The sequence below is a fragment of the Callithrix jacchus genome, chromosome 4 (genome assembly GCF_049354715.1).
Source record: "Callithrix jacchus isolate 240 chromosome 4, calJac240_pri, whole genome shotgun sequence".
NCBI lineage: Eukaryota > Metazoa > Chordata > Mammalia > Primates > Cebidae > Callithrix > Callithrix jacchus.
Window position 1 is genome coordinate 116,098,992 of NC_133505.1, and position 72,089 is coordinate 116,171,080.

A 72,089-nucleotide genomic window follows, 5' to 3' on the forward strand; every position below is an offset into this window, starting at 1 on the left:
GCTGCAGCAGAACTTTCTAAATACTCTAAAGATTCAGATTCAGATTCAGTTGATCAGGGGCTGAGGTTCAGGCACGTGCATTTTGAAAAAGCTCTCCCTGGGCACTTCTGCACAAATGTTCCTTTGTGAGAAGCACCAACAGCTCCTCACGGTTTCCAAAGCAGTTTCACATTCCACACAGCTGCCCAGGGCACCTGCCTCCGTGCTGCCAAACGCAGGGTCGTTGTTTTTCTCCTTGTACTTGGCCTCTTGGTTGAACACTTCTGTGACAGGACTTCAGGGACACCACACTCTTCTGCTTTTCCTCTGACTGCAGTGACTGCCATTTCTTGGTTTCTTTTGCTGGATCCTCGTCCTCAAACATCATCCCTAGATACTAGAGAGAGCCAGCACTCAGCCCTTGCACCTCTCCCCTCTCCTTAGGTGACCTCGTCCAGTCCCATGGCTTCTAACACCTTCTCTATGCTCACAAACTCTTCATTTCTATCTCCAGCTCCGACCTGCCTCCTGAGTTTTAGACCTTGTAACCAACAGCCTAGATAACACCTCTCTTCAGAGATCTAAAACACAGCAGAAGCCCATCGTAAACAGAATTATTGATCCTTCCAAACCCACTTCTCCCCTAGGCTTCCTCATCTCTCTCAACCATCTTCTCAAGTACAAAATCTGATCTATCCTCTATTATTTTTACCCTACATATCAACTCATGAGTGGAACTCATTGACGCAATCTACAACACAGAGCCCAGGTGTCAATTTCTCTCCAACTCTCTCCTATCACCTTAGACCAACGTACCCGCCGTCTTCTGCTAGCACTAATGCAATAGCCTCCTAACTTGTTTTCTTATTTCTAAATCTACTTTCCTTACAGCAAGCACAGAAGTCTCTTAAAAACAAACCATGCAGCCCTGTCCTTTCTCAAACCATTATCATGACTTCCTACATATGAGAGTAAAATCTCAATTTACTACTTGGGTTTACAAAGTGCTGCAGGCTGGCCTCTGCCTCCCCCTCCCCCTCATCCACTGCACTCCAGTCATGTCACCCTTCTTTTGCTTTCTCAAACAGCCCAAGCTTATTCCCATAACAGGGTCTTTGCACTGCATATTCCTTCTGCTGATTGCTCTTCCCCCATGCATGACTGGTTTGTTCTGTCATTCAGATCTCAGCTTGGGTGCCATTTCATCAGCAATGCCTTCTCGGACCCCCCAGACTAAAGCAGTTGTCAGATCCTCTCTTTCACACTCTCCTGTTATTTATTTTCATATTATTTACCCCTTTGTATGATTTTTCTCACTTCCTTATGTTAGAATTAGAGCAGGACCTTGTCTCACCTTCATTTGAAATATCCCTAGCCCTGGACAACTATTGAAGGCATAAAACAGTTATTGAAAGCATAAATCTGAACCACTCGGGCTGTGAAGGAGGCTTGACCATTCGTTTTCATGGAATGAGAAAAAGATCATCCAGTTGAACCAGATGACTTGGTCAAGGTCCCAGACCTTGAATGGCAAGTCTTTTGAGTTTACATCCAGTCCTCTTTCCACTTAGGCCGAGGCTGCCTCCACATGGAGAATTCTACCTTTAAAAAATGGAAATGTCCTGCACTCCCACGCAAAATAGACATTGTGTGCAGACTGTGGGTCTCAATGCGGGGAGGCAGCAAACATCCTCTGAGTCCTAAGGCTCAGTGGCTTACCTAAGAAATTTTTGTTGACCAAATATGTGACCTCCAGGAAGGGAACACAATGGAGCACAATAACAATTAAGGTAGGAGCTGTGTGTTTGTGTGTGTGTGGCCTGAATGAGTATGTGCACACACCACTCATCCTCAGCTCCTTTGTGCTTGCACTGAACCCCTGGCTCCTGGATGAATCATATCCACCAGGATGTATTTCTTCAACTGAATCTCACAGCACCTCTTTCACCAATCATCGTTTTCCTAGGAAACAAGCTGAGAGAAAAGTTTGAGCACACCACGGGACAGAGTCTGCAAACACCCCTGTGATTAGAGATGGGATTGCCAAATAGTTTTCACATTAGAAAGAGGTCTTCAGGTTCTGTCTTTGGTAGGTGACCATCTGGCAGTCTTTTTCCAGTTGAACCAGTGGAAGTACATGCATGAATAATGGCAGCATTTACCCTGGCCCCTGTGTTTTGAAAAATGGGTAGGAAATCGTTCCTATAGCAACAAGGGGATGGCAGTGCAAGTGCATCACTTATGCTGGATCATAGAATGTAGCAGGTGAATTCTTCCTTTTCAGACTAAAGCTCTCCTTGAAAAGGAAATGGTCATGTTCTTGGGAATACTGTAACTTCCACTTTGCTTCCAGCTCTACCAGTTCAGGAAACACAGCCAGGGTCCTCAAGGCTGCAGTTTCAAACCCTCCCAAGGACATCTAAGGGCTGGAAGAGAGTGGAAACCTGTCACCTGCTGCTGGCATTTCTCTTAAATCTCTGCTCTTCTTCTAGGCTTTCTGGTCAGTTCTGTTTTGTTTGCCAGCTAATTGCAAATATTGGCACCTGGGCTTGAAACCTGGCTGCTACCCCTCCATTTTCCTTTCTCTCCATGCTTGCGCCATGGGTGATTGTCATGGATAGGTTTGAGGATTAGCAAGCCCCTGTTTCTCTGGAGACTCTACCCCTAGTGAAAAGAACTGGCTATGAAACAGGGCAAGTGGGCTGGGGATTTTGCCAGCTGTGAAATGGTATAAAACGAAATATCTTAATCTCTCTGAGTTTTTGCTTCCTTATTTCTAAAATATGATTTATGCATTATAGGATTATTTTAAGGATTTAATGCAAAAATTAGAGAAGGCACCTAGCACATTGCCTGGCCAGTTATGGGTCTCCATAAATATTGGTTCTCTTCCCCTCAATTTTTACTCCTAAGACCACCCTCCTTCAGGAGGGCAGGCTCTTCCATAGATAAAGGCAAATAAATTACAACGAGAGAGAGCTGCCTAAATGGACAGGGAGGAAGAGAAGACGGACGCACACCAAAGAATGTTATTCTTTGGGATAGGGTTGTGGGGCGTGTGTTGGGTGGAATCCAGGCCAACAAGACCCATGAGTGAGTTCTGGGATATTTGATAGAAACATCCCCGTTGGTGTTAAAAGGTCTGAACAGTACTTTCTTGCCAGTTGCCACCTTCTTCAGTCTTGTGTTGCTTGCGAGTTTCACCAGAGCAATGCAAATAAGACTTAAAGCCAGAGGGACAAGAAGACACTGAGTATGGCAGACTGAGAAGAAATGAAGGCAGCCTGTGTAATCTTTGCAGGTCCTCCTGATAGAGTGGCCACACATTTGCCTTTCATAAGTAGGAAAAAGACATGGGTGGTAAGGGGAAGGTTACATGGGGTGGGGAGGGTGGTAATTTAGTTAATATTTTCTTCTTTTTTTTTTTTTGAGACAGAGTCTTGCTCTGTCATCCAGGCTGGAGTGCAGTGGACTTGATCTCAGCTCTCTGCACCTCTGCCTCCTGGGTTCAAGTGATGTCAGTTCAAGCAATTCTTGTGCCTCAGCCTCCCAAGTAGCTGGGACTATAGGCTTACACTGCCATGCCAGGCTAATTTTTGTATTTTCTGCCATGTTGGCCAGGCTGGTCTTGAACTTCTGGCCTCAAGTGATCTGCCTACTTCGGCCTCCCAAAGTACTAGGATTACAGGTGTGAGCCACAGTACCTCGCCAATATTTTACTTCTTAATTTTGCAACCTGTTCACCTTAGACCACAGACCAGAAAAAGCTTTTTTTCTTTTAACTCAATTAATAACACATGGCCTCCAATACCAGTGGCAGTAAAGTCATAAAACATAGGTTACCCTTCTGTTACTCCCAGACCTCTGGTTCCTAGCAGAAAATGGCCATAAAAGTAACCATAGGAGAGAGAAGAGGAATACATCGAGATAACTCATGCATGAGCTAATAGACCTCTCCATAATGAATTGCCTCTAGAAGATGCATATTTTCAATGTTAGAAAATGAGAACACTGGAAATATTTTTTTATTATTATACTTCAAGTTCTGGGGTACATGTGCAGATCGTGCAGGTTTGTTACATAGGTATACACATGCCATGGTGGTTTGCTGCATCTATCCCCCAGTCATCTACATTAGGTATTTCTCCTAATATTATCCCTCCCATCCCCCACCCCCTGCTATCCCTTCCCTAGCTCCCCCACCCCCAGGCAGGCCCGGTGTGTGATGTTCCCCTCCCTGTGTCCATGGAACACTGGAAATATTGAATGCTGAAGGCACCTATGGGATAGTGATTGGTTCTCAGGGAGGCTCTTCTTGAAAGAGGGACCCAAGCATCCTGCAGGAGCCCTGCAGAAGTCCTGCAGAATCTCTGACCCTGGTCTGGCCAATTCTCCTGCAGGAAGGATGAACCTAGAGACAGGGAATCTGAGTAAAGATGTCTACAAATTGGAGGAGGATGCCGAGATGGCTTGTTGCCTAGCAACCACTCCAGGCTCCTGTGGGTACTACCGGTAATGACAGCAGAAGTAGGAAAGCTTGGGAGGCCCAGGGCCTGTTTCTGAGAGCACTCAAGGCTATGTAAGTTCTGTCTTTCCCACAGAGGTTCACCTTTAATATGCTGTGGTGGAACACTGATGACTCACCAGGTGCTGTGGCTGGAAGGGGGCCATTCTGCACATTCACTGCCTCAGAGGCCAGGGCTGCTGAGCCAGGGCACTGCCCCCAGCTACAGGTTCCCACAGCCATAGGCCCCAAGCCCCTCTCTCACTGCCAGGCTGATGGCTGGCTGTTGGCCCTAGAGTTTGGTAGCAGACATAACTATGAGGCAGAGGAGCTCAGGGATCCATGGCATTGCCAGGGATTGTTAGTCACCGATCTTCTCAGGTCTCAGTTCATAGTTCCTTCCATCCCAGAAATACCAGGGACATTGTGACTCTTTGGGAGTGCAGAGTTAGGAAGACACACTATCCTTACCCTAACTGGTTTGCCATAAAGAAAACAAATATTCAGCTATATTTATCACTGCTGATTATTACTATTGTTACTGCTCACACAGAATTTTGCCAATCAGTACTTGTCCTAAAAGAGTTTTTGCCAAAATTGATAAAACCACAAGTATCCAGCCTCCACTCTCCCTGCCCCCTGCTCTCCATGCCAGTCCCAAACCCCTATGCATGTGCATATATGAACAAACTAAATGATTGTGTTAAGCACATGGATTCAGACACCAGCCTGGATTCAATTCTTAGCTCTGCTCCTTACTAGTTATATGAACTTGAACATGTTCTTAAACCGTTCTGTGCCTCTTTTTGGAATTTGTATAATATAGATAGTCAGAATATCACCCTCATTTTTTGAAGATGATTAGATTTGATGATGTGTGTGACTTCAGTGCATGCCAGGCACGTGTTATTGTGGGCATGGTATTATCATCGAATACACGCCGTGCCTGGTATAATGGAAAGATCATGGGCTTCGGTCTAAAGTCTTCCTGGATCCAAATTTTGCTTCTGCTACCTAATGGTGTAACCTTAGGTAAGTTACTTAACCTTAGTTAGCTTCAACTTTCTCATCTGTAAAGAAGAAATTAAATATATCTCAAGGATGCAGTCAGCCCAAGGGAGGTCCCACAAATAAAACATCAGCTTGGTACACGGAAGGTGCTCCATAATCTGCTAAAGTCCTTTTGTGTCTTCAAGACCAGCTTATGTACTATCTGCTCCTCAAAGTCTTGCAGACCCCACAGAAGCAGTGATTCTCTTTCCTTGTTTATTTTTGCAGTAAAGCTCTACGCGGTACCCTGCCATATTGTCCCGCATAGTCCTGAGGGAAACTGGCTTGGGCTGAGTATGTGGCCAACCACCTCCTCTCCTGGACAGCAGCTCAGAAGGGGCCTCGTCTCAATCAGTAAGGACTGGAGTGTCAGTCTGCTGAAAGATGGACAATACATTAAGATGAAAAACATTTTATAAAACTCTTCCTCTTCCTCGAATCACTAAAGGAACTTAAAAACATTTGGTTATTCATTCAATCATTGATTCAACAAATGCTACAAGCCAACCAGGAACTGGATTAAACAGATACATTGTTTCATCATGGAGGTCACCATTCAGTGGATGAGAGAATTATTAAGAAGATGTTGTAAGGGTATCCAGGCTTTCTTTTAATCAGGCACAGCAAGACATGCAGACATGGCAATGACTGCATGAGGAAGGAGTTTCTGTACTCACCGATCCCTAGAAATAGGAGGCAGGGCATGCTCTTCAGGGCCATGGGGAAAAGCAGCAGGTGGGTCAGGAGGCAGAGGGAGGGAGGGGAAAACATGGGCAAGAGCCTTTATTGTGGTTTATCTGGGGAAGGAACAGGTGAGGCAGGGTGGGAAGGCTTAGCATTGGCTAGTTGGAATATTTTCAGGGGCTCTGGCCCTGAGGCTTTGACGGCAAGGAAATACTGGCCCGGGAGTGTGAGAACCTGGGGAAGGAGGTGGTTGGGGCTTATGGGCTCTGGACTGGTTGCTGTGCATAGGAACGACCTGCTCCCAGGTGAGTTGTTTACTTAATCATTAGCAATTGGCTAGCTCTGGGAGGGGCAATCCCTCCAGGAACTGCAAAGCATAAATGTCAAAGCATCAAATACTAGAAAACATAATTATTACACAAAAGAATCCTTCAACTATATCTCACAAATTCTGGGAGTGCTGTGAAAGAAAAATACTGGGGTGAGAGGCAGTGTAATGCTATACCTGACCCGAGCTGGGGGTAAAAAGCTTCCTCCCTGCAGAGCAGTCAGAGGGATCCAGAGTGCCTTTGTGGGCCCAGATGACAGGACTGCTTTCCTCTGCGTGGGGCACTGGCCCTTGCTACCCACCCCAGTACAGCCCAACTTTAGTGCAATTGGCCTGCAAGGGAATCCTGACTAAGGTCCCTGCCCCCACATAGTCACCAGGGTTGGTTGGCTGATGAGTTCTCCCATCTCCCCACAGCTGCATGTTGGTCAAACAGTCATCTTCTCAGAATCTTAGAAAAAAATGCTTTAAAGAGGAAAAACAAAGTATCTAAAGAACAAAAACAAAAGCTATCCTACTGACCCCATTTTCTGGCAAGGTGGAGTGAGAAGGTGGGTTGGCCAGCTCGGCTGCATCTACGGTGACAATGCTCCCTCCCGACTCATGGCATGTGGGCAGAAGAAGGACTACAGGTGCTCGGAGTCTAAAAGGCCTTCTCCCACTCCCAGTCTCCCAGCTGCAGGACTGAGGAGCCTCCCCCAAAGGAACTATTACCAAGCTCTTTGTGATCAGCTCTTGTGAACTCTCCCTTCTGAAAGAAAGACAATTCCGAGGAAAAACATTTAGGCCAAGGATGCAGACAAGAGAACAATGAACTGCTGAGGTCACATCTCAGCTTTGTCTAGAAACAAGGAAAAGAGGCATCTCTCATTCTTGTGAGTACATTGACCTTTTGTTAACAGAGCAGAGCCGCCCTGAGAAAGATATTTCCCACCTTTCTCCTCTCCTTTCCTGAGGCCTGCAGGCTTCTCAGGACCCCCTGTACCACCCCTCCTCTGCCTTCCTGAGAAGAAAATATGATACCATTCAGCTGTCATTAGGAATTTGATGTGTACAATATTTTGTAAACCCCAAAGTGTCTGAGGCAGGACTTAAATCAACTTAGAAAGTTTATTTTGCCAAGGCTAAGGACATGACCATGACACAGCCTCAGGAGGTCCTGACATGTGCCCAAGGTTGTCAAGGTACAGCTTGCTTTTATACCTTTTATGGAGACATAATACCTCAATCAGTACACGTGGGATGTACATAGGTTTGCTGTGGAAGGGTGGGGCAACTCAAAGCTGGGGCGGGGGGGCTTCCAAGTCATAGGTAGATTTAAAAATGTTCTGATTGGCAATTGGTTGAAAGAGTTATTAATAGAAAGGAATTGTCTGGGTTATGATAAGAGTTTGTGGAGACTAAGTTTTTATCAAAGAGATGAAGCCTCCAGGTATCAGGCTTTAGAAAGAATAGACTGTAAATGTTTCTTAACAGACTTAAGGTTCTTGTGGATGTTAATGCTGGTCAGCTTTTCCTGAATTCCAAAAGGGAGGAGCATAAAATGAGGCATATTCAACCTCCTTCTTCCCATCATGGCCTGAACTAGCTTTTCAGGTTAACTTTGGAATGTGCTTGGCCAAGAGGAAGTGTCACTTCAGATGGTTGGGGGGCCCTGGAATTTTATTTTTGGTTGTGGGGGGGCTAGAATTTTATTTGCAATTTCAAGGAGCATTTGTTATGTGCCTACTGTGTGCCCAGCCTGTGCTGGGTGCTGGGCAGCAACTAAGACCCCCAGGGGTGAGATGTCCAGAGACAGAGAGCTTTGCCATGCTCTGTGTTGGGGACTAGTGGATGCCTGTTTATGACTCATAGAGGAAGAAAGGCCCCTATGCCTGGAAGGAGTCAGACAGCTTCAGAGAGGAGGCAAGGTTGCCAGGCTGACAAGGAGGGGATATATTTGAGGCAGAGGGAATAACATGGGCAGACGCTCAGAGGCATGAATGGCATGGTTTGTTAAACCACAAGTGGTATGTGTTACTGGTGTGGTGAAGAGGGAAATAGAGAAAAAGAAAGAGGGGAGAAAGTGCTTGGGGAAATTTTGAATAGGAAGGTGAGGGGGAGTGGATCATAGTGAACATTTAGGATTTTGAACAGAAAAAAGTTGATATGTTGGATTGTACAATTTAGAAATATACCTTTGAGAAAATATGGAGGCAGAGAAACCTCTATAGGAAAATCATTATAAAAGTTTAGGCTGTAATCCCAGCACTTTGGGAGGCCGAGGCGGATGGATCATGAGGTCAAGAGATCGAGATCATCCTAGTCAATGAGGTGAAACCCCATCTCTACTAAAAATACAAAAAATTAGCTGGGCATGGTGGCACGTGCCTGTAATCCCAGCTACTCAGGAGGCTGAGGCAGGAGAATTGCCTGAACCCAGGAGGCGGAGGTTGCGGTGAGCCGAGATCGCACCATTGCACTCCAGCCTGGGTAATGAGAGCGAAACTCCGTCTCAAAAAAAAAAAGTTTAGGCAAGTGATATGATTTAGCTATGTGTCCCTACCTAAATCTCATGTCAAATTGTAATTCCCAGTGTTGGAGGAGAGGCTTGGTGGGAGGTGATTGTCATGCGGGTGGTTTCTATTGCTTTAGTACCATCCTCCTAGTGCTGCTTGTTTAAAAATGTGTAGCAGCTCCCCTTTCTCTCTCTTTTCCTCCTGCTCCAGCCATGTAGGAGGTGCCGGCTTCCCCTTTGCCTTCCACCATGATTGTAAGTTTCCTGAGGCCTCCTCAGTCATGCTTCCTGTATAGCCTGTGGAACTGTGATCCAATTAAACTGCTTTTCTTTGTAAATTACCCAGTCTCAGATGCTTCTTTGTAGCAATGTGAGAATGAACTAATACAGCCAGGGATGAGGAACATCTGAACTGAGGTTCTGGTGACAGTGTGTGAGGAGAAAGGAAGCAGACATTATAGATTTTTTTAGCCTATACGTAACAACCCAGAGAACACTGAAGTAGTGAGAGTTGTAGTTAAAAGTGTGGACTTTGGAGTCAGCTCACATGAGTTGAGTTCCAGCTCTACTACTGCCTAGCTGTATAGTATTGGGCAAGTTATTTACTCTCTCAGTACCTCAGTTTCCATACCTGTGAAACAGAGACAAAAATATTACTTGCCTCACAGGGTTGTTGGGATGTATGTTGCATCAACATAGGTTAAAAAATTCTCAGAATACCCTACTTGGCACATAGTAAGCATGCTGGATGTGTTGACTGTCATCAGTGTCATTAGATGCAGAGGGAGGGGAAGAGAAAGAGTCTAGGGGAGCAACCAAATTTGGGAAGTGGGCATGTCTAGTTCAGCTTTGTACTTTATTTTAGTGCAGAACTTTTGCCCCTGAATGTGATCCTTTCTCTTAAGATGTAGCATTTCTCAGATCTCAAAGAAACGATTTGGAGGCTCAGCAAGTTTTCTTTTCTCTGGCTGAACCAAAACTCCTGTGTGTCCTAGCACTGGGCAATCTTTGATATCCATACTCAGTTCTCAGCCCCCAACCGCCTACCTCTCAGGCCCTGTGAAATCTCCCCCTGCTCCTCCGGCATTCAGTGGACCAGGGCCCAAGGAGAATCTACCATCCATATCCCAGTGCTCCACCAGTACCAGAAGCCCCCAACTCTGATCTCTACTCCCCCTACCCAGTGAAATTGTAGCTTTCCATTTAACCTCCATCTATTGGCACCAAGGTCCAAGAAAGTTAGGGCAGAAGGTAGGGACAGGGTAGGAGTAGAATGCAGAGCTCACTTAGGGTCTGTCTTTCTCACTAAGAGCTCAGATTTGGTTTTTTGTTTATTTGTTTTATTTTATTTTTTTAATTCTTGGGAGTATATAGTAGGTGTGAAGAGCATAGATTTGTGTTGTCTTTTGTCCAATGCCTGAAACAGTTGGTTTGATATCTTGTCTGATTGTATTGTTGTTTATGGCCAGATGACAGGTCCATTATCAGTCACTCTGTCATGGCCGGATGCATCACCGATGAGCCTTGGTTCCTCATCAATGAGGTGCTATTAATCCACAGAGAGGATTAGAAGAGATCATTTCTATATCAGTGCATTCTATGGTATTTGTCAGAAGGTAGATGTACTATAGATGTGATTTTCTTTCTTCTTTAAGTTCATATTAATTATGACAAAACACAAACACATCTGAGCACATTATAATAAAACTCTTGAAACCAAAGATAAAAGAAAACCTACCTCAAAAGCAGCCAGAAAAAAACCCATTATTGTATACAAAGGAACAATGATAAGAAAGGCACTTGTCATATTACCAGAAACAATGGAGGCCAGAAAGACAACAGATAGAAAGTCTCAGAAAGTTTTCAGAAAAGGAAAGTCTTCAAGAATTAAGTGCCAACAGAACTGTGCTGCAAGAAATGCTAAAAGGAAGGCCGAGGCAGGAGGATCTCTTGAGGCAAGAAGTTCAAGGCCAGCCTGGACAATATATCCCATCTCTAAAAAAAAAAAAAAAAAAAAAAAAAAAAATTATCCAGGCATGGTGGCATGCACCTGTAGTCCTAGCTACTCAGGAGACTGAGGCAGGAGGATCACTGAACCCAGGAGGCTGAGGCTGCAGCAAGCTAGGATTGTGCTATGGCATTGGAGCCTGGGCAACAGAGCAAGACTCTGTCTCTTTTTAAAAAAAAGTTACAAGGAATTATTCAGACTGAAAAGAAATGAAATGATATCAGATGAAAATTCAGGTCTACAAAAAAGAATGGAGATTCCTAGAAATGGCAAAGATGCTAGTAAATGTAAAAAATGTCTTAATTTTGCTAATTTCTTCGAAAGACAATTGATTATTTAAAGAAAAAATAACTTTTTGTGGCATTCATGTGTATAAATAATGTATATGACAATAGCACAAAGAACAGCAAGAATAAATTGAATATCTGTTAAAAACTTCTTAAATTATAAGTGAAATGAAATAATATTAATTCTTAGTAGTTCGTGAAAGTTACTGGTGCATATTGAAAACCACCAAGTAACTATTGAAACAATACAGATGCTATAGCTGAAACACTAACAGAAGAAATAAAATGAATTACTTGTAAAAATCCAATTTTAAGTGCAAAAGAAGACAGAAAAGGGCAAAGAAGGGCAAATATTAATTTCAATAATGTTTGGCAGTTTTCAAACTGTAGGCTTTCATTAAATCTTTCCCAAATGTTTTATGTCTTTGATGCTATTTTAAAGGTAAAATAAAGGGTATTTAAATGTTTCTTTTTCTTTTTCTTTTCTTTTTTTTTTTTGGTCAGAATATAAGAAAAGAATTGATTTTTGAATTAGTGATCTTGTATTCTGTGACTTTGCTAAATTCACATATTAGTTCTAGTAACATTTTTGTGGATGCCCTAGGATTATTTGTAAACACAATTGTGTTGTCCTGGAATAAATTTTACTTCTTCCTTTCCAATTTCTATGCTATGTATTTCTTTGTATTGCTTTACTGCATTTGGTTGGACTTTACCAAAGTGTTAGATTTTATGATAAAAATAGATATTTTTTCTGTTTTCAAGTATAGTGGGAACACGTGCAATATTTCTCTATTACTTATATTAGTTTTATCAATTTGAGGAAGTTCCCTTATTCTTTTAATTTTCAGAGTTTTTACAATGAATAGGCGTTAAAAATTTTCAAGTGATTTTTAAACATCTATTGGAAGAATCATACGATTTTCTCATTTGTTTTAGTAATGTGGTGAATTACATTGATTTTCAAATATTGAGCCAATTTTACATTCCTGGGATAAATCCCACTTGGTTATAATCTATCTTTTACATATATTGCTAGATGCCATTTTCTAATGTTTTTCTGAATGCATTTTTGAATCCATGTTCATGAGGAAGAGAGACAGAAACATAAATTGCTGGTAACGGGAATAAGAGGGAACATCACCAAAGACCATAAAGACATTAAAAGGATAATAAAGAAAATTTATGAATAACCTTATATCCCTAAATTTGACAACTTCAGTTAAATGGACAAATACCTTGTATAAGATAATTTTCCAAAACTGACAAAAATGAGAAAATCTGAGTATTTCCTATAGTAAAGAAATTAAATATGCAATTACAAACCTTTTCAATAAGAAAATTCCATGCCCAGATTATTTCTCTGATGAAGTCTGTAAATATTGCCAATATTACACAAAATCCATCATAAAAGAGAGGGAAGGAAAATAAGGGCATGATAAGAAAAGGAGGAGGTCATTATCCTAAGTGAATTAATGCAGGAACAGAAAACCAAATGTCACATGTTGGCACTCATAAGTGGGAGCTAAGCATTGTGTACACATGGGCATAAAGATGGGATAATAGATACTGAAGAATACCAGAAGGAGAGGGGAGAGAGAGGGGCATGGGCTGAAAAAGTACCTACTAAGGACTGTGCTCACTACCTGGGTGATGGCATTATCCACACTCCAAACCTCAGCATCACACAATTTACCCATGTAACAAGCCTACGCATATACCCCCTGAATCTAAACTAAAAGTTGAAATTATTTTTTAAAAAGAGGTTAATAGATACATGAATTATTTCTATTCAATTACTCAGCAATATAAAGGAACAAATGATGGAACCATATGACACAATGCTGAGTCAAAGAAGCCAGACAGAACAAAGCATAGCTGTCTGATTCTATTTAATTTGAAGCTTATGAAGAGGCAAAAGTAATCTATGATGGTAGAAATCAGGAAGTGGCTGTGTTTGAGGGCAGGAATTGAATGTAAAGGGGCACTTTCTTGGGAGTGATGGAAGTCTTCACTGTCTTGATTAGAATGTTGATTACATGGATATATTAATTTGCCAAAGTAACTGAATGATATATTTAATATTTTTGCTGTATTGGTCTGTTTTCATGCTGCTGATTAAGACATACCCAAGACTGGGTAATTTATAAAGAAAAAGAGGTATAATGGACTCAAAGTTTCATGTGACCAGGGAGGCCTCATGATCATGGCAGAAGGTGAAAGTCACGTCTTACATGGCGGCAGATGAGAGAATGAGAACCAAGCAAAAGGGGTTTCCCCTTATAAAACCATCAGATCTTGTGAGAATACCATGAGAACAGTATGGGGGAAACCACTCATGATTTGATTATCTCCTACTGGCTCCCTCCCACAGTATGTGGGAATTATGGAAGCTACAATTCAAGATGATATTTGGTTGGGGACACAGCCAAACCAAATCATGTGCATTTTTCTCTATGCAAATTTAATCTTAGTTTTTAAAAGAGTAAGAAAAATAAATTGCAAAAAATACCCCAAGCCCAAAACAAACCAGAAAGCAACTCTCTTCAACTTAAAAATTAGAACACTTTCTAAAACACCACATCCGAAGGTTTGATGTAACAACTTAGAAAAAAAAAAAGAATAGAAGTAATCTCAGGAAGGAACAGCACAATAATGTAAAAAACATAGACTCAGTTTTCTGTCTGCAGCGTCCAGTGCAGAGGATATTCTAGAGTTAAGACAGCACCAACTCTGCCCTCAAGGAGAAAACAGTCTAGTGGAGAAAGAGCAAAATTAATTAGGCAAATAATGATGGGAATCAAGTACTATAAATGAAAAGTTCAAGACTTAGGAGTGGAGCACCTAACCTAGTTTGAGGACCAAGGAAGGATGCCCTGAGGAAGTGATGGTTAAGCTGAGACCCAACAGATATGCAGACATTGGTAAGGCAAAGAAGCTAGAGAAGAGTTCTCCAGCCAGAGGGGAGTGCACATTAGCAGACCCGGGTGAAAAGGGATGTGGCCAATGTGCCCTGAGGACAGGCAACGGAGGAGAAAGTGACCTGAGGGGAGGCTGGACAAACAGAGCCCTGTTCTCACAGAGCCTTGTGTTCAAGTTGAGGTGTTTTCTCTTAGCAGTGGGAAGTGTGACATGGTCATTTTGTCCCTTTAAAAGATCCCTGTGGGAGCAAGGTCATAAACAGTGTGTCCCAACACTATCCAATAGAAATATAGCACAAGCCACAGACGCAAGTCAATAATGTCACTTCAAATTTTCTAGGAGCCACATTAAAAACTATAAAAAGAAAAAAAGCTCATGTGTGAGGAATCTTAAAAATATATTTTACTTAGCTCCCAATTCCCACTGTTTTCATTTCAACATCAATTAATATAAAATATCATTCATAAGACATGTCTACTTTTTATTTTTTGTCTTTTCATGCTAAGTTTTCATAATCCAGTGTGTACTTATAGCACATCTTAATTCAGATGGGCCACATTTTCAGTTGCTCAACAACCATGTGTGATCTGTGGCTCCTTTAAGGAAACGCACAGATCTAGACAGAGGGCAGCACGAGAAGAACTGGTTAAGAACTGCAGCTCCAGTTGCAGGGCAAGAAAAGACAGTGGCTTGAAACAAGGTGGTAAACAACATGGCTTGACTTAAGAAATAATGGGGAGAAAGAATCTACAGATTTCAGTGACTCAAATGAACTGTTTTCTCCTGAAGATCAGTTCTCAGTCCTGGCATTACATGACCCATCATCAGTATTTGAGGCCATTGATCATTTTCCCCTGAAAATATTTCCTTTACTTGATTTCAAGCACATCACACTCTCCTGGTTTTCTTCCCATCTCATTGGTTCTTTCTTCTCAGTCTCCCTTTCATTTTCTTCCTAATCCCTTTGTTCTCTAACACAGAAAGGCTCAGAGCTCAGAAGCTGCACCCTTACTCTTCCCTGTCTTTACCCCTCACTGCCCCTAATTACATCCAGTCCTGTGGCCTTAAATACCACCTGTAAGCTGGTGGCTCCAGCTCAGATCTCTTCCCTAAACTCCAGCCTGGTAAATCCAACTCCTGCTTAACAATGCTACTTGGGTGTGTTCAATAGGCATGTGAAACTTACCATGTCCAACATGGAACTCATCTTCCCCTGCAAACCAGTTCCTCCTAGAGTCTTCTGCATCTCAGTGCAATGAAATCCTTCTAGTTGTTTTGGAGTCATCCTTACCCCAATCCAGTTCTGTTAGCACTTCCTTCAAAATATATATGCAGATATGAAAAAATGCTCAACATCACTGATCTTCAGAGACATGCAAGTCAAATCCACAATAAGATACCATCTCACACCAGTAAGAATGGCTATTACTAAAAAAGTCAGAAAAACCCCACAGATGTTGGTGAAGCTGTGGAGAAAAGGGAAGGCTTACACACTCTTGTAAGAATGTAAATTAGTTCAGCCACTGTGGAAAGTTGTTTGGAGATTTATCAAAAAACTTAAAACAGAACTACCATTACTGGGTATATATCCAAAACAACAACAAATTTTTCTACCAAAAAGACACATGCACTTGTATGTTCACTGCAGCACTATTCACAATAGCAAAGATATGGACTTCCTAGCTGTTCATCAGTAGTGGATTGGATAAAGAAAATGTGGTACATACACACCATGGAATACTATGCAGGCATGAAAAAGAACAAAATCATGTCCTTTGCAGCAACATGGATCCAACTGAAGGCCATTATCCTAAGCAAATTAATGCAGAAACAGAAAACCAAATACCACATGTTCTCACTTATAAGTGACAACTAAATATCAGGTACTCGTGGACATAAAGGTGACAACAGTCAAAACTGGGAACTACCAAAACAGGGAGGGAGGGAAGGAGGGAGCAGGGAAAGCTTGGAAAACTATTGGTTGAGGATCCAAGATGGCCAAACAGGAACAGCTCTGGATTGCAGTTTCCAGTGAAAACGCAGAGAGTGAGTGATCACCGCATTTCTAAACAAATTTTTACTGCCCACAGACCAGGAGATTCCAGGGCAGAAAAGCCCCACGAGTCTCCAGTGTGGCTGTCCCAGCTGGTGCAGTGGGTCTCTGCACAAAAACTCACACAAATCCGGGCACTGTTTGAACTGGCGACTGGAATGCCTCAGAGACAGAGTCGCCTGTTCAAATGAAGAAAAGGGGGCTAAAACAGGGAGCCAGGTGCTCTGGCTCAGCTGTTCCCACCCCCACAAAAACTAGCAATCTGAAATGCTCTGGACTGAGAGTTTCACAGCAAGCACAGCTGGACCCAGGACAGTTCAGCTCTGTGGGGACTGCCATTACGGAGGCAGTTCATCACTACTGATGCAGTCTGCCATTACTGAGGCAGTCCGCTATTACTGAGGCAGCCTGGCATTACAGAGGTAATCCACCATTACCAAGGCAATCTGCCATTACCAAGGCAGTCTGCCATTACAGAGACAGTCTGCCATTACCAAGGCAGTTTTAACTATACCCCTATAAACAAAACTGCGAGGAAGCTCACACAACAGCTGGGCAGAGCCAACAGCAGCTCAGCAACACCTCTCCTGGCAGACTGTGACTAGGCTACCTCCCTTCTGGGCAGGGCATCTCTGAAAAAAGGCAGCAGAATGACAGGAACTTATAAATAAAGCCCCACTTCCCTGGGACTGAGCACCTGGGGGAAAAAGGCAGTTATGAGTTCCACTGCAGCAGACTTAAAAGTACCTTCCCAGCAGCTCTGAACAGAACAACAGAGCTCATAGCTCAGCACTCGAGCACCTCTAAGGGAGAGACTGTCTCCTCAAGCAGCTTCCTGACCCCCATATAACCAAAGAGACACCTCATAAAGGGGAACTCAGGCTAACATCTGGCAGGTATCCTTCTGAGACAAAGAGCAGAAGAAGAAACTGGCAGCAACCCTTACTGTTCTGCAGCTGCTGCAGGTGATCCCCAGGCAGCAGGGCATGGAGTGGACCTCCAGCATTCCTACAGCAAGAGGATCTGACTGTTAGAAGGAAAATTAAGAAACAGAAAGAAATAACTTCATCAGCAACAAAAAGGACATCCACTCAGAGACCTCATCTGAAAGTTACCAACCACAAAGACCACAGGTAGGTAAATCCACAAAGATGGGAAGAAACCAGTGCAATAAGGATGAAAATACCCAAAACCAGAATGCCTCTCCTCCTCCAAGGGATCACAATTCCTCACCAGCAAGGGAACAAGGCTGGATGGAGAATGAGTCTGATGAATTGACAGAAACAGGCTTCAGAAGGTGGGTAATAACAAACTTCTCTGAGCTAAAAGAACATTTCTAACCCAATGCAAAGAAACTAAGAACCTTAAAAAAGGTTTGATGAAATGCTAACAAGAACAAACAGCTTAGAGAGGAACATAAATGAATTGACGGAGCTGAAAAACACAATGCAAGAACTTCACGAAGCATACACAAGTTTCAATAGCCAAAATGACCAAGCAGAAGAAAGGATATCAGAGACTGAAGATCAACTCAATGAAATAAAAGGAGAAGGCAAGATTAGAGAAAAAGAGTAAAAAGAAATGAATAAAGCCTCCAAAAAATATGGGATTATGTGAAAAGACCTAATCTACATTTGATAGGTGTATCAGAATGTGACAGAGAGAATGAATCCAAACTGGAAAACACTCTTCAGCATATTATTCAGGAGAAGTTCTCCAACCTAGCAAGGCAGGCCAACATTCAAGTCCAAGAAATACAGAGAGCACCACAAAGATATTCCTCAAGAAGAGCAACCCCAAGGCACATAATACTCAGATTCCCAGGGTTGAAATGAAAGAAAAAATGCTAAGGGCAGCCAGAGAGAAAGGTCAGGTTACCCATGAAGGGAAGCCTATCAGGCTCACAGCAGATCTCTCTGCAGAAACCCTACAAGCCAGAAGAGAGTGGGGGCCAATATTCAATACCCATAAAGAAAAGAACTTTCAACCTAGAATTTTATATCCAGCCAAACAGCTTCATAAGCAAAGGAGAAATAAACTCCTTTATGAACAAGAAATTGCTCAGAGATTTCATCACCACCAGCCATGCTTTACTAGAGCTTCTGAAAGAAGCACTAAACATAGAAAGGAACAACCAGTACCAGCCACTCCAAAAATGTACCAAATGGTAAAGAGCATTGACACAATGAAGAAACTGCATCAACTAGCAGGCAAAACAATCAGCCAGCATCAAAATGGCAGGATCAAATTCACACATAACAATATCAACCTTAAATGTAAATGGGCTAAATGCCTCAATCAAAAGACACAGACTGGCAAATTGGATGAAAAGTCAAAAATCATCAGTGTGCTGTATCCAGGAAGCCCATCTCACATGCAAGGATACATATAGGCTCAAGATAAAGGGATGGAGGAAGATCTACCAAGCAAATGGAGAGGGAAAAAAAAGGAGTTGCAATCTTAGACTCTGACAAAATAGACTTTAAACCAACAAAGATCAAAAGAGACAAAGAAGCACATTACATAATAGTAAAAGGATCAATGCAACAAGAAGAGCTAACTATCCTAAATATATATGCACGCAATACAGGAGCACCCAGAACATAAAGCAAGTTCTTAATGACCTACAAAGAGACCTAGACTCCCACACAATAATAGTGGGAGACTTTAACACTCCACTGTCAATATGAGACAGAAAATTAACAAGGATATCCAGGATTTGACTCAGATCTGAACCAATCAAACCTAATAGACATCTACAAAACTTTCCACCCAAAACCACAGAATACATTCTTCTCAGCACTACATCAAACTTACTCTAAAATGGACCACATAATTGGAAGTAAATCACTCCTCAGCAAATACGAAAGAATGGAAATCATAACAAACAGTCTGTTAGACCACAGTGCAATCAAATTAGAACTCAAAATTCAGAAACTAACTCAGAACTGCACAACTTCATGGAAACTGAACAACTGGCTCTTGAATGTTGACAGGATAAACAATGAAATGAAGGCAGAAATAAAGATGTTCTTCAAAACCAAAGAGAATGAAGACACAACATACCAGAATCTCTGGGACCCACTTAAAGCAGTGGCTAGAGGAAAATTTATAGCAATAAATGCCCATATGAGAAGCAAGGAAAGATCTAAAATTGACACCCTATCCTCAAAATGGAAAGAGCTAGAGGAGCAAGATCAAAAAAACTCAAAAGCTAGCAGAAGACAAGAAATATCTAAGACCAGAGCAGAAATGAAGGCAATAGAAACACAAAAAAAATCCAAAAAATTAATAAATCCAGGAGCTCGTTTTATGAAAAGATCAACAAAATGGACCACTAGCCAGATTAATAAAAAAGAAAAGAGAAGAATCAAATAGATGCAATAAAAAACGATAAAGGGGATTTCATCACAGATTACACAGAAATACAAACCACCATCAGAGATTACAACAAACAACTCTATGCACATAAACCAGTAAACCTGGAAGAAATGGATAAATTCCTGGACACTTGTACCTTCCCAAGCCTTTCAACCAGGAAGAAGTTGAAACCCTGAATAGGCCAATAACAAGGGCTGAAGTTGAGCAGCAATCAATAGCTTACCAATCAAAAAAAGCCTAAGTCCAGATGGGTTCACAGCCGAATTCTACCAGAAATACGAAGAGTAGCTGGTACCACCCCTTCTGAACTATTCCCAACAATCCAAAAAGAGGGAATCCTTCGCAACCATTTTATGAGACCAAAATCATCCTGATACCAAAACGCGGCAAAGACTCAACAAGAAAAGAAAACTTCAGGCCAATATCTATGATGAACACAGATGCAAAAATCTTAAATAAAATACTGGCAAACCGATTGTAACAGCACATCAAAAAGCTTATCCATCATGATCAAGTAGGCTTCATCCCAGGGATGCAAGGCTGGTTCAACATATGTGAGTCTATAAACGTAATTCACCACATAAACAGAACCAAAGACAAAAACCACATGATTATCTCAATAGATGCAGAGAAGGTCTTCAACAAAATTCAACAGCCCTTTATACTAAAAACTCTCAATAAACTAGGTATCGATGGAATGTCGATAATAAAAGCTATTTATGACAAACACATAGCCAATATCATACTGAATGGGCAAAAACTGGAAGCATTCTCTTTGAAATCTGGCAATAGACAAGGATGCTCTCTCTCCCCACTCCTATTCAATATAGTACTGGAGGTTCTAGCCAAAGCAATCAGGTAAGTAAAAGAAATAAAGGGTATTCAAATAGGAAAGGAGGAAGTCAAATTGTCTCTATTTGCAGACGACATGATTGTCTACTTAGAAGACCCTATTGTCTCAGCCCAAAATCTTAAACTGATAAGCAACTTCAGCAAAGTCTCAGCATACAAAATCAATGTGCAAAAATCAAGCATTACAGTCAATAACAGACTTAAGCAGAGCCAAATCAAGAATGAACTGCCATTCACAATTGCTATAAAGAGAATAAAATACCTAGGAATACAACTAACAAAGGATATAAAGGACCTCTTCAAGGAGAACTACAAACCACTGCTCAAGGAAATAAGAGGGGACACAAACAGATGGAGAAACATTCCATGCTTATGGTTAGGAAGAATTAATATCGTGAAAATGGCCGTACTGCCCAAAGTAATTTATACATTCAATGCTATCCCCCCATCAAGCTACCAATGACCTTCTTCACGGAACTGGAAAAAAACACCTTAAACTTTATATGGAACCAAGAGAGCCTGTATAGCCAAGTCAATTCTTAGCAATAAGAACAAAGCTGGAGGCATCACGCTACCTGACTTCAAACTATACTACAAGGCTAAATACTATCAAAGCAGCATGGTCCTGGTACCAAAACAGAGATGTAGACCAATGGAACAGAACAGAAGCCTCAGAGGCAATGCCACACATCTACAACCATCTGATCTTTGACAAACCTGACAAAAACAAGCAATGAGGAAATGATTCCCTTTCCCATTAATAACTGATGTTGGGAAAACTGGCTAGCCATGTGCAGAAAGCAGAAACTGGACCCCTTCCTGACACCTTACACTAAAATTAACTCCAGATGGATTAAAGACTTAAACATTAGACCTAACACCATAAAAACCTTAAAAGAAAACCTAGGCAAAACCAACCAGGACATAGACATAGGCAAGGACTTCATGACTAAAACACCAAAATCATTGGCAACAAAAGCCAAAATAGACAAATGGGACCTAATTAAGCTCCAGAGCTTCTGTACAGCAAAAGAAACAATCATTAGAGTGAACTGGCAACCAATAGAATGGGAAAAAATTTTTGCAATCTACCCATCTGATGAAGGGCTGATATCCAGAATCTACAAAGAACTAAAACAGATTTACAAGAAACAAACAAACAAACCCATTCAAAAGTGGACAAATGATATGAACAGAACACTTTTCAAAGGAAGACGTATATCAGGCCAACAAACATATGAAAAATTGCTCATCATCACTGGTCATTAGAGAAATGCAAATCAAAACAACATTGAGATACCATCTCACGCCAGTTAGAATGGTGATCATGAAAAAATCTGGAGACAGCAGATGCTGGAGAGGATGTGGAGAAATAGGAACACTTTTACACCGTTTGTGGGAGTGTAAATTAGTTAAACCATTGTGGAAGACAGTGTGGCGATTCCTCAAGGACCTAGAAATAGAAATTCCATTTGACCCAGAAATCGCATTACTGGGTATATATCTGAAGGATTATAAATCATTCTATTATAAGGACACATGCACACATATGTTCATTGCAGCACTGTTTACAATAGCAAAGCCCTGGAACCAACCCAAATGCCCATCGATGATAGACTGCACAGGGAAAATGTGGCACATATACACCATGAAATATTATGCAGCCATAAAAAACGTTGAGTTTGTGTCTTTTGTAGGGACATGTATGAATCTGGAAACCATCATTCTCAACAAACTGACACAAGAACAGAAAATCACACACCGCATGTTCTCACTCATAGGCGGGTGTTGAACAATGAGAACACATGGACACAGGGAGGGGAGCATCACACACTGGGGTCTGTTGGGGTTGGACTAGGGGAGGGACAGCAGCGGGTAGGGAATCGGGGAGAGATAACATGGGGAGAAATGCCAGATACAGGTGACGGGAATGGAGGCAGGAAACCACATTGTCATGTATGTACCTATGCAACAGTTCTTCATATTCTTTATGTGTACCCCAGGACCTAAAATGCAATAAAATATATATATTTAAAAAAATAAAAACCTAACTATTGAGTACTATGCTCAGTACCTAGGTGACAGGATCATTCACACTCCAAATACAGCATCATGAAATGTACCCAAATAACATATCTCCACATGTACCCCCTGAATCTAATATATAAGTTGAAAAAAACTATGTTTATTATATTCTAAAAAATTTACAAATAATAAGACCTAGTGTGAAATGTGTTACTAAAATGAAACTTAAGTTCAAAATATTAAAATAAATATGTATATTTATATAGATGATATAAATAAATAAAAATATGTATATAAATAAAATAGATATAAAATTAAATGAAATTAATTAAAAAAGTCCCCACCCTGACTGCTATCAGCTTATCTAAGCCCTTGAGGCCTCATGATTTGCCTAGATTGTCATAAGTCTGCTAAGTCGTCTTTCCTCCTCAGCACAGAAGCCAGAGTGATCTTGTTAACATTTAGTCCATCCTTTCTCTTTCAGTAATTTCTGAAGGCTCACCACCTCACCAATAGTGAAAGCCAAAGTTCCTGTCAAAGGAGGGATTTTTGCTATTTTTAGATATAACTGCAGTGTTAGAGGAGTAGCTGGCACACAGGAGGCACCCAGCACCTGATGAATGAGTGAATGAGATGGGAAGAGACAAGATGAAATAAGAAAAATGGGATGAGGCAAGAAGGCGGAGTCAAGGTTAACTCCCAGTTTTTTAGCCTCCCATACATGGCACAACTTCTGCAGTTTGTGAATGTCTTCAACTCTACCTTGGAGGGTCATACGGGGGTCATAAGATGCTGCTGCCTACAACAGCCACACTCGCGTGAATTCCTCTGCTCACTTCCACTTCCCACAGTTCAGAAAAGCTTTGGCCTTGGCGTGCTCTCAGACAGCGTATCATTCTGGGTAGCTGAGTTTCTCAGCAGCTTCCGTATTTGATGGAAAGTTTGGAAACACATGACATCCTTCCCACCCTCCCACTAAATGATCAAATTTACCTTTTCCTGATGAGTTGGGGCCATGATTGTAAGCGAGAATGACTGTACTGTGCTGAGGACAGGAAACCCTCCAGGTATCCTGGGAAGTAGAGGGATGTTTGCACTGACTCCAAAGTCCCAGCCTCGGCTACCCTTGGCGTTTACGTTCTGGTGGTAAAAGTTGAATCATCCTTGCCGTCGGGCTCCCCGCTGACCTTCTGAGCATGGCCACAATCCCTCTTCTTGCTTTCTAAAATGTTGCTTCAAAGTAAGACCTCAGCCTGCCCTAGTTGTGATGAAATTAAAAGTACATTCTAGTGAGGGGTTGTCCTATGGTTAAAGGGGCAAGAAGTGCAGTGCATAAAATGCAGGTATCAGTTGTCTGAGTTTCTGATGGATGAGTTTCCTAGAGAGCTGGTGTGTTACTTTGCAACTCACAACTGAAACTGCCCTTTGAGAAAGGGCCTCCTTCAAGAAAGAGAGGAGAAACAAGTTCTCCTCAGAATTCTAGTAGGTTTAATTGTCTAAAGTTCCAAGAGGAGAGGAATGGGGCTTCCAGAACTCCTCCTGGAACTTTCCATTCTCCGTAGATTCCACTCTTTGCCAAGAGCTCCCCTCAAGCTCTGCTAATGCCCTGCCCTGCCTCCCACTGCTGTCCAGGGATTGCCATCCACCCCGCACTTCTTCTGGCCTCTTCCGCATCCACCATCCTGCACATCTTTATCCAGCATCTGCTCTGATCCAAAGTAGCAAATAAAATATTTTATATTTCTGTGCCATTTGGGTACCTGAAGGGCAAATTCTCTTCTTCAGTCCTTGTACAATTTTCCTCAGACCTAGCCCAGGAGAAAGCCTTTAAAAATTACTCACCTTCCCAGTCAACTCTTACCAGCCTCCCTTCCCCTATAAGTGGACAAAAGGGGGCAGAATTTGCTTCTTCCTCACCTAGACTTGCCTTTTCTAGGTGGTCCACCTGCAAGGTACTGATTCCAGGTAAGTCCTGGAGCTGACCAAACCCCCATGCCTCAAACCCCTTTGCTGTTCCTGATTCACATGTAACCCTCCCTGGCTACCTGGGCTTGGCTGAAGCCTTTCATCTCTGCATTTAAGAAAGGCCCTTCACAGGCTGGGCGCGGTGGCTCACACCGCTAATCCCAGCACTTTGGGAGGCCAAGGTCAGTGGATCACTTGGGTTCAGGAGTTTGAGACCAGCCTGGCCAATATGGTGAAACTCTGTCTATGAAAATTATAAAAATAAGCCGGACATGGTAGCACATACCTGTAATCCCCGCTACTCAGGAGGCTGAGGCAGGAGAATCATTTGAACCCAGGAGACGGAGGTTGCAGTGAGCTGAGATCATGCCACTGCACTCCAGCCTGGGTGACAGAGCAAAATTCCGTCTCAAAAAAAAAAAAAGCAAAGCCCTTTATGAACTCCAGCAACACTAAAGAAAGGACAGAGGTCACATTGCCCTTAGTAGAAGCTCCCCAGGGCGTCAGGATAGGAGGACAAAATCATTTCATGATATCTTTTAAAAACCTATCAAAGAGTAACAAAAGCAGCCAGCATGTATTCAAGCATTTGAAGATAATGGGAGTTGAAATTGGGGGGGATGGTCTTCCATCACAGAGATGACTTTATGGCCAAAAGACCATTTTATCTTGATGGTTGTGACAGGCAGAATAATGGTTCCCAAAAAGACCCCTGTTCTAGTCCCTGGAACTTGTAAATATGTTACCTTACATAGCAAAAGCAATTTTGAGGATATGATTAAGTTCCCTGAGATAGGGAGACCATCTTAGATTGTCCAGGGGGCCCTATCTAATTACCCAGTTCCTTGAAAGCAGAGACCCTTTCCTGGCTGTCGTCAGTGGGGGATGTGACCTCAGAGGAATGGTTGGAAGGATTAGAAATTGTTGGCCTTGAAGATGGAGAGAGGGCCCAGGAGGTGAGAAATGCAGGCAGACTAGAGAAGATGAAAAAGGTGAGGAAATCAATTCTCCACTAGAGCCTCTGAAAGAAATGCAGCCCTGCCCGCACCTTGACTTTAGCCCAGTGAGACCCAAGTGGACTTTGGTGGAAGAGCAGCAAGATAACAAGTTTGTATTGTTTTAAGCCAAAAAGCAAACACACTGCTATCAGCTGGAAATATTGTGGAAATGGATCTCTCGGCTACTCCTGCAACCACAGAGCTGGGCCTCGGTCAGTGCATGTAGCAGACATAAGGAAGAGGTCAAGTTGGATGGGCTGCCTCACCATTTGGTCTGATACCTAGAGACCATCTGGAGGGAGGGGTATATTAAAGTGGTAAAATCTATGGCTGCTAAAGAAATAACTCACTTTCCCTTTAGTCCCTGAAGCTGTTAGAAGACCCCTGAACCAGAGGGCAATCTTCCCAAGGCTTCCTTTGATCTCTGAGAGAGGTGATGTGTTTCAGCCATCTTGCTTCCTGGCTGGCATCTCTCTTCACAGATTGACAGGTTTACATCAGTACATTCCAGCTAAGTCATTTCCTAGATAGCACTTGAAGCTGAGCCCAAGCCTCGCCCCAAAGGCAGGAGGCAGAAATGGAACTTCTTTGGAAAAACAGGAAGCAAAGGTCATGGCAGTGGCCAGGATTCCCTCCATTTATAGGCAGGTAGATAATGCTAACCACAACTGACCTTTACAGACACTTCAGGTGTGCTGAGAGACAGTGAACAAGAAACATAATAAATGACTAACATACAGCATGGTAAATCTGATAAGGGGTATGGGAAAGAGGCAGAGTAGGGAAGAGGACTCCAGAGAGCCATGGTGCAGGGCAAGTTGCAACTGTCAATAGAGTGGTCACAGAGAGCCTCATCAGGAAGGTGGTGTTCAGCAAAGACTGAAGAAGTGAGGGAGTTCATTGTGACATCTACCAGAACAGCGTTTCAGGTAGGGAGTGGCCAGTGCAAAGGGCCCCTTACTGGGGAGCGTACATGTCTATGTTGGAGGAAGAACAAGGAGACCCATGTGCCAGGAGTGAAGGGGGGAAAAGGAAAGCGGCAGCTGTGTTCAGAGAGGAGAGAGGGCAGCCAGACCATGGCGAGCCTGCACAGCCACTGCGGGGCCCAGAGGGATGCAAGCCTCAGAGAGCTTAGAGCAGGGAGGAACAGAACTGACTTCCACCTCAGCAACGCTCTGCCTGTATGCAGCACTGGGAATGGAAGGAAGCGGGGCAGGGGCTAGCCATGAAGGAGGTAGCAAGTGGCCAGTTTCTGGTGCTAGGGAGGCTTCAGGGGGGCAGTACAGTCCTGAGGAGTTGGAAATCTCTACATGCCTAGAGATGGAATCTGTAAATACTCTGACAGGAATGGGATTCCCCTCCTTTTAGATGGTTCTTGTTAACCTAGACCTGCTCAGGAGCAACAGCCAGTGTAGTAAGTGAGTTGACAAGCAAAAGAAGCTGGATTCCTGGTGGAAATATACTAGTGATGCCTGGGGTGCTAAACGATATTTTTCTTACCAAATGTGAGAATAGCTAAAATATCAACACTAGGCTTCATTGACATCTGTTTTCTTTATCTGATACCTCCCTCTTATTCTATTAAGTATTATGTTTCAGGATAATTTTCCCTTCAAACTGTAAGCAAATTCTTGGAAATAATTAATTTAAAAAAGTAAATCTGGGTGTGGTGGCTCACATCTGCAATCTCAGTGCTTTGGGAGGCTGAGGGAGGAGGATCGCTTGAGGCCAGGAGTTTAATACCAACCCAAGCAACATAGCAAGACCCCATCTCTACAAAAAAAAATTAACTGGGCATGGTGGCATACACCTGTAGTCTTAGCTACTCAGAAGGCTGAGACAGAAGGATCACTTGAGCCCAAGAGTTCGAGCTGTTGTGAACCACGATTGTGCCATTGCACTCCAGCCTTGGCGACAGAGTGAGACCCTGTCTCAAAAAAAACCATAAAATTTATAATGCTAAAAAAATGACTTCTAATCATTTGGTACAGCAGAAGTACCAGCTGAATTGAAGCCAACTAAAAATTAAATTGCAGATAGTCTCCTACAGTCTAGATAGCCAAGTGTAATGTAAACATTGCATTATTATTGGGAATGAATGGAGATGCCTGAGATTTAGAAATGTATAAGGAGGTGTGGGTTCTCCTATATGACTAATTCTGGCATAGCTTCGAAATCAACTGCAACCTTCTCTAGGACTCATTATCACAGGTATCTCCTGTCACTACCATATAACACATCTGTGTCATGTAACACATGTGCATGTGCAAGTATACACTCACACACATACAGACACTGCAAATACACACCTCCGTAATATGCATGCACACATCCACACATCTATGTGACACAATGCACAATACACATTCCCACATCCAACCCCACATAGCACACAGGTTTGGCAAACACAGGCCCTCAAAACATGTGAACACTCACACCTCAAGAATATATGTGTATTCCCCACACAGCAGTACCACACAGCACATAAGCATAACACACCCACACAAATAATGTGTAGCACATAGCTGTACCACACACACACCTACTCTGACTTCCCTCTTGACCCTCACAGGCTGTAGTCTCAATATGTTGGTAGAAGCAGCTCATTTGGTTAGGAAAAGTGCTGCCTTGACCATCACAACTTTGGTTTTGCTTCAGCTTACATCAGGGGTCCCTAATCTGCGGGCTGGTACTGATCCATGGCCTGTTAGGAACCAGGCCACACAGCAGAAGGTGAGTGTGTGGGCAAGTCAGATCAGCAGCAGCAGCATTAGATTCTCATAGGAGCAAACCCTATTGTGTCAGATCAGCAGCAGCATTAGATTCTCATAGGAGCAAACCCTATTGTGAACCTGTGTATATGAGGGATCTAGGTTGTGTGCCTGATGATCTGAGGTAGAAGAGTTTCATCCCAAAACCATCCCCCTATCTGTGGTCTGTGGAAAACTTGTCTTCCACGAAGCTGGTCCCTGGTGCCAAAACGTGCGGGGCCCGCTGACCTACAGCGTCTCCAGTAATCTAGAAGCCTATCACAAATACCCTAAAATCATCATAGTGGAGCCACAGTCAATACCTTATTCCCAGGAAAGTTGCAAGAATCCCTTTGAATTAAAATCAAGAGAGTCCATGAACCAGAGATTGGACAATGAGTTCTTTCTGTAAAAAACTGAAGATGATGTGCAGTGCGGATTTGATGCAATGTGTTTGAATGGAGCATAAGGGCAGATATGAGTGAAACCTGGGAAAAGTGGTTTCAGTGAAAAATGCTGTAACCAGAAAAATCATTCCCTGTACAGAACTTGGTCTTGAAATCTTAACATATCCCTTTGTATTTTGTAGCTTTTAAATATATACAAGTGTAATAGCTAGGATTTGGTTCAGCTGTCAAGTGACAAAAACTCAAAATAATGACTTAAACAAGACAGAAGAGGAAAAGTAATTTTCTCTCATGTATATATGGAATGTCCAGGGGCTGGCATGGTGGCTGGATGGCCACTCGGGACATGGGCTTCTCCTCTCTTGTGTCTCCAGCACCTTCAGCTACGGCTTCCACTTCAGGGTCTAAGATGGCTGCGCCAGTTCCAGCAATCATGCTGACATTCCAGCCAGCAAGAAACAGGAAGGAGAAGGTCATGCCCCTTTCTTTCAAGAGCACTTTCTGGTAGGTAAATTGCCACATGTGCATGTACATCTTACTGATCAGAGCTTAGTAACATGACCACATCTAGCTGCCAGAGAGGTGTAGACATATGGTATTTATTCTAAGTGGCCATGGACCAGCTAAAATTTGAGGTCTATTATCATAGAATAAAGAGAGTTGATAAAATAAGATCCCTATTAGTTTCTGCAACACATTTGTTTAAATAATTAAAAATAGCCTCAGGAGTCTGGACAGTGTAATGAAACCCCATCTCTACAAAAAATACAAAAATTAGCCTTCCATGGAACCTGTTGTCTCAGCTACTTGGGAGGATGAGGCAGGAGGATTACTTGAGCCTTGGAGGTTGGGGCTGCAGTGAGCTGTGATTATGCCACTCCACTCCAGGCTGGGTGGTGACAAAGTGAGACCCCCCTCTCAAAAAAAAAAAATCTTCCACCCAGAGGTAATCATCGAATCACTGTTAACATTGTAATATGTAGCATGTGTGTGTGTGTGTGTGTGTGTATGTGTGTACACATAATTTCTTTTACAAAACTGAGTCAATACCATATGCACTTTTTTGTTTGCATTTTGTGAATGTCTTTTTATGACTATGTGTAAATATCCTTTTTAAAAAAGCTCAAAAGAAAAATCTATAATTCGACCTAATACAATAAGCATGTTATACTAGACACTAGTTCTTGCTTGATGCATCATTCAGTTCTGGGGTCCAAGGAGACCCATTTCATATCATGCAAAAAGCTGGGAGGAATTGAGAACCTGTAAGAGGGCAGCGTCCCTGGCTCAAGGAACACATGGGGGAGTGTGCACACGCCTGAGAATGCAGGTGTAAAAGACGGATTCCTGGCGGCACTCACCTCTCTGTTCCTGGGAGGAAAAGTGGAGGAGAAAGAGAACACAAATCAATGCTGGCATCCTCCCCTTCTCCAGCCAAACCCTCAGGAGCTGCTGCTGCTGGCTGGAGAATTAAGCTCACGATATTTTGGGAAGATTATTTTATGAACTCTGCTGTTTATGATACTTAGGGCTTTATTCCCTTAGCAACTTCTAGGATTTAAAATCCTTCTCAAAAGCTCAGAGGATTACATTTCAGATAAGTATGCAGAGTGGTGACTTATCTTAGCAGCAACTCAGAAATCTCAGTTCCTGTGTGCTCTCCTTTAGTAGGCCTGCTTCATTGACTTGGTCCCCACAAATGTGTCACAGGAAAACATCTTCCTTTCTGCTTTCCACTCCCTCGCTGTCTTCCTAAAGCATTGAATCAGATCAACTCGGCTGAGAATTCTCCTGTGGGTCCCTGCTTCCTCTTGCACCAAATCCAACCTTCTCTACTGAACTTGCGGCCGCATCTGCAGTCAGCTCACTGCTCCCCACTGCGGGCTCTCTCGCTCCTGCCTTGCACTGAAGCTGACGACACCTTGGGTTCCCTTTCCAAGACCTTATTTTTTAAAGGAAGTGTTAATTTGAGAACCAATGGACTCTATCTCTAATGAACTGTATAATATCGCATGTTATTTAACCCCTTTTAAAGGAAGACCTTATTTTTTAAAGGAAGTGCAAATTTGAGAACCAAATGGACTCTATCTCTAATGAACTGTATGATACTGCACGTTATTTAACCCCTTTGATCCTCTGTTTTCTTGTGTGATCAACAATACATAGGAGAGAATAATAAAAATGGAATAACAAATATGGCCCCCTAGGGGTGTGGCTGCGTCAAACTATGCACACAGAGTGTCCTGCTTTGTGCCTGGCCCTTGGCAAGGGACTAAGTCACTTTGACATTCCTCTCCCCGTGCATTTCCTTTTTTTGTGTAGTCGTTTTTCTCTGTTGAGGGTCTTTTCTCTGCTGAGTTCCCAGCAGACTGTGTCCTACCTGGGTGCCACTTGTTCTGGGCTGATCTTCACCTTGCTTCTGCTGGGCTGGGCTGTCCAGTTGTGCAGAGCCTATTGGCTTTCCTTGCAGCTCAGGTTCTAGCCTCTGATCTTCCTGAAGAACTCTGTGCCAGAACTTGAGGGCTACTGTCTCCCAGCTCCCAAAGCCTCCGCTGTCCTGGCATGCTAACACCCTTCTTGGGTACAGTGCAAAGGTCCTGGCCGCAGAGTCAGCCTCTGGGCATTCAGGTGGAGACTGTAGCCTGCCTTCCAGAACCTTTTATCTCCCCAGAAGTTCTCAGTCCTCTGTTTTCACTAATAAATGACAAAAAAGCTCCACTGTAAAGCCATGGATGTGTCTTTCTGAGGCTAGAAGCTTCTGCGGAACTTATCTTTTAAAACCACCACTATAAAAATGTAATTTCCAGTACAATCAAAACAAAAGTTAGAGAACAAAAAATGAAAAATAAATCCCTCCAATTAGACATACAAAGAGTTGCTCGCTATAGTGGACTTCATTAGTCCTGTAAACACAGCATTAGGTCCTAACAGATAGGGTAAAGAATCAATCATTCAAGTAAGAGGAAATTGAAATTCTTACAAAAAAGACAAATATTTAATGTTATTGGTAGTCAAATAAATATAATTTAAGTGTTTAATGAGGCACCACTTCTGCCCACTAGATTGAAAGATTATTTTAAAATAATAAAACCCAGTGCTGGAAGAGCTGCAGAGAAGCCGATATGGTCACAGAGTGCTTTTGGCTTTGTAAATTTTACAATCATTTTGAGAAGCAATTTGCCAGTGCATTTTAAGAGCCGTGAAAATATTTCTGCTCTTTGGCCGACAATTTTCACATCAAAAATCATGCAAAATAAAATAATTATGTGCATGAAAGTAATCTTTGTAGGGTTATCTGCAACAAAAATATGAGCCATCAAAATGTCGAACAGTAGTAGGGGAATGGTGAATTAAATGTTGCCCATGTCCTCAATATAATAGTGTGCAGCCATCAAAATAATCCTTCCCTTTACCATCTCACAGTTATCTGATGTCCTCATCCCCAGATTGCACAAGGAATTAGAAGGCAATCCCTTGGTTTCCTTGCCCCCTGCTTAACATTCACGTGTGGTCCCATCTGTGCTTGTCATCTTTCTGCCCCTGTCCCTTCTCAGGTTAATCTCTCCACCTGTCTTGCAGACCTTCTCTATCTTTGTTCCCCACCGTCTCACTCCCTCAACTACCTCCTCTCTCCGAAATCAACCTCAGCCTCTTGGATGTCTCTTTTGCCTTCTTGTTGGTTTCATTTTCAAGGAAAAGCTCCCACTGCAACCTGCATCTCTATCTAGCTACTGCCCTATTGCTCCCTCCCACTTTAAGCCCACCTTCTTGTTAGAGGCATCTGCACTGACTTTCTTACCCCTCACTGACACCCATTCACTTCAGCCTAGCTGCCAACATCATCCTGGTTGCTATGTTCAGTGAATAGTTTTTCCTTCTTGACCTTAGCTCATTTAACCTCCCAGGCTGTACTTTGACTCTCCTTCTCCTGAAACTGCTCTTCCTTAGATTCCCACAGCCCGCTATCTTGTCTCCCTGTCTGAGGCTGGGTTTTTATCATATGTCCTGCCTTTCTCACTGCTCTTCTCAACACCCTTTCTGGCTACCTCTTCCTGTACCCTCCTGTAAAAACAGTATTCCCCAAGGGACTGTCACTGGTCTTCCTCACTCAAGTCTATTAATTTTCTTTAACTGGAGTCAGAAAAATGGGGTTCACATTCTAACTTTCTCACTTTCCAAACAGGTGGCAAAGTTATTCCACCTCTTAAGCATCAGTTTTCTCTCCTGTAAAATGGAGATAATAATAGAACTCATCCTGTAGCATACCTAGTGAATGGTACACATTCAATGCAAGCTATTCTTCTTCTTATTGTTATTATGTGATACCCTACTCTATTTTTTCCATCTAGACTCTGCTGACCTTCAGAGCAACTCCTGTATTCAGTGTACTACTGGAAGCCTTTGCCTGGCTGTCCTTCCTCAAACTCCATATGTCTACAATAGCATTAACATTCCTGACCATATCTAAAAACTGGGAGACATCCTTGATACCGTTTCTCCCTTTATCTGTGTTTTTCTCCCCAGGCATGTGACATAAAATACTCCAGGTAGATTTCCCCAATCTCATGCCCCAACCACCAGAATGGTGAAATGCCAATGTTGTAAATGCTGAAAACTCTAAAATTGTAGAGGAGTCCAGGGCTGTAAGATAAAAGGAGCTGGAGCCCTGGACAGACCATGTGAAAGGCTGCCTCCCAGGAAGAAAGGCCTGCTTTGAATTTCTTGTAAGAAACAATCCTCTAGTATTTACACCACCAAGATTTTTGAAACTATCTTCACAGCAACTAGAGATGCTTTAACTTCATAAGTCCAAAATATCTGGAGGATTCATCAACTGCTCCAGTCCTCTGTTACAACCTTCCCTTAAGCTTTCATAATCCTTTTTTGAGTACATCATTCAAACAGCCTCCTCACAGGTTTGCCTGACTTCACTCCTTTTTTCTAATTTATTCTCCATACAGTTGTTGGTGGGGACTTCAAAAATTGTTAGAGGAACCCAAGTTTGATTTTATCAACCATTCCTTCTTACGGAGATCTGGCACTGATTCTCCATTACCTTCAAGATAAAATCAACTTCTGCTATGCCATAAGAAGCCCTTCACGAATTGTCTCCACCTACCTGGTGTATCTCTGCTCCTGTCCTTCTGTCTTCCTGGGAAGCCAGCATTAACTACCCACAGTTTCAATACCCAATGCCAGGCTTCCTTGCCTGCAAACCTTTGGGTATGCAGCTCCCTCAGCCTGGACCACTGCCGTGTCTTCCTTACCTAGATAACAGTTACGTATCTTTTAAGATTCAGCTCAGGTGTTACCTCCCCTGAGAGGCCTTCTCTGACTCCTCCAAGCTAGGTGAAAGTCTCCCGAGTGTCCTCGTTACCCCTATATTCACATCTTTAATAACTTGCATTCCACTGTCCTCATGGAATCTGTTTACTTGTCTCTGAATACAGACAATATTTGGGCTTCATTTTCTAGCACAATGTCTAGCATATAGTAGCACTCAATAAATGCTTATAGAATGAATGAATGACTATGCAAAGTATAAAAACATAATTACAATGCAACATAGAAAAAGACTGACAATAAGGAGCTGGGTCCCAGCTACACAGGAAGCTGAAGTGGAAGAACACTTGAGTCAGGAGTTTGAATCCAGCCTGGGCAACATAGTGAGACCCTGTCTCTATGAAAAAGAAAAGGAAAATATCGACAACATGCCTTTTATTACTAAGTGAAAATTTGAATTGTAAACTGTATGTATAGTACACTGCACACTATGCAACATAACTACATGAAATACACATGTGATAAATTTTGGAAATAATCATTGAAGAGACATTTATTTAGCACCTACTCTGTGTCAGATAATACTAATGGAAAGATTAATTCAAATTGACCCATCCTTTCGAAAGGTTTATAGTTTTGGGGTTGGGAGAGCAATCTTGTTTAGCTGATGGGAATATTGGGAAATGATTTTCTTTCAAAATTCGTTTTAATTGTTCAAAGCAATACATTTAAAAAAAACAGCTTGCAAAACAGAAAAAAGTCTATCAAGTGCTATTCATAGTAATACTGAAGTTATAAAATTCAACCTCCATCATCTTGGACCCGTCTATCCACAGTAAAGCCCCTTAGAGTTTTTGATTCTACCTACATATCGCTGCACGCAGTGATCCATGTTTGTTTTGCTTTTCCACAAGATTGTCAGTTTCTTGTACACAACGGGTTTATCTAATTAAACAGGTGCTTGGCAGCCTTTGATTGGCTTAACTTTGCCATTTAGTTTAAGGGTGGCCTTTCTTTTCATACAAAACAGAAACATTTGAGTAAGGTGGAATAGGGAAGACTCTATGCTAGAAATGGAGAGGAATCTTTTTTGAATTACTCAACCCCAAGCCCCTGCTCACCTGCCCTTCAGGGAAAGTGAGGGGAGCTGAGAACTGTGGGAAGGGGAGGCAACTGTCCCACCACATGGGGAAACCCATGACTACGTGCCCGGTGGCCTGGAGGCCAGCATCAATGACGATAGTGCTGCTGCCTTTTGCACCTTTTGCATGGCTTATCAGGCCCCACTTGCCCTCCTGGCCCAGACATGGACAGAAACAGAGGCAAAGCTGCTACTGGGGGCCTGATGGCCATGCCAGGGAAGGGGGAGGTAGAGGACCATCCTGTTCTTTCCATTGAAAGTTCCAGGACATGTCATGGTCCCTGGCAAACAGCAGCCCTTAGTAAGTGTGGCACTGAGTGAAATGAGCCCATTCAAGGCCCAAGTCTCCTGCTAGTGCCCTGTGTACCTGAGGACAACTCATTTCACCTCTCTGAACCTCAGTTATCGCACCTGCAAAGATCATAACCTCACACTCCATGTAATTGTCTCAAAGAATGAAATGAGATAATGAGTATGAACCCACAGAATGAGCATCAAAGCACTTTGAACATGTAGGATCTATTTGAGGGTGGAGGGCGGAGGAGGAAAAGGAGCAGAAAAGACAACTATTGGGCACTGGACTTAATACCAGAGTGATGAATAATTTGTACCACAAATCCCTGGGATAGGAGTTTACACATGTCAGAAACTTTTACATCTACCCTGAATCTTTCTTTTTTTGAAAAAAAGGGGGAGGAGAGAAAGAGACTCCAGCTGAGGTGAAACAGCAAGACTCTGTCTCTCTTTCTCAAAAAAAAAAAAGAAAAAAAAAAGAGGCTAGTCACCTTGACGGACACCTCACCAAAGAAGATATACTCATGGTAAATATGCATGTGAAAACGCTCTCCATTACATGTTATCAGGGAAATATAGATTAAAGCACACACAAAAAAAGATAGAGAGAGAGAGAAAAGAAAATGGAGGGCATGGCAGATTAGAAGACTGCCTCATGTTTATTTTCAAATACACTAATAGAAACAACTTTCTTATTAGCATTCTCATATTCAGTATAGTTGGTGCTCTAAGTTGTAATATTATACATTCCTTCATAAACTCAATAAAGTTGTTTTCAATCTTTGTGAAAAAATACACATGCCTTTAAGTGCTACGATTTATTTCTCATGCAAAAAATATGTTCATTAAGTGAATTAAACCTCAAATCTCAACTTTCCTGCAGTGTGCTGCATTTTGTGGGCATATAATGATGATAATGGTGCTCTGTTCCTTATCTCAATTTGGTGGAAATATCAGTTTATGCTGACCTCCTAGGTTAGAAGCCCTTTTGAGTGGGGACTGCACATCTGGCATGAGAGAGGAACATCCCCGATGTGTTTGGATATGATGAATAAGCAGGTACCTTGGATATTATGACAGAGCACTGATGCCTGAGGATGAGAGGAACCCCTGGGGACATGTGGAAACAGAAATAAAAAAGATTTTTAATAGAATTCATCTACCTCAGCATGTGTCCCCGAAAGATTACACTCCACCCAACACCATGGATCTGGACAAACAATGTAGTGTATTCAGGGGCCCTTTGTGATTTCTGCCTCTTGTACCAACAATCTTTCTTAGTAAACAGCTTCGTGCATCTCACCAAGCACTTGCTGTCTTCCTGAGATGTCAGCACAAGCATCTGGGTACCCCAAGATAGACTTACACTTCCCAGTTGAAAACTATACTGCTTATCTCCAAGAATCAAGAACAGGGGAGAGGGGGAGAGAGAGAGGAGAGAGAGAGAGAGGGAGAGAGAGAGAGAGAGAGAGAGAGAGAGAGAGAGAGAGAGAGAGAGAGAGGGCGCTGAGATGCCCAGAGAGAGAGAAAGAGAGAGACCAGAATTTCTTGCCAGTGTGGGTCTTTCCAATGTAGGTTTATGAGGTTCTGGACAGCTTGACTGGCTGCAGTCCTAATATTATAAAACAGAATTGATTTGCAAGGACTTGAGCCAGGAGAGGGCACACCTGGGAGGCAGCTGTGAGATCAGCACAGAGAAAGGGTGCAAATGCTGAGGTATCTTGAAACCTACAGCAGAATAAACGGTTCAGGGCAACCTGAACCAGAGCCAGCATTTAGTGCTTCCTGATGGGCCAATTGAATTCATCGGGGCCAAGCCAGGTGCCAGCCTTTTTCTTGAGAGAGAAAGGAGGTTCTGTGTGTGAAAAATTAAAGGTCTGAAGAGGAGATGTAGTTAGTATGTTAAACCTGAAGTTACACTGAATGATTTAAAGCTGGATTTTCACTAAAATTTCTTTACTGTAACTATTCCAAAAAGATATCCACTAGTTCAGGAGTTTCTCTACACATTAAACTGTCAAAGGGATTGTTTTGATGAGGATTCTCAACCCTGGGTTTTCTTTAGGATCTTCAGAAAATTCCCACTCCAGACAAAATGAATCAGAATCTCTCTGTGATGGATCCAAAGATGGGTGGTTTTAAAAACCTTTCTAGGTAATTTTAATATGCAGCCAGGACTGAGAACTGCTATCTTATGTTGAGATGGAAATGCGATACCAAAGGAATCCAGAGAAAGAAAGAGTTGTGGTTGACAGGCTGTGATTCCTGGGCTTAGCCTCAGAAAAGAAAAGTTCCCTCATGTTTATGCTTAAATAGCACTAGAATAGAAAGAACTAGGGCACCTCAGCCTGTGATGAGTTTGTCAAAGGGTTGACAATAATGAATTTAATCTGTGACTACCAATCAGAAGCCAAACTTCACAGATCCCAAAACATTAACATAGACAAGCTGTTTATGTTTTGTTTACAACCAAACATAATACATTTGGTTGTAAGTTTCAGTCAACTATCAAGGATTCACAGAATAGAAACCCACTCAAGGTAGCTCAAGATTAGGAAGGTTTGTGGTAGAGACCCAAAAGGTAATTTCATGGGATTCAGGGATTTGGGCTCCCAGAGCCAGAAACCAGACACTCAGGGACTGAGGTCACTCCTTTCACCTCTTGGTCAGCTGATCTCCTTCATCTCTGTTCCTCTTCACACTCTTTCTTTCATTGCAATTGCCTTTCTCTGATTACATACTTCACACAAGGTCCCACACACAAGTGGTTCAGCTCTAATTTATCACTATCTTTCATGTCTAGAGCCCAACACTGACTAACAATTGTTAAGCTGTTTCTTAGTTCAAATTTTCAACAGAAAAAGATCTGGTCATTAGCCCAGCAAAGGATGGCTGATCTGATCTTATCTACCTTCAGGTGAGGTGTCAATCTCCTCCCATATACTAAGGTACGGGTGGAAAATTTCATGTGGTTCACAGGCTGAACACTTTAGGAGACCATTGGAAGGGCAGGTGGTTATATAGTAGCTATAGGCAAGGCAGGTAAACAAGTCTATCTAATTTCCATTCATATCTGATGAAACACACATTTTGCTTTTCCATCTTCTACCTTCCAACAGATGGGTGGATATGGGGGAGATAAAGAGAAGTTTAAAAGATCATGCCCTGTCTGCACAGGACCTAGTCTAGCATCCAAGAGAGGTAACCACAGACTGGCATCACTCAAAGTCAGTCTACAAATCCTCAACCAGCATTTATGTACATGGTTCTACATGTGTTGTCTTCCTCTGGAAACCACTGAGAAATCCATTCTTGGTCATGTTGAAGCCTAAGGATACTCAGAGATCCTGTGGTAGGTTCTATTTTAACCCTATACTTTCTGCTACATTGTGGCATGTGAACATGGAACATAGACATTAAGGAGGATTCCCCTCCCCTGGGGCCTTTATCTGATCATTTGGAAAATCCTCAGTTAACGTGCTATCACAGTGATTTGATGCTTCACTTGAAATAACATTCTTGACTCTTAGATGACAATCTTGTACTAAAACACAGAATGGCTCTTTTCAGAAATTTAACTTCAGTCAATCAATTTCAGGGTTCAAGAAAATAGTGGTGTGTGGATTTTTTAAGCTCCCCAGATGAATAAATTCTGTGTAAACTCACTTTATGTACAGCATCAGCTATTTCAGCAAAGAATTGAACTGTCATATGCCCCTTTTTCTTGTAATTAAGTTTGGCTGCATTGTGGTAGGGATAGTCTGGACTTGGGGGATGTGTTTAAAGGTGGCAATCTAAGGTAAACTCATCCCCCAACCCATGGACAGTCTGAGTATCTTTTTTTTCCCCTCTTTGGAGCTAGAGGCAAAGTGAAGGGAGGAGAGGGTTTATAGGGAGAATTATGGGGAGCACTAGCAACAAACATTGCCGATTTTCACTTTGCCCAGACCATGTGGTCTCTGAAAACTATGGTTGTGGTCTCTGTGCAATGCCATCATGCCAATGTGCAATCATCTATTTTAGAACCTCAGATGGCAACAACTATTTTAGTTCTTGCCCAAGGACAGCTATTGCAGATTCTGGAAGAAGAAAGAGAAGAAGAAGAAAAAGACTAATACGTATCTTACTGACAAAACAAAACACCTTTAAACCAAAAGGATGATTTATCTGGGCTGAAAATAAAACTTCTGCCTACTGAAGTCTGGTGCAGCTGAGTTATCACTATTTTCATCCTGTAATTTGTTTTATAGGGTACTAATTAACAGGGCAAAGACTATTGCCAGGAAAATAAATCACATTTTGCTGTTTTCTTCTTTTATAGCAAGACACAGACTTGGTCTTTAATTAAAATTCAAGTTCCAAGGGCACTATCAGCTACTGAAATCCAGAAACATTGGGCAGAAAAGATCATGGCGAAATCTGCTGTGTAGAGTTCAGAAAAGATAATGGGAAAGAGAGGAATTGCACAGGCAACCTCCAAAAGAAGAGATTGTTTTCTTCAGATGTCCCCTTTCTATTCATCTTGTGTCTGCTCTCCATAAATCAGTATTTCTTTCCTGGATCTACTCAACAGAGCATGTATCACAAACGGCCTTTATGAAAATTGGATTTTAGGCCTGGCCTGGTGGCTCATGCCTGTAATAACAGCACTTTGGGAGGCTGAGGCGGGTGGACCACTTGAGGTCAGGAGTTCAAGACCAGCCTGACCAACCTGGTGAAACTCTGTCTACAAAAATTAGCTGGACGTGTTGGCACACACCTGTAATCCCAGCTGCTTGGAGGCTGAGGCAGGAGAATCGCTTGAATCCAGGAGACAGAGGTTACAGTGGACTGAGATTGCGCCATCTCAATAAATAAATAAATAAAAAGTGAATTTATTTTCCCAGATAATTCCTGTTTGGGAAGCAGCACTTTTTTTTCCTAAGGTAGCTACTCTTCCATGAAACACCCTTGTCCCAACCTCCCCCTTCTCCGGGGCTTCTTTTCCTACCTGATCCCTCAGTGATCTTTGATGCTGGGCTTTGCAGCCGGGCAGGTGCCACTCATCCCTCACCCCTCCCCTCCCAGCTCACCCTCTTCGCCGCCCGGTCTCAGGGTCTTCTTCACTGCTTTCTCCCTCTCCTTGTCTCTCCCCTATCCCATTCCTGGAAGTTCTGGACTGGAAGTGGCTGCTTTGGCTTCTCCTCCCTCCTAGGAACCTCAGATAGCATTGGGGGCGGGGAGAGTGCGGCGGGGAGGGCACAGGATGGGCTGGAGAGGAGAGTGAGTGCTGGGCTCGCACCAGGAGCCAGGAGCCTGACGTCACCGCGCCCTGCCTGTCAATCTCCTGCGCGCGCCGCTCGCAGCCGCTTTTTCTGCCACTAACTGTGTCTCTCACTCGCGGAGCCGGCACAGCGACAGGCGCCCGGCGCTCGCCTCCTCCCCGGCCCGGCCGCCTCTTGCAGGCAGCTGCTCTGTCCGCGCGGGGAGCTCAGCCCGGCGCCCCGCCTCGGCGCCCATGACCAGCGACTTCCAGAAGTCCTGACGCCCCAGGTAAGCGGCCGAGTTCCTCAGGGAACTTTGAGGATGTGGGGAGAAAAGTGGAGAAAGACCGCCAGGGACGGGTCTTACAAGAAGCGGAGAAATTGAGCCAACCTTCTCTCCGAACCTCCGCTGCCCCATACACACACCCTAGTCTCTCCTTCAAGACCCCCTTCACAGGGTACTCTGGGCTCCGAGGAGCTCCAGGCTTCGCAATGGCAGAAACTTCGCTTTCAGCACCGCGGACAGCGTCTCCGCTGCCCAGCTCCCTGGCGGTGCCCTGATCGCGCCGCCACTACCCGGGCGGGACTCTCCTAGGATGACACTCCTAGTTTGGTGCACTTGGGTGCGTGTGCAAATACAGGCGCCCTTGAAGGACTGATCTGTGTGCATGTGAGTGCATGATCTCCTGGTGTGTATCTGCAAAAACTCAGAAGTCCGAGTGGGCATTTCACTCACTCAACAGGTATTTATTTTGGGTTCGCACTTAACCACTGTTTTCCCGCTGTGCTCTGGGGTCCCAGGGTGGGATGTGCAACTCGAGTGAGGCATTGCGAGAGGAGGCTCTAGGTGTGGGGAAGTTTCCTGGCAGCCTCAAGTGTATATCTGACGCTTACACTCCCTCTCTATGCAGGGTGCAAATCCGGCCGAGATGAACGCGAGCGCCGCCTCGCTTAACGACTCCCAGGTGGTAGTAGTGGCGGCCGAAGGAGCGGCGGCGGCCGCCACAGCAGCAGCCGGAGCGGACACAGGCGAATGGGGACCCCCTGCTGCGGCGGCGGCTCTGGGAGCTGGTGGCGGGGCAAATGGGTCGCTGGAGCTGTCCTCGCAGCTGTCGGCTGGGCCACCGGGACTCCTGCTGCCAGCGGTGAACCCTTGGGACGTGCTCCTGTGCGTGTCGGGGACAGTGATCGCTGGAGAAAATGCGTTGGTAGTGGCGCTCATTGCGTCCACCCCGGCGCTGCGCACGCCCATGTTCGTGCTGGTGGGCAGCCTGGCCACCGCTGACCTGCTGGCGGGCTGTGGCCTCATCCTGCACTTTGTGTTCCAGTACATGGTGCCCTCGGAGACTGTGAGTCTGCTCACGGTGGGCTTCCTCGTGGCCTCCTTCGCCGCCTCTGTCAGCAGCCTGCTGGCCATTACGGTGGACCGCTACCTGTCGCTCTATAACGCGCTCACCTATTACTCGCGCCGGACCCTGTTGGGAGTGCACCTCCTGCTTGCCGCCACCTGGACCGTGTCCCTAGGCCTGGGGCTGCTGCCCGTGCTGGGCTGGAACTGCCTGGCAGAGCGCGCCGCCTGCAGCGTGGTACGCCCGCTGGCGCGCAGCCACGTGGCACTGCTCTCTGCCGCCTTCTTCGCGGTCTTCGGCATCATGCTGCACCTGTACGTGCGCATCTGCCAGGTGGTCTGGCGCCACGCACACCAGATCGCGTTGCAACAACACTGCCTGGCACCGCCCCATCTCGCCGCCACCAGAAAGGGTGTAGGTACGCTGGCCGTGGTGCTGGGCACTTTCGGCGCCAGCTGGCTGCCCTTCGCCATCTATTGCGTGGTGGGCAGCCACGACGACCCGGCGGTCTACACTTACGCCACCCTGCTGCCTGCCACCTACAACTCCATGATCAATCCCATCATCTATGCCTTCCGCAACCAGGAGATCCAGCGCGCCCTGTGGCTCCTGTTCTGTGGCTGTTTCCAGTCCAAAGTGCCCTTTCGTTCCAGGTCCCCCAGTGAGGTCTGAAGGGCTCACTCTGTGTCCTCTCGCCAACACCACACCCGCAACAAGCTAGCCTTTGGTAAGCTCGGTGTCTGCTGATGAACTCTGAGACCCCAATGCCATGAGTCTGACTTTGGAAAGAAAAAGGGACTAAAGAGAAATGCAACAAACTCACAAGGACAAAGAGGCTTGTTGGCACTTTACATATACAGTGTATACATGTGTATATATATATACAAATATTTGTATCTTCTGGAGGTGTTTAGGATGTGAGGCTTCCTATTCTGTGAAAAACCGAGAAAATGATATGGTTGTATACTCAAATTTTACATTACATTTGTCAAGCGAAGACATTCCAATACTGCTTAATTATAGCACTTTATTTTTAGCTGCTGAACTGCCAAAACAGTGTTGCCATTTTCAAGGGCAGGGAAAAGGGAGTAAAAGGTGTATTTTTGTTGTATGTGATAGAATATTTTGCTGCACATGCATCAACAAATTACAACATATTTTGTACACGAATAAACCCATTATAAGAATGTAATTTGGGGTATGTGACTGACTATAGAACTATTAGAGAACTGAATTATAAGTGTATGAGTGTCCTTCCTTCCTTCCTTCCTTCCTTCCTTCTTTCCTTCTTTCCTTTTTTCCTTCTTTCTTTTTCTTTCATTCATTCAAGATAGAGTCTCGCTCTGTTGTCCAGGTTGGAATGCAGTGGCACAGTCATAGCTCAGTGCAGCCTCGAACTGCTGAACCCAAGAAATCCTGCCTTAGCCTTCCTAGTAGCTGGGCCTACAGGCATGCGACAGCATCCAGATTACTTTATTTGTTTTTAAAGTTTTTAAATTTCAATAGTTTTGAGGGTACAGGTGGTTTTTGTTACCTAGATGAGTTCTTTAGTAGAGAATTCTGACATTTTAGTGCACCTGTCACCTGAGCAGTGTACACTGTACCCAATATATAGCCTTTTATCCCTCACTTCCCTCCCAACCTCTACCCACTCCATGTCCCCACAGTCAATTATATCGCTCTGCATGTTTTTATGTCCTCATAGCTTAGCTCCCACTTATAAGTGAGATCATATGGTATTTGATTTTTCATTCTTGAGTTACTTCACTTAGAATAATGGCCCCAGTTCCATCCAAGTTGCTGCTAAAAACATTATTTCACTCCTTTTTATGGCTGAATAGTATTCCATAGTGTATACATACCATCTTTTCTTTATCCACTTCTTGGTCGAAGAGCACTTAGGTTGGTTCCATAATCCTTGCAATTGCAAGTTTCTTATGTACCATCATTCTCCTGAGAAAACCTTAATGTAAAAAAATCATATGCATTTGCACATTGTTCATAAACTTTCACTGAAATACCAAATTTATATTGTTGTGGTTGAGAGGGAGTGTGCAGGAAGAGAGTAATGTATTTATGTAACAGCATTCACAGGACAACAAAGGGCAGTACTCCCTTGGTTACTGGGTTTGGAAAACAAGTGCCAGAGGATGTCCAAAATTATTTTTTTCTTTTATCCCCTGTGCATTTGTGATTCCTGAAACCAAAACTTTCTATTGTAATTTTTCCAGTATGGCAAGAATTTTATGACTTAGTACATTGTTGCTGGCCAGATCTTGTAGCAAAATTCACAGCCTTGTAAAATGAATAAATTTTTCCAAGACAGAATTCCAAGATATATACCTCCAACCTCATGAGGTACATGAAATTATATCCAGTATTCTCCCTTGAGGTATTCTAATCTTCAAAAGAGGACACTAAAACCCTTAAGCACTAAACATTCCCATTCCACTGATAGGTGTGAGTCATGATTATTCTTCTCCTTCCCTTCTTACAGGATGATGTAGGGATAAATTGGAGAACATATGAGGGCATGCTCTGAGCCTTCTGTGAATTAATATGCACACAAGCCCAAGTCATTACTACTCTTAGGCCTTAGGAAATACATACAAGAAAATTTGTTCATAGATTTTACAAATATTTATTGAGTTTTTACTACAATTGAGTTCCTAGACACAATTCTAGGGCTTGGAACATGGAAGTGAAAAAAAAAAAAAAAACAGACAAGAAGTCTCTGTACTCCACAATGCTACTTTTTAGTGGAAGAGATGGCCTACAAGCAAGCAAACAAACAAATACATAATGTCATGTTAGGATAAATGCTAGGAAGGGAAATAGAGGATGAGGGGTGGCAAGCTGTGGAGGGTGCATGAGAAATGACAGTGGCTTGGAGCATGGTGGCAGTGGTGGAGATGGTGAGAAATAGTAGGTTCTAGAAATGTGTTGAAGGATTGATGGGATGTGGGGTATGACAGAAAAAAGTTCAGAATTAGTCAAATGAGTGAACACACGAGCAAGGAAAAACTGAGGCCTGGGGGCGGGGTACACTGGGAAGTGTGATGATTAATTTTATGTGTCAACTTGACCAGACAATAGGGTACCCAGATATTTTGTCAAACACATTTTGATCATTTGAAGATCTGAATAGAACAAAAATATTGGCCTTCCCCAGGCAAGAAAGAAATCTTTGGTGGGTTTCCCTTGGACTCCACCTGCAACATTGGCTCTTCCTGGTTCTACTGCAGGTGGTCTTGAGACTGGTACTACAGCGTCAACTTCCTTGGGTCTCCAGCCCCCTGGCCCATCTTGCAGATTTTGGACCTGCCAGCCTCCATAATCATTGATCAATTTCTTAGAATAAATGTCTTCATATGCACATATGCATACATGTGCACACACACACATGCATGTCCTATGGGTAGGATGTATTTATCTACACATACATCCTATTGGTTCTGGTTTATCTGAAGAACCTTGATACAATAGAGGAAGGGTGGCAAATTTTAAGAGTTAGTTTTAAATACCTAAATAGCTCATGGGTGCAGTTTATTCATTTATTTATTTCACAAACACTTCTATAGCACTTACTATATGCCAGAGACTGCTCTAAGTCCTTTACAAATATTAGCTTATATTTAATCACCACCTTCATTTAATCTCAAACTGGTCAGGTCTCAGCAGGAGACAAATGGCACACTCAAACCCGGTGACTGAGGAGAGTTTAATGAGGAGACTATTTATAAAAGTGTGAGCATAGCTAAGGGAAATCGACAAGGAACAGTGAAATGCCCCAGAACTGGCACTAGCAGGGCTGCGAGAACAGGGAAGAAGAGAGAGCAATTACTGGAACAAGGAGACAAGGCTTTACGTCTTGGCTGTCCAGCAGGAGCTATGGGCTTCAACAGAGGAAGGCAGCAACTGCCATCCTATAGCTTTACAGGGAGAGATCTGGGAGAATAAATTACCAGAACTCTCTCTTCTCTCTGTCCCATCTCTTGATGGAGGCTTCCATTAACTAAACTCAGTCAGAAGCCAGACAGCAAGACAACTCTGGTGCAGGCCACACAGATCAGCTTCCCTGGTGACTGAGCAGATAGAAAGGGTGAGAGGTGGATCTGCTGGTGCAAACAGAGAATATCCAGCACAAACGCTGTGAGCTCAGTACTCTCATTGCTCCACTTTTTAGCTGAGGAAATAGAGGCACAGAGAGGTCAGCTATGCATGTCTGGAATTCAGGAACAAGGTCTAAGCAGGACAGATGATTTTGGGACTTATCAACACGTAGGTGCTACGTAAAGCCTTGGGTCTAGAAGGGGTTGCCTCATGAATATTCATAGAAAACAGAAGAGGGACAAGGACTGATCCCCAAGAAACTGAAGCATTTAGAAATCAAGAAGAAATGGAGGATCAAGCAAGGGAAAAAGCAAAATGATCAGTGAGCGGGCAGGAAACCAAGAGCACAGTGACCCAAAAACTAAAGAAGAAAAAGGTGTGTGGGGAAGAAGTAGTCAACTCTCTCAAATGCCACTGAGAGAATAAGTAAAATGAGGACTTAAAAAATTTCCAACAATGATGTCATGTGAATGTCATTGGTGAACTTGACAAGAAAAGCTTCAGGGGAGGGAGAGAGAAAAAAAAGCCTGACTGTGTAGAAGGTACGAGAGAAAATGTATGAGCAATCTAGTCTCCAGCAACTCACAACAGAACTGTGACCTTTTCAACACTATAAAACACCCTACATTTTATAGATGTCGAGTGTTACACTGTCTGTAAATCCAAATCAGGGAAGATCAGCATTACTGCTCACTCATCAAATTAAAATTTTCTGAAGTCCTAACCTTCACGGACTCTTCAGCATCACCAGATACTGTTTCAGGTCCTACATCATCTGGAATGCATTCAAGTGAACTGCAAGGCAAAAGCTCTTGCTGGCAACTTTCTTGGCCCTCTTCTCTTTTCATGTACTCATGAGGCGACCCCTTCTAGACCCAAGGCATTACCTACCACCTATATGTTGATAAATCCCAAATTCATTTGTCCTGCTTAGACCTTGGTCCTGAATTTCAGACATGCATAGCTAAGCTCTCTGTGCCTCTATTTCCTGTACCATGTGATGGGGAAAACACTACGATTTCAGAAGTAAAACAAAAAAGTCAATATTATTTTATCTTGTACACTCACAGAGAAAAAATGTCTTGCTATCATCACATTAAGAAAGTCCAACTCTAGAATAATAAGACACAAACCATGGGTCTGTCTTCAATCCACTTATTAATACTCAGTATCAGTCCTGGTCCTAATCAAAATGCTTGGGAGAGCCAAGTATAAGAAGGTACTAAACAATCAGGTTGTTACTAAGGCTGACTTCCACAGTTCTCCAGGCTGCGTAATGTCAGCAGGCTTGATATTAACCAACCTGGGAATGTGAAAATATAAAACTGTGGGTAGATCTTGAAACATTTCCACAGAAGAAGGTCACATATTCTTTTTTTTTTTTTTGAGGTGGAGTTTCGCTCTTGTTACCCAGGCTAGAGTGCAATGGTGCAATCTCGGCTCACCGCAACCTCTGCCTCCTGGTTCAGGCAATTCTCCTGCCTCAGCCTCCAGAGTGGCTGGGATTACAGGCATGCGCCACTGTGCCCAGCTAATTTTTTGTATTTTTAGTAGAGACAGGGTTTCACCATGTAGACCAGAATGGTCTCGATCTCTTGACTTCGTGATCTACCCACCTCAGGCTCCCCAAGTGCTGGGATTACAGGCATGAGCCACCGCACTCGGCCGGTCACATATTCTTTTGACCTATCAAATTTAGTTAAGAATAACCTACTGCAAGATCCAATGCTAGTTGCTAGAAACATAATCTTTCTTAAAATTCTTTAATTTTTTTATTTTTAATTTTTGTGGGTATATAGTAAGTATATATATTTAAATATACAGTCTTGGAGAAAGGCAAGACTCACTCAAACAGCTAAATGCCTACTTACATTGTTTTCTAATGGGCATCATAAATTTAACACGTTTAAAATTGGACCACTGATCTTCACCCTCAAACCTGATCTTTATCCCTTATGTATAAGTTAATGACAATGTCATCTTTCTAGGTGTTCAGGCCAGAAACTCTAGACTCACACTTGCCCTTCTACTTCTCTCAGACCTCACAATCAATGTGTCAGCAAAGCCTGTTGCCTTTACCTTCAAAGCATACCCAGAATCCAGCCACTCCTCACCATCCACACCACTCTCATCATCTCTTGCCTGAATTACTATAGCAGCCTCCTGTCTTGTCTCCCACTTTTAGTTCTTTCAGCCTACTGTCTACACAGTGGCTCACCCACACAAACAGTTGCTCCTTGACTACTCTTCAGATCTAGGCATAAACCCACCAGGATTTCTTTTTTTTAATTTTTTTGAGATGGAGTCTCGCTCTGTCACGTGGGCTGGAGTGTAATGGCCCGATTTCAGCTCACCGCAACCTCCGCCTCCTAGGTTCAAGTGATTCTCCTTCCTAAGCCTTCCGAGTAGCAGGGATCACAGGTGCCTGCCACCACACCTGGTTAATTTTTACATTTTTAGTAAAGACTGGGTTTCACCAGTCTTTTGGCCAGGCTGGTCTTGAACTCCTGACCTCATATGATCCGCCCGCCTCAGCCTCCGAAAGTATTGGGATAACAGGCATGAGCTACCACACCTGGCCTCCACCAGGAGTTCTGTCTCAAAGGAACAAACTTGGAGAAGAGGTATATAGGCCCTGGAAATAGACGTTGAGTAAAAATTTCTTGAGTAAGAAATTCTGGGGTCCTGGGTACCTGGTGCCTGGTCCAGAGGTGAGGCCATAGACTTCACTCCAAGAGAAGGTGCACAACTGGAAAAGGCCTCAAGCAGGGGCCTCTAGAGCATAAGCCCAGGGCAGGGCTCCACATGGCCCCACATATTAGTTTCCTATCACTGCTGTAACACATTACCACAACTTTGGTAGTAAGCTTAAAATAGCACATGTTTATTCTCTTACAGTTAAGTCTGAAATCAATTTCACTGGAATTAAATCAAGATATCAGCAGAGGTTCTCCAGGGATAATCCTTTTCTTTACCCCTTCCAGCTTTTAGAGTTGTTTTCCTGGCCTCCGGTGCCTTCTTCCATCTTCAAAGCCAGCAGTGTAACATCTTGCTTAGTGGTTACATTCCCTTCGTGCTCTGCAGTCAAATATACCTGTGCCTTCCTCTTATGAGGATGCTGATGTTTACATTTAGGCCTTGACCAGGTGATCCAGGATAACCTCCCCATCTAAAGATTCTTAATCATATCTACAAAGCCCCCTTTGCCACATAAGGCAATAGACACAGCTCTGACAACAGTACTAAGGAAAAGTATGACAACAAAGGTATGCACAGAATCGGAAAAGATCCAATAGGAACTTCGGGAAAATGTTGTGCAGGTCTCCACTTGGGAGACAACACCAAGCTGAGTCTAGAAGAACAAAAGACATTTGTGAGGCAAAGGCATTGAAGCGGGGTGTTCTAGGCCAGAGGGCAACAAGAGGCACAAAAGCATGGGCCACTCAGAGAAATGCAGGCCATTCAGCATGGCTGGAGGCACGAAAGTGTGGGCCACTCAGAGAAATGCAGGCCATTCAGCACAGCTGGAGTGAATGAGACATAGAGCCCAGAGAAGAGGTGGCAGGAGATGAGTCTGGAGAGACAGAAGGAACAAGAGTACAAAGAGCTGTATTGACAATGGGTGTAGCTGGGAAAGACGGGAACCCAAAGACCATTTGCAGTAATCCAAGTGAGAGGTGATGACAGTGTGAGCTAAGCAGGGTAGAGGGCTGGGGAGGAGATAAACTCAAGAGATCTCAAAGAAGTAGAGTGTTTCAGACTAAGTGAGCGATTGTAGGGGCTGAAGAACGGTTTAGAAATAAAGAGTGTTAAACTGGGTGAATTCACTGAAATGGAGAAATAGCGGGAGAGGAAAATTTGAGTAAGAGAATGAGTCAAGCTTTCTATGTATTGAATTTCAGGATCTATGAGATATCAAGTGACCCTGTGGCTTTGGAGTTCACAAGGATGCTTGGAATGGAGACGTACTTTCTGTAGTCATTGACCTTACAGCGGAAGTGAAGCCAGGAGAGGAAATGGGAAGAGGCCAATGTCACAGACCAGGACCAATAACATATGGGAGTTGAATGAAGAAAAGAAAAAGGGAAAAGGAGACCTAGGAGTGGCACCCAGGGAGATCTTGAGAAGCCTAGAGGATGTGATTAAGTGTGTGAAGGCTGATGAGAGATCAAATAAGACAGGGATTGGCAGTGTTCAACCTAGGAACATGGTGGTCATTGGCGGTTTCAGTGAGAGCAGCTTCCATGGAGAGTAGGAAATGAAAACTAGATTGAGTGGATTGAGGAGCAAAATGGGAATTTACAGTTTTTTCAATAAATTTAGCTTTAAATGGAAGGAGAGAGAAAGGGTAGTATCTAGAGGGAAATACAAGGTCACAGATAGTCTTTCTCACTTTTAGACCAAGGGGAAAGCACCACATAACTGGAAACACTGAAACTAGGAAAGGGGAACGTTGGCTGACAGAGTGAGGCTTGACAGGAGGAGGATGGGGTCCAGGACACAGTGTCAGAGGAAAGAGGAGTACAGATAGGCGGAGGTAGGGACACAGTTCCCCTGTTCTGACAGAAGGCAAGTGGGGATAATTGGTACTGATAGATCTAAGATTATGGGAGGTGGGAGGAAGTTCACAGAGTTCCTACCTGACAACCTGGATTTATCCGAAGGAGGAGTGCCAGTTAAGAGACTGTTACAAGAAGTATCGAGAACCTGAGGTGATGACATTGAGAACAAAGCTGCACACTTGAGACACTGTAATCGTTTAACCAAAGTGAAAGTTCAGACCATACCAAGTACTGCAAGGACATAGAGCAATTAGAATTCTCATAGACTGATGATGAAAAAGTAAAATGGTACAAATGCTTCGGAAAATCTTTAGGTCTTTTCTTAAAAAGTTAAACATATTCCTAACATGTGACTCAATCATTCCACTGGTAAGTATTTACCCAACAGAAATGAAAGAATGTGTCTACATAAAGGCTTGCACATGAATGTTCATAGTAGCTTTATTTTTAATAGACAAAAACTAGCAACAATTCAAATATCCCTCCAACAGTGAATGAGCAAAGAGATGGTGGTACATCCATATGATAGAATGCTACCCTGAAATGAAAAGGAATGAACTACTGATACATGCAACAACATGGCTATGTCTTCAAATAATTATTCTGAGTGAAAGAAGCCAAACCAAAAAAAGAGCAAATAGAGCAATATTCTGTTTATACAAAATGTATAATGTATATTGACAGAGAAGATCAATGGTTGGGATTGGGGGTATCAGAATAGAAGAGAAAGGAAGGGATTGAAAAGGAATACAGTGAGACTTTTGGGGTGATATGTTCCATCAATACCTAGTTTATTGAGAGTTTTTAACATGAAGTGTTGTTGAATTTTAACAAAGGCCTTTTCTGCATCTATTGAGATAATCATGTCCTTTTTGTCTTTGGTTCTGTTCATGTGATGGATTATGTTTATTTATTTGTATATGTTGAATCAGTCTTGCATCCCAAGAATGAAGCCAACGTGATCTTGGTGGATAAGTTTTTTGATGTGCTGCTGAATTCGGTTTGCCAGTATTTTACTGAGGATTTTCATATTGATGTTCATCAGGGATAATGGCCTGAAGTTTTCTTTTTGTGTTGTGTCTCTTCCCAGTTTTGGTATCAAGATGATGCTGGCTTCATAAAGTGAGTTAGGGAGGAGTCACTCCTTTTCATTTGTTTGGAATAGTTTCAGAAGGAATGGTACCAGCTCCTCTTTGTATTTCTGGTAGAATGCAGCTGTGAATTCATCTGGTCCTGGGCTTTTTTTGGTTGGTAGGCTATTAATTACTGCCTCAATTTCAGAGCTTGTTATTGGTCTATTCAGGTATTTATCTACTTCATGGTTTAGTCTTGGTAGAGTGTATAAGTGTGCAGAAATTTATCCATTCCTTCTAGATTTCCTAGTTTATTTGCACAGCTATCTATTACAAACGTGCAGCCAATATCATACTGAATAGGCAAAAGCTGGAAGCATTCCCTTTGAAAAGAGTACAAGACAAGGATGCCATCTCTCACCACTTCTATTCAACAGTATTGGAAGTTTTGGCCAGGGCAATCAGGCAAGAGAAAGAAATAAAGGGTATTCAAATAGGAAGAGAGAAAGTCATATTGTCTCTGTTTGCAGATGACATGATTTTATATTTAGAAAACCTCATCATCTCAGCCCCAAAACTTCTTGAACTGGTAAGCAACTTCAACAAAATCTCAGGATACAAAATCAATGTGCAAAAATCACAAGCATTCCTTTGCACCACCAATAGGCAAGCAGAGCACCAAATCATGAATTAACTCCCATTCACAATCACTACAAAGAGAATAAAATACCTAGCAACATAGCTAACAAGGGATGTGTAGGACCTCTTCAAGAAGAACTAAAAACCACTGCTCAAGGAAATGAGAGGACACAAACAAATGGAAAAACATTCCATCCTCAAAAATAGGAAGAATCCATATCGCGAAAATGATGATACTGCCAAAAATAATGTATAGATTCAATGCTATTCCCATCAAACTACCATTGACATTCCTCACAGAATTAGAAAAAAACTATTTTAAATTTCATATGTAATCAAAGGAGACCCTGTATAGCCAAGACAATCCTAAGCAAAAAGAACAAAGCTGGAGGCATCATGCTACCTGACTTCAAACTATACTGCAAAGCTACAGTAACCAAAACAGCATGGTGCTGGTACCAAAACAGACATATAGACAAATGGAGCAGAACAGAGACCTCAGAAATAACACCACACATCCACAACCATCTGATTTTTGACAAACCTGACAAAAATAAGCAATGGCAAAAGGATCACCTGTTCAGTAAATGGTGCTGGAAAAACTGGCTAGCCATATGCTGAAAACAGAAACTGGATCTTTCCCTTACCCTTATGCAAAAATTAACTCAAGGTGGATTAAAGACTTAAATGTAAAACCCCAAACCATAAAAACCCTAGAAGAAAACCTAGGCAATACCATTCAGGACATAGGCATGAGGAAAGACTTCATGACTAAAATGCCAAAAGCAATGGCAACAAAAGCCAAAATTGACAAATGGGATCTAATCAAACTAAAGAGCTTCTGCACAGCAAAACAAACTATCATGAGAGTGAACAGGCAACCTACAGAATGGGAGAAAACGTTTGCAATCTATTCATCTGACAAAGGTCTAATTTCCGGCATTTACAAGAAACTTAAACATATTTTCAAGAACAGAACAAACAACCCTATCAAAAAATGGGCAAAGGATATGAACAGACAGTCTCAAAAGAAGAGATTTACATAGCCAACAAATATATGAAAAAAAAAAAAAACACATCACTGACCATCAGAGAAATGCAAATCAAAACCACAATGAGATACCATCTCATGCCAGTCAGAATGGCGATTATTAAAAAGAAAATAGTAGATGCTGGTGAGGACGTGGAGAAGTATGAATGCTTTTACACTGTTGGTAGGAATGTAAATTAGTTCAACCATTGTGGAAGACAGTATGATGATTCTTCAAGGATCTATAACCAGAAATACCATTTGGCCCCACAATCCTATTACTGGGTATATACCCAAAGGAATATAAATGAATTTACTATAAAGACACACACACATGTATGTTTATTGGAGCACTATTTACAATATCAAAGACATGGAACCAACCCAAATGCCCCACAATTGTAGACTGGGTAAAGAAAACATGGCACATATACACTATGGAATACTATGCAGCCATAAAAACGAATGAGATCATGTCCTTTGCAAGGACATGGATGAAGCTGGAAGCCATCATCCTCAGCAAACTAACACAGGAACAGAAAACCAAATACTGCATGTTCTCACCTATAAGTGAGAGTTGAACATTGAGAACATATGGACACAAGGAGTGGAACAGCACACACCAGGGCCTGTTGCAGGGTGAGGGTTGAGGGCAGGTGAGTTAGAGGATGGGTCAATAGGTGTAGCAAACCACCATGGCACATGTATACTCATGTAACAAACCAGCATGTTCTGCACATGTATCCCATTTTTCTAGAAGGAATAAAGAAAAAAGAGGAACTTTTGGGGTGATGACTATGTTTCCTATCTTAACTGTGATGATGGTTTCACCAATGTGTAGATATGTCAAAATTCATCAAATTACACACTTTAAAGATGTGTCATTCATTGTATCAATTATACCTCAATACGCCTGTGATAAAGGTCAGAAAAAGAGCTATAATACAATAGCAGATAATTTAAAATAATACCACATGAAAATAAAATGTCAAGTCCCAACATAATGTGATTTATTTGTCAGAATAGGCTAAGTTATGCTGCAGTAACAAACAACCCCCAAGTCACTATAACTTGACACAACAAAGATTTCTCATTTGTGTAACATTACCTCTAATGTCTGGGAAACTTCACAAGGCAATGCTTCTCTATGCAGCAATATAGCCAGCCATCTTATGGCTCTATCCCCTCAATTTGGGGCCTTCTCTGTAATTACTAGGGCAGGAAAAAGAGCACTGGAGGGTCTCGTGCAAGCAATTAAATGCTTTAGACTCTAAGTGACAGTTCCATTCACAGTTCATAAGTGACATTTCCACTCACAGATCTAGTCATATGACCTCACCTAACTACAAGGGCAATACTCCCGAGTGCTCAGAAAGAAAGGGGAATCGGAAATGAATGCATTTGAGAAGATTTTACCATTCATGGCTTCAAGAACAAATACATCATCTTTGCCCTCCCAAAATGAACATTGGGTTTTGAGAGATAAGAGATTCTCAAGGTTCAAATCCAAATTTGCTAGTATTATTTAAGACTAGACAGAAGTTTATGGTTCTTTAATAAAACTTTTGTAATGAGGATGTTGGGTTAAATTAGTTGAATACAGTATAAATAAGGAAAAACTTGAGATAAACCTAAAGAAAGGGCTGTTCCAGAGATAAGCCTAATTTTCTAGCCTCAACCAGACTGCCTCAGTTACACGGGAAGGGAGAACTGTGAAGGTTTAGCACAAACTCCTCACTGTGACAATGAGCTGTGGCTTTGGCACATAACCCAAATACAGAGCCTTCTTGGAAGCTGGGCTAGGCCATATAAACTGTTCTTTTTTTTCTTAACCCAGGAAGGACTAATGAACCAAGGTTCAAAGCTCGACTTACTTTGCCCAGTTTAAGCCGTTAGTACTCAAACCCAGGTCCCAGGTCTCAGATCTTGCCAGTAATCATTACAAAACAAGCCAAAGCAAATTTAAACCTCCATATGTGCGAAGGGGAGAGAGAGAGAGAGAGAGGAGAGAGAGAGAGAGAGAGAGAGAGAGAGAGAGAGAGAGAGAGAGAGAGAGAGAGAGAGAGAGAGAGAGAGAGAGAGAGAGAGAGAGAGAGAGAGAGACACCAGTGGCTAGACTGGACCTAGCTGATTCAGAGGAGGATAGCAGAGGAACTGGCTAGGCTCCAGACAGGAAGCAATGACTATTCCTTCCACTCTAGCCAGGAAGAAGGGAGTAAGCAGTTGGCCACTTGCCAGATGGACAAACTGGATTAGTACTCGTGCCATTTAGGAGTACAGTGAACAGGAAGATGGAGAGAGAGAGTGGCACCTTACAGTATACCAGGATTGCTGTAAGGATTGAGTTAATAAAGTAAGCTAGAATAGTGTCTGGTAGAGGTGCCTTAGCTACTGTCGTATTACTCTGGTTGTTATTATTAAGCAGATTTTGTGAATGCTGAACTTCATAGTCTAGATTTTATAACCTCAAATGCGTATTGCTTTTCAAGTTTCCTTCTATTGCACTCATATAATATTTCTCATATGTTACCTGTTTTCAGTAATCTACAAATCTTGAAAGTTGCCATTTTGATATCTTTAGTTGCTGCTTTGAAAATAACTATTACTGACATGTAGTTAAGATTTATCTCCAAGACAGCAATTCAAATAAATATTATGCTCATTTTTTCCAACAGACTAAAATTGAGATCTATGTGTTTGTTATAAAATATTAGTCTTCAATTTTCTAATAGAATATTGATGTTCAAGAATACCTGGGCAGAATAACCTTAACACTGATTATATCATCTTGGCTTCCCCCAAACCAGTTTTTTTGTACAGAAAAAACAACCAGCAAATACATACATTCTCTCTGTCTCTGTCTCTCTCTCCCTAACACACACAAACACATGCAGATGCACATGCATGCACACACAGAAACATACAAACATTATGTGCCTGGGAGTCCCTGTGACCTACCAGGGCTCACTCACTGGGAGGACATAATGCACACCCAGTAGTAGTTTGCATTTAAGGATGGTCTGCAAAACTGAATTACTCCCTAAAGAAGTAGAAGAAAGCAATTTGTTTGGATAAATTCCAGAGGTATTTTCTTAGTTCATTTTGTGTTGCTATAACAAAATACCTAAGACTGGGTAATTTATAAAGAAAAGAGATTTATTTAGCTCACAGTTCTTCAGACTGGGAAGTTCAAGGTTGAGCAGCTTCATCTGGCAGCTTCTGGTGTGGACCCTATGCTATGTCAAGACATGGTAAAGCAATGGAAGGGGAAAACATGAAAGGCAACCTCACTTTATAATAACCTGCTCTCTCAGAAACTAATCCATTCCACAAAAGCTAATCCAGTCTTGGAAGAAACACGTTGATCCATTTTAATGACCTAATCACCTTTTAAAGGCACCACCTCCCAACACTGGCACATTGGAGACCAACATTCAACATGAGTTTGGGTGGAGATTAACCAAATTCAAACCATAGCATGTATTTATAAACTGCAAGACCAACATTTCCAGTCAGAGTAGTGGCTGGATGAACATCACTGAATACAGACGTGAATACAAGGGAAACAAGGGCGTACAGTCACTAAGAGAATTCTGACTACAATCACTTATCAGGTGCTGCACATTGGGTTGGAGGAAAAGAGTCTATGTATTACAGGCTGTCTGATTATGCAGGTGAGAGCTGCGTGCTGAAGACCTCCTTTGTGTGTCAGCTTAAAATCGTCACATAACCAAATCCAACAATTATTACAGTACCTTGCAGTGGGGTGTTACTGTACTAGTGAAATAAGCCTTGTATTAAAAGAATAATTGCCTCTAGATTTTAAAAATTGCTATTATTAAGGAAAACATACAGGAAATGAACATGAGACAGTACTGTTGCTTTTACTGGAAGGGTGTTAAATATGCATTTTGCAAATCTTATACACAAGGTAAATATGAAAACTATGGCAGAAGGTAAAGAGAGCTAAATAATAATTTGTTTGAGAACATTTTGATAAATCGTATTTACACCATTGTGGATGACCATCCACTTTATTACTGAAACGTCTGACAGCTGATAACATCAATTTTTGTTGTGGAGGCATTTAATTACCATGTGACAGGTGTCACTGAATGGGCTGGTACCTAACCAGCAGAATTTTCTGTGTCATGCAGAGTGCACGTGAAAGGCAGTCTGCCTGGGATTTTCAGATTGCACCTAACTCCAGGAGCCTGTGACTATTTTTGACCTTCTTCCTCTTCACATAAGGCCACCTTCTCTATCCGAGGAGCCAACTGTGTTTGCTGGGGGTTTGGGTTGTAGCATCAGAGGGAATCAGGGCTGGCAGGGCTTAGAAGCCATGTTTTGCAACTCCCTTAGGTGTCCATGATATCAGGTCTCAGAGAAAGATGGTCACTTATTCAAGATTGCACAGCTAGTAAATAGGAAAGACAGATCTGAAACTCAGTTTGCCAGGGCTTCTTACCACATAAGGTGTTCAGCATTCTGTCAGTCCCACAGGCCCTGCTGTGTTCCTGCCTGTCTTTATAGCCTCTCTCTGTTCCTCCCGCTGCTCTCAGATATGTCCCTTCCTTACATCCTAGGAACACAGCTGGCCAGCACTCCACAAGCAACCCTGGTGCCCAGACTGAGCTCCTAGTGTTATGAAGGGTGGGGATGCAAGCCTGACCTTTGGCAAAGAGGGTGCTGATGGAGCAGTTTTCAAAGTCTGACAGTCTCTCTTTTGGACACCAGGCTCAGAGGAAACGGTCCCACAGCACCAGTGTTCTTGCTCTTTGATGTAATGAGGGGAAGTGACTGTGGACCCCATGCTCTGCTTATCATTCTCTCAAGGCTGAGTTTGGCTGCTTTTCTTCTTTCTTTAAGAGTCTCACAAGACAAAATGATACTACCAAGGAGTCAGAGTCTGCTGGCAGCATCCAGGTCTATTGTAGATGATTCTCTTTGGCTAAGCATTCAGGGAGTTGGTAGACAAGCTGAGCCATCATCCCTAACACCAGAGCCAAACACGCTTGAGCTCTGTAATTTAGTCCAGGACCTCTCTTATGTCTTGTTTAGTGCTTTCAGCATCAACAACAACAAAACCATGCTGTTGGCCATCCTAAGGTCTTCAGGTAAAGCTTTTAGCTCAGTGGGTCAAAAGAGGTTTCTACCTCCCCCAACTAATATTTAATATAGATTTTTTTATTGCATTTTAGGTTTTGGAGTACCTGTACAGAACATGCAAGATAGTTGCATAAATACACATGTGGCAGTGTGATTTGCTGCCTTCCGCCCCTTCACTCACATCTGGTATTTCTCCCCATGCTATCCCTCCCCAGCTCCCCCCACCTACTGTCCCTCTCCTATTCCCCCAATAGACCCCAGTGCATAGTGCTCCCCTCCCTGTGTCCATGTGTTCTCATTGTTCATCACCACCTATGAGTGAGAACATGTGGTATTTCATTTTCTGTTCTTGTGTCAGTTTGCTGAGAATGATGTTCTACAGATTCATGAATGTCCCTAAAATGGACACAAACTCATTGTTTTTGATTGCTGCATAATATTCCGTGGTGTATATGTGCCACATTTTCCCAATCCAGTCTATCATCAATGGGCATTTGGGTTGGTTCCAGGTCTTTGCTATTGTAAACAGTGCTGCAATGAACATTCGTGTGCATGTGTCCTTATAGTAGAACAATTTATAGTCCTTTGGATATATACCCAGTAATGGGATTGCTGGGTCAAATGGAATTTCTATTTCTAGGTCCCTGAGGAATCGCCACACTGTCTTCCACAATGGTTGAACTAATTTACACTCCCACCAGCAGTGTAAAAGTGTTCCTATTTCTCCACATCCTCTCCAGCATCTGTTGTCTCCAGATTTTTTAATGATCGCCATTCTAACTGGCATGAGATCGTTTCTCAATGTAGTTTTGATTTGCATCTCTCTAATGACCAGTGATGATGAGCATTTTTTCATATGTTTGTTGGCCTCATGTATGTCTTCTTTTGTAAAGTGTCTGTTCATATCCTTTGCCCATTTTTGAATGGGCTTCTTTGTTTTTTTCTTGTAAACCTGTTTTAGTTCTTTGTAAATTCTGGATATCAGCCCTTTGTCAGATGGGTAAACTGCAAAATTTTTTTCCCATTCTGTTGGTTGCTGATTCACTCTAATGACTGTTTCTTTTGTCATGCAGAAGCTGTGGAGTTTGATTAGGTCCCATTTGTCTATTTTGGCTTTTGTTGCCAGTGCTTTTGGTGTTTTGGTCATGAAGTCCTTGCCTACTCCTATGTCCTGAATGGTTTTGCCTAGATTTTCTTCTAGGGTTTTTATGGTGCCAGGTCTTATGTTTAAGTCTTTAATCCATCTGGAGTTAATTGTAGTGTAAGGTGTCAGGAAGGGGTCCAGTTTCTGCTTTCTGCACATGGCTAGCCAGTTTTCCCAACACCATTTATTAAACAGGGAATCCTTTCCCCATTGCTTGTTTTTGTCAGGTTTATCAAAGATCATATGGTTGTAGATATGTTGCGTTGCCTCTGATGCCTCTGTTCTGTTCCATTGGTCTATATCTCTGTTTTGGTACCAGTACCATGCTGTTTTGTTTACTATAGCCTTGTAGTATAGTTTGAAGTCCAGTAGTGTGAAGCCTCCCGCTGTGTTCTTTTTGCTTAGAATTGACTTGGCTATGCAGGCTCTCTTTTGGTTCCATATGAAGTTTAAGGTGGTTTTTTCCAGTTCTGTGAAGAAGATCATTGGTAGCTTGATGGGGATAGCATTGAGTCTGTAAATTACTTTGGGCAGTATGGCCATTTTCATGATATTGATTCTTCCTAACCATGAACATGGAATATTTCTCCATCTGCTTGTGTCCTCTCTTATTTCGTTGAGCAGTGGTTTGCAGTTCTCCTTGAAGAGGTCCTTTACGTTCCTTGTTAGTTGTATTCCTAGGTATTTTATTCTCTTTGTAGCAATTGTGAATGGCAGTTCGTTCTTGATTTGGTTCTCTTTAAGTCTGTTATTGGTGTATAGGAATGCCTGTGATTTTTGCACATTGATTTTGTATCCTGAGACTTTGCTGAAGTTGCTTATCAGTTTCAGGAGTTTTTGGGCTGAGACAGTGGGGTCATCTAGATATACTATCATGTCGTCTGCCAATAGAGACAATTTGGCTTCCTCCTTTCCTATTTGAATACCCTTTATTTTTTTTTTCTTTTCTGATTGCTCTGGCTAGAACTTCCAGTACTATATTGAATAGGAGTGGTGACAGAGGGCATTCTTGTCTAGTGCCAGATTTCAAAGGGAATGCTTCCAGTTTTTGACCATTCAGTATGATATTGGCTGTTGGTTTGTCATAAATAGCTTTTATTATTTTGAGATACGTTCCATCAATACTGAGTTTATTGAGGGTTTTTAGCATAAAGGGCTGTTGAATTTCATCAAAGACCTTCTCTGCGTCAATTGAGATAATCATGTTGTTTTTGTTTTTGGTTCTGTTTATGTGGTGAATTACGTTTATAGACTTGTGTATGTTGAACCAGCCTTGCATCCCCGGGATGAATTCTACTTGATCATGGTGGATAAGTTTTTGATGTGCTGTTGCAATCAGCTTGCCAATATTTTATTGAAGATTTTTGCATCTATGTTCATCATGGATATTGGCCTGAAGTTTTCTTTTATTGTTGAGTCTCTGCCAGGTTTTGGTATCAGGATGATGTTGGTCTTATAAAATGATTTGGGAAGGATTCCCTCTTTTTGGATTATTTGGAATAGTTTCAGAAGGAATGGTAACAGCTCTTCTTTGTGTGTCTGGTAGAATTCGGCTGTGAACCCGTCTGGACCTGGGCTTTTTTTGTGTGGTAGGCTCTTAATTGCTGCCTCAACTTCAGATCTTGTTATTGGTCTATTCGTAGTTTCGACTTCCTCCTGGTTTAGGCTTCGGAGGACACAAGTGTCCAGGAATTTATCCATTTCTTCCAGGTTTACTAGTTTATGTGCATAGAGTTGTTTGTAATATTCTCTGATGATGGTTTGAATTTCTGTGGAATCTGTGGTGATTTCCCCTTTATCATTTTTTATTGCATCGATTTGGTTGTTCTCTCTTTTATTTTTAATCAATCTGGCTAGTAGTCTGTCTATTTTGTTGATCTTTTCAAAAAACCAGCTCTTGGATTTATTGATTTTTTGAAGGGTTTTTTGTGTCTCTATCTCCTTCAGTTCCACTCTGATCTTTGTTATTTCTTGTCTTCTGCTAGGTTTTGAGTTTTTTTGATCTTGCTCCTCTAGCTCTTTCAATTTTGACGATAGGGTGTTAATTTTGGATCTCTCTTCTCATGTGGGCACTTATTGCTATATATTTTCCTCTAGAGACTGCTTTAAATGTGTCCCAGAGATTCTGGTATGTTATGTCTTTGTTCTCATTGGTTTTGAAGAACTTTTTTATTTCTGCCTTCATTTCATTGTTTATCCAGTCAACATTCAAGAGCGAGTTGTTCAGTTTCCATGAAGCTGTGTGGTTCTGAGTTAGTTTCTGAATTCTGAGTTTTAACTTGATTGTACTATGGTCTGAGAGACTGTTTGTTATGAGTTCAGTTGTTTTGCATTTGCTGAGGAGTGCTTTACTTCCAATTATGTGGTCGATTTTAGAGTAGGTGTGATGTGGTGCTGAGAAGAATGTATATTCTGTGGATTTAGGGTGGACAGTTCTGCAAATGTCTATCAGGTTTGCTTGTTCCAGGTCTGAGTTCAAGTCCTGGATATCCTTGTTAATTTTCTGTCTAGTTGATCTGTCTAATATTTGAGAGTGGAGTGTTAAAGTCTCCCACTATTATTGGGTGGGCGTCTAAGTCTCTTTATAAGTCATTAATAACCTGCCTTATATATCTGGGTGCTCCTGTATTGGGTCCATATATATTTAGCATCATTAGCTCTTCTTGTTGTATCGATCCTTTTACCATTATGTAATGACCTTCTTTGTCTCTTTTGATCTTTGTCGCTTTAAAGTCTATTTTATCAGAGACGAGAATTGCAACTCCTGCTTTTTTTTTTTTTTTTTTTTTTTTGCTCTTCATTTGCTTGGGAAATCTTCCTCCATCCTTTTATTTTGAGCCTTTGTGTATCCTTGCACAAAGGATGTGAGATGGGTTTCCTGGATACAGCACACCTATGGGTTTTGCCTTTTTATCCAATTTGCCAGTCTGTGTCTTTTGATTGGTGCATTTAGCCCATTTAAATTTAGGGTTAATAATGTTATGTGTGTATTTGATACTGCCGTTTTGATGCTAGCTGGCTGTTTTGCCCATTAGTTGATGCAGAGTCTTCATTCTGTTGATGCTCTTTACAATTTGGTATTTTTTTGGAGTGACTGGTACTGGTTGTTCCTTTTTATGTGTAGTGCTTCTTTCAGGAGCTCTTGTAAGGCAGGCCTGGTGGTGACAAAATCTCTGAGTACTTGCTTGTTCACAAAGGATTTTATTTTTCCTTCAGTTATGAAGCTCAGTTTTGCTGGATACGAAATTCTGGGTTGAAAGTTCTTTTCTTTAAGGATGTTGAATATTGGCCCCCACTCTCTTCTGGCTTACAGGGTTTCTGCAGAGAGATCTGCTAAGTCTGATGTGCTTTCCTTTGTGGGTGACCCGACCTCTCTTTCTGGCTTCCCTTAGCATTTTCTCCTTCATTTCAACCCTGGTGAATCTGACGATTATGTGCCTTGGGGTTGCTCTTCTTGAGGAATATCTTTGTGGTGTTCTCTGTATTTCCTGGACTTGAATATTGGCCTGCCTTGCTATGTTGGGGAAGTTTTCCTGGATAATGTCCTGAAGAGTATTTTCCAGCTTGGATTCATTCTTTTCATCACATTCAGGTACATCTATCAAACGTAGATTAGGTCTCTTCACATAGTCCCACATTTCTTGGAGACTTTGTTCCTTCCTTTTTGCGCTTTTTTCTCTAATCTTGGCTTCTCATTTTGTTTTATTTCATTGAGTTAATCTTCGACTTCTGATATTCTTTCTTCTGCTTGGTCAATTCGGCTGTTGAAACTTGTGCATGCTTCACAAAGTTCTCATGTTGTGTTTTTCAGCTCCTTCAATCCACTCATATTCCTCTCTAAGTTGTCCATTCTTGGTATCATTTCCTCAAATCTTTTTTCAAGGTTCTTAGTTTCTTTGCATTGAGTTAGAACATGTTCTTTTAGCTCATGAAAGTTTCTCATTACCCACCTTCTTCAGTCTGATTCTGTCATTTCATCACACTTATTCTCCATCCAGCTTTGTTCCCTTGCTGGTGAGGAGTTGTGGTCCCTTGTAGGAGGTGAGGTGTTCTGGTTTCAGGTGTTTTCCTCCTTTTTGTGCTGGTTTCTTCCCATCTTTGTGGATTTATCCACCGGTCGTCTGAGTAGTTGCTGATTTTCTGATTGGGTCTCTGAGTGGACATCCAGATTGTTGATGATGAAGTATTTCTGTTTCTTAGTTTTTCTTCTAACAGTCTGGCCCCTCTGCTGTAGGACTGCTGAGGTCCACTCCAGGCCCTGCTTGTCTGGGGAGCACCTGTAGCAGCTGTGGAACCATGAGGGTTGCTACGAATTTCTTCTTATTCTATCTTTGTCCCTGAATGATGCCCGCCAAATGTCAGTCTGATCAGTCCTTTGTGAGGTGACTCTTTGGATATACGGGGGTTAGGGAGCTGCTTGAGGAGACAATCTGTACTGAGCTGTGAGCTCTGTTGTTCATTCAGGGCTGCTAGGCAGGTACATTTAAGTCTGCTGCAGCAGAACTCATAAAGCCCCTTTTTTCCTCAGGTGCTCTGTCCTGGGGAGTTAGGGCTTTATTTATGAGTATCCATTGCACTGTCCTGCCCAGGAAGGGGGCAGTCTAGTCATTGCTCGGGAGATGGAGGCACCAACATCTCACTAATCACCACTAAAGAACTTGCTCATGTAACCAAACACCACCTGTTCCCCCAAATCTTATGGAAATAAAAAGTTTTAAAAAATTAAAATAGGCCAGGTGCAGTGGCTCACATCTGTAATCCCAGCACTTTGGGAGGCGGAGTTGGGAGGATCTCCTGAGGTCAGGAGTTCAAGACAAGCCTTGCCAACACAGCAAAACTCCATCTCTACTAAAAATACAAAAATTAGCCGTGTGTGATGGTGGGCACCTATAATCCCAGCTACTCAGGAGGCTGAGGCAGGGAAAATCACTTGAACCCCGGAGGTGGAGGTTGCAGTGAGTCAAGATCATCATTGTACTTCAGCCTGGGCCGACAGAGCGTGACTACATCTAAAAAAAAAATTCAAATAAATAAATAAATAAAATACATATGACAGGGTTTACTCTCTTACATATGAAGAATTTTTACAAATCACAAAAATATTAATGAACCCAACAGGAAAGTTGACAAAAATATAAAAGGTATTTCCTGAAGGAAAATGAATAACTATTGGATAGTATTGCCAAAGAAATGTGACTTCAAATGAAATGCCATTTCCAGCAAGTCAGGTAATTTTTAAAATGAAAGTATTGACTATTGACAAAACAATAATTATAATGTCTTGTTGGGTTTTAAATATGTGTAGAACTAAAATTAAACAGTAGTAACATTTTGTTGTCTGAGAGGAAAAATTTACCAATCAGGAAAAAACTGTATGGTGGAAAAGTTAACTAAACCTTTGCAGTGTTTGGGAAATCGTGACAGTACTGTATCAGTTTCCTAGGCTTCCATCACAAATCACCACAAAGTGCATGGCTTAAAACAACAGAAATTTTTTATCTCACAGTCTAGGAGAACAGCAATTGGAAAATGAGTTTTCAGTAGGGCTGTGCTCCCTCTGAGGTTTCTACGGCTGAATCCTTCCTTTCCCCTCCAGATTTGGGTGGCTCCAAACATTCCCTGGCCCATCACTTCATCACTCCAATCTCTGTTGCCTTCTTCACACGGCCTTCTTCTCTCTGCTTCTCTTCTGTCTTTTATAAGGATGTCTATCATTGGATTTAGGGCCCACAAAGATAATCCAGGATGATCTTGTCTCAAGATTCTTAATTACATATCCAAAGAGCATTTTGCTAAATAAGATCACATTCACACATAGTTTTATTCAAGTTTTATCGTTGTTCTATGTGAGAGAACCAGTTTATTACAAGCTACCCCATCATAGTCAGAAGTCTCTAATATGTTTTTAATGGGGATCATTCTATTTGAATGTGTTCCTGCAGAATCTATGTTTTCTATGCATGTATTTTATATTTACATTAATTGTTTTGGGCTGTGTGAGATCACGTTGAATTTCTCACCTTTTTCTCTCAGCACCATGCTTTTAAGCTATGTTTGTATCAATATGTGTGTCTAAATTATGCTTCTCATTGTTGAATCTCACCATGTGCTTCTACCACATTCTGGTCTCTCAGTAAAGAAGCCCAGATGGTCTCCAACTTCCTAACACCACGAACAGTATCAGAATGAACATTCCCAGGTATTTTTGAACTATATATACCTAGGAGCAGCATTACTAGGTCATTTGACCCAGAATTTCTCAGTCAGATAATTATGACATTTGACTAAATGGCTTTTCCAAGTGGCTTTATCTCTACCTCAATTTTTCCATATTATGGAAGAGTATTTGGAATTTTCTGTACAGCAGAATGGATACAGTAGTGAGGCTAATCATTGTGATCTCATCCCCATACCTGCTTCCTGCTCTGGCATCCTTAGTTTTACCACATTAACTGGTCCCCGCAAGCCACAGCTGATTGACAAAGCCTGGCTCTAGGTCATGCTGAGCCACTCAGATTCTCTCTACCAAGAATTTGGGATCCAAACACTAAAAAAGCCCAGTTAGAAACTAGTGTACACAAGGGGGAATCAGTCAAGAGGGAGAAAACAGGCGGAATGGAAGCTGACACCTACACAAGGCTTCATTAGGGATGGAGGGAGCAGTTTGTCTCTGTAACTCTCTGGACCTGGTCATCATGGATGTGGCTGAATTTTGGTTTCCATTTTGGATGTCTACCAGGATAGTTGTCAAATCCTTAAAAAAAAAAATCTTGACTTTACCTACACTAGCTCAAATGGGCTAAGTTTCTAGCAAACAAATAGCTTCTAAGAAAATACATAAAGTTGGACTCAGTGGTAAGTGCCTCTAGTCCTAGCTACTCAGGAGGCTGAGGCAGGAGGATCACTTGAGCCCAGGAGTCTGGAAACACAGTGCGCTATGATTGTGCCTGTGAATAGCCACTGTACTCCAGACTAGGCAACACTGTGGGACTCCATCTCAGAGGGAGGGAGGGAGGGAAAATACATAACATTTTCCTGTGTTAGTAGACAGAGCACATTGTTTTTTAAATAAAGTTTTATTGGTACACAGCCAGCTCATTCATTTATACAGTTCTTACGGTGCTTTCAAGATACAAATGCAGAATTGAGACTGTATGGCTCACAGTATAAAATATTATTAATATTTGACCCCACCTTAATCTTTAGATAACTGAGGGGCATCGTTTTGAATATCATTCATTGCAAACTGCTTTGATACAGCACTATACTCAAGTCTTCTTGAAGTGTACCCTTGAGAGTACACCCAGCTCTCTGGGTGCACTCACCTTCTTGTCCCCCTGTGAGTGCACCCAGAGAGCTGGAATGCTCTAGCAACTGGTTTTATCTCTTTGCTCCTCGTGGTCATCTGCTCTCTGTTGTTCCTTTTCTGCCCTTTGGTAGGATTGCAACACCACGGTCAGCTCCTCCTGTATCTGGCACATCTTCCTATGTCTGCTGGGCCCTCCTCCTTTCTGTGGCTTTCTTCCCTCTTTTCCCTGCAGCTTCTCACTTTGCACTTTTGTCCTGGAATGCTGGGCTTTTAGAGCCAGCATCCTATGCTTTGTTGGGGAGCTGTCCAGACACTCTGCATCTTCTTCAGTTGTCTCATTTGATATTCTCACTGATTATTTTCATCATAAATTAGTTTTCTCTTCAGATCCTCTACATGTGGAAAGTACTGGGAACCAAGCAGCAGAAAAATACAGAGGATTTCAACAGTTCTCCAAGACACATGAGATACCAGGCATTGGAATGGGGGAACCCCTGCATCTTCACTCAGACTCCACTCAGGCCCCTCCCCCAGCCTCTTCCTGTACTGCCTCAACTCCACACAGGGAAGGGACAGGCCAGGGTCTAGATAGGCACCTCTGCAGATTTTCTTAGCACACAGAGACCACCCTCAACTACATTCTGCCTCTTGGAATTATAAGTCTGGCCATCTTTGGGATGAAAGATGTGAGACAAGGCCGAGGCCCTAGGTACCCAGGTCCATCTAAAGTCTTCCAAGAGGTAGGTTTATACGATAGAGCCCTGGAGGATCATGAAGGATTTGATTTCTGCTAATTGGTGGCTGCTGTCCTGGGAGTTGGATGGGGGCCTCAGCCCTAGCTTTTCTCCTAAAAGGCTGTGCGACCTCAGATAAGGCCCTTCACCTCTCTGGCCCTCAGCTTGTTCATCAGCAATGAGGGCTTTGGACTAAGATGAGTTCCGAAGTCTCTTTTAACCCTGCCACTCTGCTCAGAGCAGTTGACTGGCCAAGATCCTATCTGTGAGGGAGCATAGGGAGACACTATGTTGGCTGGGAACTAGCTTATTGTTCAGGATCTCAGGGAGGTCCCTTGCTTAAATATCTTTGGAGGGGGTTTATTATATCCAGCGGCTGCTGTGTGCCTTCTGGCTTCGACTGTGGCAGAAATGGTTTGGAATTTGATGGAATTTCGTATTCTAGCAGTTCCTTCCCTCCAAAGGCTCCAATTCTATTGGAGAAAGGTCTATGAATAGCTGAGAAGTGTTCTTTTCACATCAGTTATTCTGCTTAAACCCCCAGAAGCTCCCCATTGCCACTAAAATAAAGTCAAATTTATTAACATGACTAATAAGTGTTTGTGAAGAAAAGCCATTCATAATCTGATCCCTGCCAACTTCGTCGCACCAATCTCCTCTCCCTGGATATGCCTAATGTCTTTCCGTTTTTAAATACGCTGGCGGCTTTGTGCATACCATTACCCCTTGCCTGGACTATTTTCATCTCAGTGCTCCCACGTCTTCCCAACTGGCGACTCATACTCACGTCTTAGAGTTCATGTTCCTCCTTCATACTCGGATCATACCTTCCATGTTCCTTCTTCACACTCAGGTCTTAGCTTGTATATTCCTCCAGTTTAGACCAGATTAGATCCCCATGAGGTGCTCCCCAGGTACCCTGAACTCCACACCACCCCCAGGACTCTTCCCTCTTCATGATATTACTTTTTAAATTTTCTGCCTCCTTACTAGACTGTTAGCTGCAAGAAATCCTGCCCTTCATCACCACTGTATCCTGAGACTTTTGACACAGCTGGTCTATAGAAGGTACTCAAAAATGGACATGTTAAATGACGGCTACAGAGGAAGTTTTTTCTCTTCATGAGAAAGACACCTTCATTCTTTGGCAAGTCCATGGCAACTGGCCCAACAGCCTCTAAGATGTTCTAGTTAAGTGACTTAATGAGCTAAAATGCTGAATGGTGGAGAGGTGGTTACTGGGTTTGGAAGGGCTCCAAGTGGGATTCCAGACAATTCCAATGGCTGGGGAAAATGAAGCTGTTGGATGTTGTCAGCATATCATAGCTCTGGGAGGCAGTTCAGCTGATCAAATAACCAGTTAAAAAGCAAAAAGTGAGGAGAGTCAATTTTTTTTTTTTTGAGATGGAGTCTCACTCTGTCACCCAGGCTGGAGTACAACGGTGTGATTTCAGCTCACTGTAACCTCCGTCTCCCAGGTTCAAGTGATTCTCCTGCCTCAGCCTCCCAAGCAGCCCTCCCAAGGTGCCCGCCACTATATCCTGCTAATTTTTGTATTTTTAGAGGCGATAGTGTTTCACCATGTTGGTCAGGCTGGTCTTGAACTCTTGACCTCAGGTGATCCACCCGCCTTGGCCTCCCAAAGTGCCAGGATTATAGGCACGAGCCACCATACCTGGCCTCTTTCAACTTTTAACCAAAGAGGGCATTAAATCCTTCCCACTTTGATGTCTTGACTCATCAGCTAAAGTTAATTTCCAACTGCCTAATGCCCCAGGTTGACAGAATACTCCTTTCCCCCAACATCCTACGTGCCCTTAGGCATCTGGAAACCATCCGTCATGGCTAAACCACACATCCCTGGGAAATCTCTGGAGTCCCAGTGGTAAAGAACATCCAAAAAGCCAGCTGAGAAGTCTGAGAAATCTACTTGTTACTGCAGGGTTTACCAATTCAAGCAGAAATGCATTAGAAACAGCATGGTTGCAGCATATCTTATATATAAATACTGTTTAATGATCAAACAGTGTTTAATGAGCAAAATGATTATTAAAACCTACTTACATGTAAGACATACTGCATCCGTGCTTCTTACATTCTCAGAGGCAGCTATTGCAGCTGAAAAAAACTTACTTTTTTGTCACATTGGTTAGAAGACTTCATATTTACAAAAAAAAAGAAATATAATGTGGAGCTCAATTTGCTTTTGCTAAAACAAAATAAGGCAAAATACTTTGTTTTGGTTTATCAAAATAGTTGCTATTTGAAACGTTCCTTTGACTGAAGAGCAGTCCTCCTTCCCTGGGAAGGGCATCCTATTTCACCCAGCCTCTAAGATCAATTGAGTTGACTTTGGTGAACAGGGGTGTTATGAGCTCCGCCTGGCCATCCTCTGACCTGGTAATTGTTTCTCCAGACACCTAGCTTCCATCCCCTCTTCTCATGGCCCTTTTACTTGCACACTGTCCTGGCCTACCTTGCCAGAAATTGGGCAGAGAACCCAAGCTAGGTCAACCAAACTCTCTCCTTCAAGTTTCAATTCTTGACTACAGTGCCTTAAGGACAGAAAAAACTACATCTGTTCTAGAGACAGTGGCCGGGAAAAAAGGCTGGATGCTTTCTGCCGTCTCACTGCCCAGAGCTGCCCCAGTTCCTGTTCTTGTCCCTCTCCTAGTTCTCCATTCTTCTATTATGTGAGCTCCTCAATATCTCTTCAATACAGTATCTTTGTGCTGAAGGTGACCAAACTTGGTTTCTGTTGTTTACAACTAAAGAATCATGATATAAATTCAGATCCTTATGTGAAGATATTTTAAAGTTCAGAGTTATCATTATTTTAGGTTTATGACACAGTGCTCAGTTTAAAAAGAAAGATGTAAAACCATAGGTACATTGACAGCTATTTGAATTAAAACAAAACAACTGTGTTAACAGAGAGTAAAAGAGTGCAAGAAAATATACAACACTGAGAAAGGGTGCATCCTTTCTCTTATTTTCCTGCATTCTAAATGATCTGTAATATGGCACACTAATAGTGGGAATGCCAACTTACAATAAAAAATATAAAATGAGAATATGTTGTCTAGTATTAGAGACAACATAGTATTGTGACCTTCTGACAAACGTTACAATGTATTACTTGTCCTCTTGTTCCAAATTTCTAGTTCAATTTCCTGCCAGGGTTCTCAACACACAGTTGCAGAGTCAACTCTTAATCAACTCTTAATCATCTAGTGAGGAGCTGGGATGGCGTGGGCTCATAGCAATCGTCTCTCAGTAAGAACCACCACCCTGCAACACATTTTAAAACTAAGGATGAGTCACTCAAAAGTACGCTTGCTGGTAGGGTTTTACAAAAAGTCTTTCTTGCCAGTAAACAGTGGAAGCCATGATACAAGGGAGTCCACCAAAGTGAAAAGCCAGCTTTATCCACAGAGATTTTAAAGGGTTTAGGAAGAACATTTCCTTCTTTTAGGTTAATTAATCCTAAATTAAGAATTTATTTAAAAATTGAAAAAGACAGGAAAGTTCATGCCTACTCTTCTGTTGAGGAATAAACAGGAGGAGGAAGGTAAAATCTGAGTGGACTACATGATTTCCGTATTTGTTAATGTATGCCCATTTTTAAGCAGGAGATCTTATTTCCCATGTGTACTAGTTTCAAATGGGTGCTGTAACAAGTTACTGCAAACTTCGTGGTTTAAAAACAACATGAGTTTATTGTCTTTGCTATATTTCAACCACTCCAAACCTCAGGCTGAAATTCAATCCCCGATGTTGGAGGTAGAGTCTAATGGGAAGTATTGGAGTCATGAGGGCAGATCCCTCACAAATAGATTAATGCCCTCCCTCAGGGGTGGGCTCTCACACTAGTAGTTCCTATGAGAGCTGGTTGTTAAAAAGAACCTGAGGCCGGGTGCAGTGGCTCACGCCTGTGATCCCAGTACTTGTGAGAGGCTGAGGCGGGCGGATCACAAGGTCAGGAGATTGAGACTATCCTGCCCAATATGGTGAAACCCCATCTACACGAAAATACAAAAATTAGCTGGGCATGGTGGCACACACCTATAGTCCCAGTTACTCAGGAGGCTAAGGCAGGAGAATCACCTGAACCCAGGAGGCAGAGGTTGCAGTGAGCCGAGATTGAGCCACTGCACTCCAGCCTGGTGACAGCAGACTCCATCTCAAAAAAAAAAGGCATCTTCCTTGTTCTCTTGACTCCTTTCTCCAGGTGATCTCTGCACGTGTGGGTTCTCCATCACTTTCTGCCATGAGCAGCTTGAAACCCTCACCTGATGCAGATGGCCAGTCTTGAAACTTTCAGCTCAGAACCATGAGCCAAAAAACCCTTTCCCTTTATAAACTACCCAGCCTCA

General features: G+C 42.5%; 2 protein-coding genes across 2 annotated transcripts; one reads left to right on the forward strand and one right to left on the reverse strand.

Annotated features, from left to right (window-relative positions):
* Positions 1-3,986: 3,986 nt before the first annotated feature.
* On the reverse strand, positions 3,987-41,321 carry LOC118152946 (uncharacterized). Its single transcript, XM_078370897.1, has 4 exons — positions 41,114-41,321; positions 40,481-40,877; positions 7,068-7,296; positions 3,987-5,910 (listed from the first exon to the last, which is right to left on the reverse strand). The coding sequence occupies exons 1-4, from the start codon at positions 41,319-41,321 to the stop codon at positions 5,881-5,883; spliced, it is 864 nt and encodes a 287-aa protein (XP_078227023.1). The 3' UTR covers positions 3,987-5,880.
* Positions 40,756-43,192, forward strand: GPR6 (G protein-coupled receptor 6). Its single transcript, XM_017971569.4, has 2 exons — positions 40,756-40,940; positions 41,563-43,192. The coding sequence occupies exon 2, from the start codon at positions 41,581-41,583 to the stop codon at positions 42,670-42,672; it is 1,092 nt and encodes a 363-aa protein (XP_017827058.2). The 5' UTR covers positions 40,756-40,940; positions 41,563-41,580; the 3' UTR covers positions 42,673-43,192.
* Positions 43,193-72,089: the final 28,897 nt, after the last annotated feature.

Excerpts from the sequence above, each read along its gene's own strand:
- GPR6 (XM_017971569.4), top strand. The coding sequence starts at position 41,581 with ATGAACGCGAGCGCCGCCTCGCTTAACGACTCCCAGGTGGTAGTAGTG.
- LOC118152946 (XM_078370897.1), bottom strand. The coding sequence starts at position 41,321 with ATGCACACAGATCAGTCCTTCAAGGGCGCCTGTATTTGCACACGCACC. Across the intron at positions 40,878-41,113 it reads GGAGCTCCTCGGAGCCCAGA|CTCCCCGCGCGGACAGAGCA; the intron begins GTACCCTGTGAA and ends CGCCGGGCTGAG. Across the intron at positions 7,297-40,480 it reads GAGACCGGGCGGCGAAGAGG|AAGGGAGAGTTCACAAGAGC; the intron begins GTGAGCTGGGAG and ends TCTTTCTTTCAG.